At 44.0% G+C, this 72089-nt stretch overlaps 1 protein-coding gene across 1 annotated transcript; it reads right to left on the bottom strand.

Moving 5' to 3' along the window:
- Positions 1-30759: 30759 nt before the first annotated feature.
- Positions 30760-59274, bottom strand: NPTX2 (neuronal pentraxin 2). The gene is made up of 5 exons (XM_044282162.1): positions 58542-59274; positions 54768-54984; positions 46110-46354; positions 37801-37980; positions 30760-35410 (listed from the first exon to the last, which is right to left on the bottom strand). Exons 1-5 carry the CDS (start codon positions 58974-58976, stop codon positions 35183-35185), a joined length of 1305 nt encoding a protein of 434 aa, XP_044138097.1. The 5' UTR covers positions 58977-59274; the 3' UTR covers positions 30760-35182.
- Between the last annotated feature and the right edge of the window lie 12815 nt (positions 59275-72089).

Below are 72089 nucleotides of genomic sequence, written 5' to 3'. Positions count from 1 at the left end.
AATTCTTGACCTAACCCCTTCCCTCCAGCCAGAGGTGTAACTTGACCAGTATGCACTTTCTATAATGCCAGTGTCTTAAGTGGCACAAGGGTCTTTGGGCACCTCAGGCTCCTGGGCCCGGTAGCCACTGCTACCTCTGCACCCTCTATAGCTACGCCCCTGATTCCCGGCCAGGCCACGCCCCCCATCGATAGACTTTTTTCAACTGCACATCATTCCAATCCCTTACATGGCTTGGTTGGTTAATAAAAATTTTTATAAATTTAATAGGGAAGGGAATTGGGGGTTTATATGTGGCTGTCGCGGCAGTCGTGGCGGTGGAAGGTCATAGAAGCGGGTGGTATTGGATGGTATGGAAAATGGGAGGGCCTCGATGGTGGGGGTTGGACTCTCATAGTTGAGGCATTTGGTTGGTTCGGAGAGGCGTCCATCAGTTGGTGTCTCCGAGCTGGAGTTTTTGCAGCTGGAGGCAAGATGGAATTGCCGTGTTGGGGTTTTATATATGATTAAGAATTTGGGGCTTCTATGACCTCACTCGTCAGGGTGTATGTTACTGCTATATATATATATATACACACACATGTTATGTATTTAATTTATTTTTTTAATAAAACGGCTGCTGTGGCCGATTTAATCTGATCTTGGCTACGAGTGTTCTTTTGGGAAAAGGTGGGGATCAGGTTATCCTTAAGGGGGGTAGTGAGAGGCCCTGCGGAATAACCAATAACCCAATCATGGTTTTTACCCTGCTTGCCGACTCCTCTTGTATCTCCCAGGTCGTTCTGGAAGGTCTGCTATTAGTGTACCGCCACCAGTATTCTGTTATCAGCTCCACAGACGTATCTTGGCTCTCTAGCAGCCTTGCAGCTGGCTCTGGTAAATACCTAGGAGTAGCCTTTGATTCATACCACGCGTAGTTGTTTCAGAAGACAGGTACCAGTTTTGGGTTCCACTGGCAGTGGCCTCATGCCTCACAGAAGACCGTATGTACGGTATTTTGCGGAATGGACATAATGATGTAGAAATCACACTGATGATCCGTGTGCTTTCTGCATCCTTTTTTTGATAGAACACCAAAATGCAGACCATGGACCCATCAGTCAATGAGTACGCAAAAATAACAAATGCAACACTAACGTCACACGGACGTCATCCGTACTTTGCAGATATATGTTTTGCGCACCGCAAAATACATGCTGTGGTGTGCATGAGGCCTAACACATGCGACTGGTGCAGCCAATCACTGGCCTCGGTGGTGCTGTCTGCACATGATTGCAGGGGTCACATGGCTGTACGGTACATAATGTCTGCAGCAAAGTAGACAAAGAGCGGTGGATACCCCCAGAGCATCAGTGCTGCAACAGCAGGGGATTTAACATGTGAATAATGGTGATTTATTTTTCTTTTTTCACATTGCCTGCTGTTGGACACATTTTTTCAAATTCTGGTCGATCCCTTTAAGAGGACCTGTCCCCTCTCCTGATAGGTCTGTTTTAGTAACTACTTGCATCCCCTGTATAACAATTCTGGATCATCTAAGCTTATGACTCCATGCTGCGCTATTCCTCCCTTAAGCCTCATACACACGTCCACGTCTGTGCTCAAATCCATGAAAAGGTTGTCAGCGATGCCTCCGTCAACATGTCCGTGATGGATCCGTGTTTGGTCCGCATATACATTTTTTGCTATCCATGTGTCATCCGTGTTTCACTGACACGGCACAGCTGAATTTTTTTTTTCAAAGCATCTCTTCCAAATCATAGACGATTAGATGGCATCCGTGTTGCATCCGGGGTTTTCACGGACCCATAGACTATAATGGGCGTGAAGGATCTCTGAACACGGACAAATTAGAGCATGCATCCGTGCTGAAAACACGAACCCGCAGACCGTGGAAAAAAGTGATGTGTGAATGCAAACATTAAAATGAATGAGTGCGCATGTTGTCCGTGGAACACTGAAGTGTGAATGAGGCTTTATTCTTGTTAGAAGTTTATGATTAAATTGCTAGCAGTCTGCAGTGAAGGTCCAGATGGGTGTTACCAGTTGGGGGGTCCCTGCCCTGCACAGTCTGACACTGGCAGCACTGATTGGATAGTGTCAGACTGGTAACACCCATCTGGACCTTAATTGAAAACTGTACACAATTCATTCATAAACTTCCAGTAGAAATAATAGAGGACTGACATAACATAGGGTTAGATGAATGGACGAATTATTACGTTGGGAATGCAATTAGTTAATATAACAGACACGTCAGGAGAGCGGACGGCTCCTCTTTAAGTTCCAAATTTACAATGGACAATGACAGGTGTAAATGAGCGATATGGATGATGTCATCAGTCACCTCTCAAGTAATACAAAGCACTGTACATTACAAACCCGGGAGTAGCGCAATTACACATATTTACATTCTCAGAGCCAACACTGGGAATAAAATGAAATGTATCCGGCAAAATACAATTATCACCTCGCGACGCTGACAGAGAGCGTTGACGGCTTCGTTTAAAACGACACAAATATAATTTTTTGACAAAAGAAAGCACTTCCACTGTGACATTCTAATTCCCTTTGTGGATTTCACAGCCTCAATAAGCTCTCTGTACATTACCAAGGATTTACGGAGCCGCCCGCCTTCGTATTCCATGGCACTTGGATGTGTAGGGTTCATAATTGAGATTTCCATCATCTTTGGGAGCGCAGGTTTATTAAAGATATCATTCAATTTTTCAGTCCTATCGTAGTAACCCCCCCCCCCCCCCCCGCTTCTGCCCATGTACGCATTAATCTTTATACTGGGGGGGGTAATCCTATAGGTTTAATAAACTACACAACAGCATGGACGCAGTAACGCCAGACTCAATCAGGGGTCCATAAATTTGCTCAGCACGCTACTGTGTAACTCAGGACCGCACCATGGGAATGCCGTAATGAAAACGGTCACCAATGACCTCTGCTATATTACTGTAAGAGGTGGCAATTTTATGTCATACTGTATGCATTAGACCAGGGCTCCATAGTTACTTTTGGTCAGGCGTAAGCAGAGTTGCACCAAGACCACGACATGCAAGCTCAATGCCACAAAAGTCACAGGCAATGTGCTGCTCCAGAAATGTTATGACATGGGGAATGCACATAGTTACTAATATAGGGACAGGTCCTCTTCAAATACTCTGCAAAGTACAGAGGATCACTATTGCGGAATGTGGCTGTGAGGAGAGTGACTGAGCGTGTGCGACCAGCAGCATTCCCATCAGTAGATAGTTGCTATACACTTTGAACACTAGGTGGTGCCATACTGTGTAGGTAAATGATAAAAAAAAAAACTTAGGCCTAACTTTTTTCTAATATACTTTGTGCTTCAATTCTTCATCATTCTCAAAACATTTGCTGTCAGTGAATGAGAACATTCAGTCAGAGGCTACAAACTGGTACATAACTAGTCAGCTAAGATACCATTGTTCCCAGTCCAGAAGCAGCTACATAAATATCTCTGGTATAGACACCTGGGTGGGACCAGTTTGGGGCGTGTTCCTACACAGTCTGCCATGGTCCAATACCAGACACTGGCAGCACTGATTGGATAGCGTAAGACTTTGCAAGAATACACTCCCAGCTGCCAACACCCGCTTGTACCTGTATTCATAACCTTCTAGCAGGAATCATAGAGGAACAGAACAACATAGAGTCTTTAGAATTAATTTTTCTGAATTGTCATTTCATGTGGGATATAATTATTTACTAAACAGACATGTCAGGAGAGGTGACAAGTCCTCTTTAACCTGTTACAGACACAGGGCATACAGGTACACCCTGATGTCCTGGTACTTAAGGACACAGGGCGTACCTGTACGCCCTGTGTATTTCGTGTATTTCCGATCACCGCCGCGTGGCGGGCGGTGATTGGAACCCAGTGCCTGCTCAAGTCATTGAGCAGGCACCTTGGCTAAATGCGGGGGGGGGTCCCGTGACTCCCCTGTGTCGTCGGCGATCACCGCAATTCAGACCTGCGGTTTGCGGCTTTTACGTTATGCGGCGGGCGGCGGTGCAATCGGGTCCCCATGCAGCTGTAGGGGGGAACCGATGGCATGGAAGGCAGCGCGATGCCTAAGGAAGGCATCGCGCTGCGTTCCTGTGACGTGCCTGTGAGCTCAAGCCCCCTGGATCTCACAGGCAGGAAGCTGTATGAGTAATACACACAGTATTACTCATACAGCCAATGCATTCCAATACAGAAGTATTGGAATGCACACCACAAAAAGTACAACAGTAAGCGATCAAAAAGGCGTATGCCCACCAAAATAGCACCAATCTAACCATCACTTCATCCTGCAAAAAATGAGCCCCTACCTAAGACAATCGCTCAAAAAATATAAAAAACTATGGCTCAGAATATGGAGACACTAAAACATAATTTTTTTTGCTTTAAAAAAAGCTGTTATTGTGTAAAACTTAAGTAAATTTAAAAAAGTATACATATTAGGTATCGTCGCATCCATATTGACCGGCTCTATAAAAATATCACATGACCTAACCCCTCAGGTGAACACCATAAAAAAATAAAAACCGTGTAAAAAAAGCCATTTTATGTCACCTAACATCACAAAAAGTGTAATAGCACGCGATCAAAAATTCATATGCACCCCAAAATAGTGCCAATCAAACAGTCATCTCATCCCGCAAAAAATTAGACCCTACCTAAGATAATCGCCCCAAAACTGAAAAAACTATTGCTCTGATTTTTTTTGTTTCAAAAATGAAATCATTGTGTAAAACTTACATAAATAAAATAATTGTATACTTATTAGGTATCGCCCCGTCCGTGACAACCTTCTCTATAAAAATACCACATGATCTAACCTGTCAGTTGAATGTTGTAAATAACAAAAAAAAATGTGCCAAAACAGCTATTTCTTGTTACCTTGCCTCACAAAAAGTGTTATATAGAGCAACCAAAAATCATATGTACCCTAAACTAGTACCAACAAAACTTCCCCCCAGCCTGTAGTTTCTAAAATGGGGTCACTTTTTTGGAGTTTCTACTCTAGGGGTGCATCAGGGGGGCTTCAAATAGGACATGGTGTCAAAAAATCAGTCCAGCAAAATCTGCCTTCTAAAAACCATATGGCATTACTTTCCTTCTGCGCCCTGCCGTGTGCCCGTACAGCAGTTTACGACCACATATGGGGTGTCTCTGTAAACTACAGAATCAGGGCCATAATATTGAGTTTTGTTTGGCTGTTAACCCTTGCTTTGTAACTGGAAAAAAAATATTAAAATGGAAAATCTGCCAAAAAAGTGAAATTTTTAAATTGTACCTCTATTTTCCAATAATTCTTGTGGAACACCTAAAGGGTTAACGACGTTTGTAAAAATCTGTTTTGAATACCTTGAGGGGTGTAGTTTCTAGAATGGGGTCATTTTTAGGTGGTTTCTATTATGTAAGCCTCACAAAGTGACTTCAGACCTGAACTGGTCCTTAAAAAGTTGTTTTTTAAAAATGTCTGAGAAATTTCAAGATTTACTTCTAAATTTCTAAGTCTTGTAACGTCCCCCAAAAATAAAATGTCATTTCCAAAATGATCCTAACATGAAGTAGACATATGGGAAATGTAAAGTAATAACTATTTTTGTAGGTATTAATATGTATTATAGAAGTAGAGAAATTGAAACTTGGAAATTTGCAAATTTTTAAAAATTTTGGGCAAATTTGTTATTTTTTTATATATATCAAAATGATTTTTTTTTACTCCATTTTATCAGTGTCATGAAGTACAATATGTGATGAGAAAACCATATCAGAATAGCCTGGATAAGTCAAAGCATTTTAGTTATCACCACTTAAAGTGACACTGATCAGAGTTGCAAAAAAATGGCCTGGTCCTTAAGGCGAAATAAGGCTGTGTCCTTAAGGGGTTAAAGGCTATGGACACCTTTGAGAGCAATTTGTTTTATTAATGCATTGTACTCATTTTGAAAAAAATTTCAATTGGTTCTTATTAAAAATTTGTAACCCTTTTCTCTGTACAGTTTTGAGTTACTCTAGCAGCCTGCTGTCTGTTTTCATTCTGTTCCGTCAGGCATCTCAGCTCAGCTGACGGCTCCTTATCTCTGATCTTTGACCTTAAAAACACTTATTATAGCTTAGCTTATGTTACGGATAAGAATGTGGATAAATAAGTGTTTATGACCTCTTGGCAATTTAGTGAGAAGGGTTATTAGATGACTGGCACAAAGTGAAAGTAAAAAGTATGTCAAATAGTTAAAGGGGTTGTGTCACTTCAGAAAATAGCATTTATCATGTACAGAAAGTGAATACAAGGCACTTACTATGTATTGTGATTGTCCATATTGCATCTTTTGCTGGCTGGATTCATTTTTTCATTACATTATACACTTATTGTTTCCATGGTTACGACCACCCTGAAATCCATCAGCAGTGGCCATGCTTGCACACTATAGGAAAGAGTGCTGGCCTCTCTGGTGTCTGAGACCATGGAAGCTCACATAGGCTGGAGCTTTTTTCTATAGTGTGCAAACACCGGCCACCGCTGCTGGACTGCAGGGTGGTCGTAACCATGGAAACGAGCAGTGTATAATGTGATGGAAAAATGAATCCAGCCAGCAAAGGAGGCAATATGGACAATAACAATGCATTAGTGAGTGTCTTGTATTAACTTTGTCAACATGACCAATGCCATTTTTCTGAAGTGACACAAATTACTGCCCCAGCAGAACCATATACCAGAGTGCAGAACAAAATACTGCCCCAGCAGAATCAAATACCATAGTGCAGTACAAAACGGCAATACAGTTGGAGGTCACCTATGGCCACTGGCTGGGTGCATATGTGCCTAATGCTCCTACATTGATTAATGCTGAGAACATCAGATCATTATGTACCTGGCTGGCGGCCATGAGGAGGACTTGGGTGGCCCTCTGGGCGTTGGCCCCCCAGGAAATTTCCTTGTAGGGTCTATGGCCAGTCCACCCCTGGACTACATTCATGTTTCTTTCTATCAGACCACAATTATCCAGACATTTCTGAATGTTAGTGTTATTCTTAAACATTCCCTTATCCCATCAGAAGATTACAACTGAAACCCCATCCTTCGGCGTACTGTGGACTCTGCGTTTCCGATGACTTGTAACCTGATGTGTCAGCTTTTCATCAGCTCTATATAAATGTCATTCGCTTCATTTCAAGAGCAAGCAACTCAGATACTAAACCGAGAACTGATAGATGTTCGAGGCATAAACCCTGTGAAAATCCGCCATAATCAGTGCGGCCGCGGGAAGATATTCCATGCAGGGCAGATAAATAGCACGGGGGACATTTGATTGATCAATTCGCTCTCCGAGCACAGCACACACGATATGTTTACATTGATTTTTCTATTGCTATTTCAGTAAATCAACCTAACAGCTTGATTTATCAACGCCAAGGCTGTTTACTGAATCTTGTTTAGCCGCCCGAGCCAAAGCCATTAAGCTTCCCGTCCCCTACACAAGCCATTATGTGTCTACTAAGCATCCTGCTCCAACCACTTGTCATCTGGTTTTGGCACCGGATGTGCTCATCTGAAATCTTGGGAAGAAGCTCCTGTGTTACCGCAGCCTAGGTTATTATCTGTGTGATAGATGGCGCTGCCTTAAATATATAGTACGCTATAAATTTGGATCTTCGTGCTTCATGCAATTAAAGCAGATTAATGTAATGAAGATGTATTGAGTACGGGAGGTGACAATCTAATCAGTTAGCAAGTCAAGGTTCAGCACCCTGGACAGTTACCGGCTTATGTGATATACAGGATTCTAAAGTGTAACTGTCATGCTATTTTTTTCTTTTTTTAATGTGTAGAGGAAATGATACTGACCATTTTTGCAATATACTTTAATTACTGAAGTTGCACATTTCTATTAGAAAAATAGCTCTAAAGTGGCCCATTTTGAGTCTTAGCAATGCTCCCTGTCTTCTGTTTACTTAACTCTGGAGAATAGCTTAACCCGTAGGATACCAGCGCCGTAGCTGTACAGCGCTGGGAACTGTGCCTTAAATCCCAGCACCATACAGCTACGGCGCGCTAATCGTCTGTAAGTAGGAGCTGCACCTGCCCGATCAGTGGCAGGGGTCTGGCAGTCACTGATAGCCAGGCCCCTGATGTATGCATCGGCATCAGTGAAAACACAGATGCTGGCGCTTTAACGGTAGCTGTGCCACGGTCAGTGCTGACTGCGGCACATGCGGTATCCCGGTCTGGCAAAAAAAAAATGTTTTACATAATTAAAAAAATTAGTTTCAAGTAAAAAACAAGTTTTTTTTCCCCAAAATTAAGTTAAAAAAGGAAAAGTTGATAAATTAGGTATCGCCGGGTCCGTATCGACCAGCTCTATTAAATTATCCACACCGTCAGGTGAACACCGTAAAAAATTAAAACAGTGCCAAAACAGCCATTTTCTGGTCACCTTGCCTCACAAAAAGTTTAATACCAAGCAATCAAAAAGACGTATGTAGCCCAATTGCCCAAAAAATAAAATAAATATGGCTGTAAGAAAATGGCAACACAAAAACAAGATTTTATACTGTTCAAAAATGCTTTCACTGTGTAAAACCTAACAAAAATAAAAATAATAGACACATTGGATATCGCCGCGTCCGTAACAACCTGCTCTATAAAAATATCACTGTCACGGCTGAGGATGGGGAAAACCATCAGAAGATGTTGGTCGCTGCTAGGCCAGGACAGGAATCAGGGAGCAGGTCACCTCCTAATACGTCCCTAATTCTGACCCTGATATGAGCCAACCCTGATTGTAGGAGGGCTCATACTCCGGAACCTAGGGTCCCTACTAGACCTCAGGGTGGCCCTGGACTAGGAGCAGGGTAAGACGACCTGTTCCTCCTAGATACGGATGAACAGGAGTCTCACTGGCCAAGCTGCAAGGAAAGGGGAACATATACAGCATATGGCAATGGCAGGTAAGTGAAACAAGTACCACACTTACCTGCCACAGACACACAGCCTGGAACCCATGTACAAGTGCCGCTGTCCACAACAACACAAACGGACACAGCACACACCACACATCACACAGGAACCCAGGAAACCATAGCTGCAATAAACAAAGAGACCATAGACACATCTTCACAACATCATACATAAACTTATGACCACAAGGGTGGCCCTCACTGGATAGATGGTATATGACCAGGAGGATGACTCCAGCATAACACATGGCTGGAGTACCCCTCAGATACAGGCATCCAGCGGAAGCTAAATAGCCCAAGTAGTCACACCCACACACTGACACACCCAGTGTTCACACACTAGGAAGGAAGTTAACCCTTCCAACACCAGGCAAGGGAAGAAAGCTACTTAAAGGGGAAGTGTACAAACAACAATCACACTGCAGCTGTAAACGCCGGCAACGACATGCAGGGCAACCATGTCCTGGGAAACAGCCAGAAGGCCGAGACACTGCCACCACATGTACACAACACCACACGTTGCCACGAGCAACCGCAAGTGAAGAAAAGTGTCACAATGCACACAATGCAAGCCGTGACAATCACATGATATGCTCTCTCAGGTCAATGCTGTAAAAAAAAAAAATTTAACCTATGCCAAAACAGCCATTTTTGGTCACCTTTCCTGTAATACCAAGTGACCAAAATGGTACAAATCGAACTGTCATTTTATCCCACAAAAAATGAGCCCCTACCTGACAATCACCAGAAAAATAAAAAAATATGTCTGTCAGAACATGGCAACACAAACAAGATTTTATGTTATTCAAAAATGCTTTCACTGTGTAAAACGTAACAAAAATGTAAATAATAGACATATAGGTATCGCCGTGTCTCTATAAAAATATCACATGATATACTCTGTCAGGTGAGCACTGTAAAAATAAAGTAAATAGAAACTATGCCAGAACAGTGATTTTTTTTTGTCACCTTGCCTTACAAAATGCATATTATCGAGTGATCAAAAAGTAATATTCCCTTACGTCCTACCAGCACCACAGATGGGGTTAACCACCCCCCGTGGACTGGTAGGACCGGCGGAATGTTTAATGAGCCCCCATCATAATAACTCAATTTAACAATTAAGTATCCCCTTAAAAGGAGGGAGTCAACCCCCAGCCCACTGTGTTTCTTTCTGTCCTCCCGGACAGGTGGACTAGGTGGTTGTCTCCCCCTTTCTTATGGAAAGCGCAGGGATCCAATTTTTCATTGGGTAATGGGGTTGCCCTTTTCTTTTCTTTTTTTTTTACCTTGTTAGTTTGGTTGAGGTATATTGGCGGCGTCCTCGGTCCAGGTTTCTCGGTCCCTGGGCGCCTCCATCTTACTGAAGTGACACGGGGATTCTCTGTTGCGTCACTTCCGGGTATTCTGTTCAACACAATTTTTTCGCGTTTTCGCTCGGAAATTTTAGGTATTTTATTTTGTATGCTTCCTCTTGATAGAGAATTTACAGTGACCTATGCTTTTTCCTCTGGGGCGGGGGGGGGGGGGGGAGTTGGTCTATGCCCTCCCCTTCCCCTATTTAAGGAAGCAGGTTGCTCCAGTTCGGTCTCTGGCTGCACATGCTTTCAAGCTAGCTCCCAGAGTCCTAAAGTTGGTGTTGTTCCACTTGTGGTGTTGTATTTGCAGCTGCCTCCGGTCTGTTTTCTACCTTTCTTGCTGAGATAGGTAATTTACAAATGTCTTATTTGTCCCTTTTTCCCTGCAGTGATGTCTTCTCCGCAGGATTCGGAAGGCAGGAAAGTGAGTTTCAAGAGGAAGCATTTATACTGCTACGATTGTCGTGCCCTGCTGGAGGACAGCTGTCCCTACTCCAGGTGTGACAGCTGCCGTTCGAGGGTCCTGCCCTCTAGTGAACCTACGATGCAGGAGATGTATCAGTGGTTGAAGACTTATGTGGATGGCTCTATTAAGGGAGTCATAGGCCTGCTGGATGAAAGGCTTCCTTTGCCTGCCCAGGCCCTAAGGAGACCTCTGTCCCGGTGGAGAGACCTTCTGTGGTCTCATTAGGTTCTTCCTCTTCGGATGAGGAGGAGCTGACGGCGTGTTTTTTCCCCCCTGAAAAGACACAAAAATTGCTCAAGTCCATCAGGTTGGGGGACTGTGATGTTGACCCTGGGGAGCCTTCCGATCCTGCTAGTCGGGCACCTTGTGTCTTTAAAGTGGATGAGACCCTCCTCTCTGTCACGCGTACAAAGTGGAAAAAAACGGCCAAAGGTCTGGTTTTAACAAAGAAGTTTAAATCCATGTTCCCGATGGCTAAACCCTTGGTGGATTCATTGGGGTCCATTCCCAAGGTGGACATGGCTATTGCCAAGTTGTCTAAGCGCACTCTGGTTCCTGCAGACAATGGGTCTAGTCTTAACGATCCCCTTGACAGGAGAGCAGAGTGCACCCTAAGACGGGGTTATACGGCAACTGTGGCTTCCGCTTCCACAGCCATAGCGGTTTCTGAGGTCTCTACGTTCCTCCGGTCTCGCCTGAATCAAATTCAAGTTGACGTGGACCAGAGGGTTTCCCGGGACGACATACTGGCTGCCTTCAAGACCATCAACCTGGCAACGGACTTCTTCTGCAATACCACACAGCTCCAGTTGAAGTTAGCGCCAAATCCATGGCCCTGGTGTTGGTGGCTCATAGGCCCCTATAGCTTAAGCCTTGGGTCGCTGACAATTCCTCAAAATACAGCTTATGTGGCCTTTAATTTTAGCCCAACCGTTTGTTCGGTTCGGAGCAGGATAAGATCATGGAGGGCCTTTCAGACAAGAAGGGGAAGAGCCTTCCTCAGCAGTCCTTTCAAGGGTGGGGCAGACAAGACCGTGGTGGTAGGTCTGGCCAGCAAGTAAGGTCTCGAAGGGACTGGAGAGCGCAGCAAAGTGGTTCGAGGCGCTCTCGTGGAGGAGCCAAAGATGGAAAATCCACCTCCTGACTACGGGCCTCTTCGAGGCTCTTGGATAAGTCACGTTACTACTGCCGTCCTACCAGTAAGCTTCCCCATTCCTATGCTTCATGTACCTGTCGGAGGTCGTCTCTCCCACTTCAGGGAAGAGTGAATCCGAGAGATCTCGGATCCCTTTGTTCTGAACATCATTTCCGAGGGATATTTATTCAACCTCACCTCTATTCCTCCGGACAGGTTTGTCAAGACCAACCTTCTACAAGCTACCAGGCAGGCAATCCTGGGGGCCTACATTCAGGACTACATTTGCAAGGGGGCTCTGGAAAAGGTTCCACCAGTTTTTCTGGTTCCCAAAGCTTTAGGAGATCTCCGGATGATTATCGATGTGAGGTATTTTAATTGGTTTATAAGGAAGGTGAAGTTTCGTATGGAAACCATCAGGTCAGTAGTTCATGTTCTCAATCCTGGGGACGTGATGACAACCCTGGACCTCAAAGATGCATATCTGCACATCCCGATCCATCCTGCTTTCAGGAAGTATCTCAGGATCGCGGTCCAGGTTTCCAGTGTCGTCAGGCATCTTCAGTTTGTTGCCCTTCCCTTTGGCATTTCTCTGCCCCTCACACTTTTACCAAGGTGGTGGTTTCTGTGGTGGCGGCTTTAAGACCTCAAGGACTGACCATCATTCCTTATCTGGACGACTGGCTTTTGAAAGTCTCTTCTCTAGCGGTCCTGACCCAACATCTTCAGGTAGCAATCTCCTTTTTGTTCCGCATAGGTTGGATCGTCAACTGGAAGAAGTCGAACGTGAGCCCGTCAACTTCAGTAAGATATCTCGGCTTCATAATCAACTCCGCTGGGATGTCGCTCCACCTGAGCTACATCTCCTGTATAACGTTAGCCGCTGGTGACAGCAGCGATATTACCTGCGCTACATCTCCTGTATAACGTTTGCGCATCATAAATATCAGTGACATTCAGTTAAATTTTTTTGCAGCTGGTGACAGCGACATTACCTGCGCTACATCTGCTGTATAACGTTTGCGCATCATAAATATCAGTGACATTCAGTATAATTTTTTCACCGCTGGTGGCAGCGACATTACCTGCGCTACATCTCCTATGTTAGTGTTGAGAGTGAATATTCGTATTACTAATTTTTATCGCGAATATCGGCACTTCGATAACTAGCAAATATTTAGAATATAGTGCTAAATATTCGTGGTTTTTTTTAACACAGTACACATCAGGTCATCATCCCTCCCTTCTTCTAGCTTGTAGGCCAATAGAAAAGTTGCCTGCCCCTTACTATATAAGAACCTCCCCAGCAGCTATTTTTCAAAGTTTATTGCAGTTATGAAAGAGACAGCAGTGTAATTCCTGTGCTCTGTGCTTTGTTGTATTACATTAGACAGTTAATTTATATATATATAATACAGATAGTCAGTGTAGGTTAGATTGATCTATAGTGTAGCTGAACGGTTCCAGTGCAGGGTGTTAGGCTGTCCATACATACATGCTACAGACATAGTGCTGTGATGTCATAAGTTGCACGTATTGCAAACAAATATGCACTTAATTAATTGCCGAAAATTCGCAAGCGCAAATATATTGGAGCACTCTATCTGCATATAAAGCTATTTTAATGTTCTGCCGTGCCAACCATTTTCTACAGTCTCAGGAAACTTATACCAGCTTGAAAAATGTTGCATAAGTGACCCACGCCGGTATTTTGCACGTATTACGCGAGTATTACATTGCCGATTTTCGCAATCAAGAATATAATCTCTAATTCGCGAATATATGATGAATATTCGCAAAATATCACGAATTCGAATATTGCCCCTGCCACTCATCACTAGTCCTAGTGTCATAAGGAGGGAAAATTTTGGAAGATGGGGAAGGAGTACGTAGCAGACCGTGTCAGTGTCCTCAGTGATCCCTCTGTGCCTTACAACTACTGGGTGTCCAAGCTGGACATGTGGCATGAACGGGTGCTCTATGCCTTGAAGGTGCTGGCCTGCCCTGCTGTCAGCGTTTTGTCAGAGCGAGTATTTAGTGCTGCTGGGGGGATAATAACTGATAAGGGCATCCGCCTGTCAGCTGAAAATGCTGACAGGTTAACTCTTATAAAAATGAACAAGTCCTGGATTGCCCCAAACTTCTCTACTCCACCAGAGGAAAGCGGCTGAACATAAAGGCGCTTTAAATGTGGCTTTTATGGTGTATTGAATACACTGTATTCCTCACCCCTAATGTTTTAGAAGGTCAGATCAGCAGCAGGCCCTCGCCCCTAATGTTTTAGAGGGTCACCAGCAGGCCATCAATCCTAATTTCTCAAGAGTGTGTATGATGCTCTCCTTTATGTGATATACAGGTTGTATCGGAGTGCCTCTTCCTTGTATTTTTTGGCAGCACTTTCACTTTATATACAAGTTAATATACAGGAAAGAATGGTTCCTAACAATTTTTCCTCTAAAATCGATTTTATCTTCGGTTTGGTGCGTATTATTGTCAGTCTGTAAAAGTGGCGTACTACTCGGACAACATCATTCCCAGCAGCTACCTGGGAGTCCAAGATGCATCCAGACATCCACCTCATGCTGTTCCGAACCATTTCAGTGGTGTTTCCATCAATTTCTGACCTTTTCCTATGAACCAGACACCCTCCCCTCTTCAGAGCAGAGGGTACCTTGTTTAATGCTCGGGTTCTCCCATTGACTTCCATAGTGCTCTGTAGAGCACCCGAGCATCCCAAAGTGTTCTACTCAAGAACCCAAGCCCTTTGGTGCTCGATCAACAGTAGTGATATTCTAAGTTGTGGGCTGACTCAGTTATACCTGGAAAAGCGAGGAACATACCGTAATTTGCTCCATGTCAATTTGGCAGGAAAAAAAAGCAGTTTTTCACCATAAAATCCAATATTTCTTCTCTGCGTTTAATTAGGTTTTTTAATAATATATTTCAGCACCTGGATCTGAATACTTTTGTAATTGCATGTCATTAATAATTGTACTAAATTATTTTATAAAATGTATCCATATAGTGCCACCTGTTGTGTGTTCTTTTCCTTATTCCTCTGTCCCCCTCAATAACATTGCTGTGGTGGACGAACGTGCTCTGTGCCACATGCTATATCTACTGCTAGAAGTTAAGATATTTAGAGAGAGAGAGCTGTAGCAGAAAGGACACACCTCCTGACCTGTGATAGGGAGAGAGCTGTAGCAGAAAGGACTCACCTTCTGACCTGTGATAGGGAGAGAGCTGTAGCAGAATGGACACACCCCCTGAGCTGTGATAGGGAGAGAACTGCACCAGAAAAGAAACACCCCCTGAGAAAGTATATGTCCCCTGACCAAGGACACATCACTGGGCTGTGATAAGGAGAGAGCTGTAGCAGAAAGGACACACCTCCTGACCTGTGATAGGGAGAGAGCTGTAGCAGAATGGACACACCTCCTGACCTGTGATAGGGAGAGAGCTGTAGCAGAATGGACACACCTCCTGACCTGTGATAGGGAGAGAGCTGTAGCAGAAAGGACACACCTCCTGACCTGTGATAGGGAGAGAGCTGCAGCAGAATGGACACACCCCCTGAGAAAGTATATGTCCCCTGACAAAGGACACATCACTGGGCTGTGATAAGGAGAGAGCTGCAGTAGAAAGGACACACTCTCTTAGCTGCCAGCCTGAAATAAATCTAGCAGAGAAATTGGAGCATTGAATGAGGAGATCTCTGGATCCATGTGAGGTACAGGGCTGGTTCTAGTTTTGTTAGAAAGAGGTTGTCATGTACTATTTGATGTCTGATTTTCATTTTTACATCAATCATGGGATAACCCCTTTTTAGAATTCATTTAGCACAGAAAAAAATGCTAAACAATATGCAGGTAATTGATGCAATAGATTTAAATAAATGATAATACCCAATCACCTTTGTCTTGTTTTACCTACCCATGAATTCAAGACATGGAGAGAACACAAGGTAACACCATTACCCGTCGTCATTCAATGGGATCCATCCGGCATAAACGCTGGCATTCTGCTGGAAAAATATCTATTTTTTTCATCAGAAGGACGGCATTTATGCTGGATCCCCCTCAGATCCCATTATAGTGAACGGGATCCTACAGCGCCTGGCTGTGTGGTGTACGGTTATTTTGGATACAGTAACTCCAGTAGTCTGCTCCTCTGCCAGAACAGACCACCAGATTTACCTGCCACAGATGTGAACCTACCCTTACCTGTGTTGTGCTCCTAATGCAATCCTCAGACAATGCCAGTATGGGTGGGGAAGGGGGAGGTGCGACTGAGGGTAAAGGGCATCATTTATGACTTAAATGTTTAACACGTTTGAGTACAGAATAAAGTCAGGAGAGCAAAAGCCAAAGGACCCTACACGGAGCACATGATAGAGTAAAATGCAGCCCAGTGTTAAGAAGTTCTTATATTTGGAGGCGGTAAGGAAAGGCAATAATGGGGAGTATATATTGTAAGAACACTAGAGATTGGTGGGGAGCGGATGTTTTTTTTTTTTATGAATAAGCGTTCATATGATAGGTATCATGTTGAAATTTGCGGCGATGGTGGTGGTCCACGTTTGGAAACCCTTGCTTTGGTGCCCACCCCTGTCTTCAGGTGACAATGTAGAAACCTCAGTGATGCGAAGGAAGATTTCCTGGTCTATAAGACTCCCTACACCAACATGGTGGTCTACAGAAGGAGAAACTTAATTCCCTGAGACCTATGTTAAAGGTCTCTGACCCAGCCAAACCAGGACTTTGCTCTGCATTGACGAGCGCAAAAACCCAGAAATAGATGTCTGCAGATGGGTGTCTTTGGGCTAAACAGTGACTTATAAAGAAGGCACCTAATAAGTGGCACTGAAGGACCAGCTTTAGGCTCGGTTCACACCTGAGCATATTCTATAAGCGCTTTTTACAGGCGTTTTTATCAGGCGTATTTTGAGGTGTATTTTGGGGCGTTTTTGTATTTTGGAAACGCGTTTGTGTGATTAACCACAGAGGCATCCAATGAAAAAAACTGCCACAATACGCACCACAATACGCCCCAAAGAAGCTCCTGTACTTCTTGGGGCGTAGGGCGTTTTACAGCGCGTTCGTACGCGCTGTAAAACGCTCAGGTGAGAACCATTCCCATAGGGAAACACTGGTTCTTGCCTGTTGAGCGTTTTACAGCACGTAGGAACGCGCTGTAAAACGCTCAGGTGTGAACCTAGCCTTAGTCTATTTGGATAAGGGCTTATTCACAGTCAATGCCATGAAATGTAATAGTTGCTAATTAAGTTTTACTTTTTGGCTCACACAGTGCCAAATTACACTATGTCCAGCTAACACACTATAACGCACAGTGGGTGAGGACCCACTGTGCCAACTAACCAGTCTGACTTTGGGCTAACTCTAAGGGCGTTGTTTTGACGGTTCCCTGGTCATCACACTTTAACCCCAGTACAGGGATGCAAACTTCACTGCTGGGAACCAAACAGGCCGCTACCTACTGGAGTAGCCCTGGTGTAGTTGATAGCTGACCCACGGGGCTCAGAGACACCAGTGCGAAGCACCAAGGGATCAGGCAAAAAGTGTAGTCTAAAAACTGTCCTAGGTCAGGGCAGGCTGAGTAAGTGCATTATCCAGATAGCAAGTTCAAGATCAGGGCATGAAGCAAGGAGCAGAATCAATAGTCAGGCAAGGCACGGTACAAGGGTAGTCAGACAAGAGATCACGCCTTTGCTGGTTACTAGACACTAGAAAACCTCAAAGCTCAGGTAAGATGGTGGAACCACAGTCCAGCTAAAGAGGGAGACTGATCTTCACCTAGTCAGTAGCTGGACAGGGAGCAAGAGAGAAGGATTCATTCTAGCAGTGCCATTCACTGAGTACTAGTCCCAATACACCCGGTGGATGTGGAGCAGGACAGGGTCAGACACGGGCCATCAGCCAGCACACACCTGGAGTAATTCTTGTCAGCCATTGAAATTAGCACTTGAGGAACATATGGGGGTTTTATTAATTCCAGCAGATGACAAGAGCTTTGGAAACAATACAGTTTGGGTACAGGAAACACTTCAGGCAGCATAATGGTCTTATGGGAAGAAGCTGTGAGTCTACTGTAAAACGTTTCCCTCTTGTCCTTCTCTTACTTCTTCTCTTACTCTTGCATCTGGATAATTCAGCAGAGTCATTTCCATTCAGACTGCAGTAACGTTCCCCTTCCCACGCTGAGAAGGATAAAAAGGGAGGCTTTGCCTTGTAACTATTGCAGGCACTTTGAGAATCTGAACGCACATGATGTTTGTCATCTGCTGGAGTAATGGCAGAGGAGATGCACTTCGCTCAACGAAGCCGCTGCCAAGAGTCTGCGGCGCATCAGGCTGAGCCTAGTGCGCAGGCGCCGGATCTGGCAGAGGGACGGGAGGATTGCAGACGCGGCGCTGAGGTAAGGAAAGCGGCGCTGGGCACCAGACAGCGAGGGGTGCAGGCGGGCATCCTGGATTAATGTAAAACCCCCTGGACACCTTAGGTAGGTGAGTGACAGCTTATAAAAACCAGTTTTTTGGGCTAATAGAGCCACAAGCAGGTTTAATAAGGGCAGTTTAGGATTCATGTTATTAGCACGGACATGGCCATATGTTTAGCTTATAGGGCTCAAATCTCATGACAGACCACACTGTCAGGTTTCTTCATGCAGTTTTGGAAGCCAAAACCAAGAGCAAATTTAATTTGTATCTATCCTTCATACTTTGTCTCCATTTATGATCCACTCCTGATTTTGGCTTCTAAAACTGCATGCAGAAACTGATTGTGTGGCCATAGCATAAGGTAGGGAAATGTCACTAGGTCCCGGTTGAGTTTTAGTTGCACTATGGGTTCCCATATTTCATTCCCCTTGGATTTGTTCACCATTTCTGAAAAATCCAAAACGCCACACATTTAAAGTGTGCAAATTGTTATAATTTATTTTCTGTAATGTATTATTATATGGGAATAAAAAAACTTTGTAATATATCTTATTAGGGAAAAGAGGCATCTTTCTCTCTTCCAGCCGACTATAGCTCTTCTTTTCTCTGCTCACAGGCTCTCTCTTCAATTAAAAGTACAGTTTAGCGCAAAACAGTGTGAAGTGCTCTCTGCCTTGAGGCAGTTCAGATCCCCTTCATTCTGCTTTGAGTAACAGGTGTAGCATCCAATCAGGAGACTATTACATCTGTCACTCGGAGTACAGGGGAGGAGCTGTGAAGCAGCTCAATGGAGAGAGCACAGTGAAGCCCGACCTTGGGCTCTTGCAGGAGCAGAACCTGGCAGTATAAAACATCATATTCACACAACTCCTGATGAGAAAAGCTCCAGAAAAGGTATATTTGTACTGCTCTCTCTGGCCTATAGCTAGTGCTGTAAGCAGTTTATTATGCTCAAAACTGGTCAACTCAACTTAAAACTCCCCTTTAAGAGAGAAAAAAATAGAAAGTTAGGAAAGAGATGGGTTGATTCAATTTAAAACCTTATAAAAACACTGATGCAGCAGATCATATAGGCTTCCTCTGGATGAACAGCCTAAAAGCAAGTTATACAGGACCAACTCTCATCATCCTATGTAACTGAGTATTTGTCAGTACTAAAATGAATATATAAGTGTTATCATGAAATATGGTGATTATAACAGCTGCTTCTGCTGTACAAAACCCAAATTGTGATTTAAAGACACTACTAAGGTTTAGGCCACATGTATATTGTTTTGGAATTTCAGGAATCATGGTATTTCTCTTCTGTACTGACCCAAACATTTCAATGAGGTCAGAGGGGTATCTTGATGTTCCTGGTGCTCAGTACAATATATGTAACAGGGGCCCAACCTACCATGCACCATTTATAATACTAGAGTTTTCTTATCTAGTGTCTTTCAATGGTCTTATTACTTTATATAGTTATATCAGATTATGTCAGATATGCTCCACACAAAGTTGCCAACCAGAATTTTTCTTTTTTTTTTCTGTACAACTTATCTCAAAATCACAGACAGACAAAAAAAATTACGGACAGAAAACCATAATGAATGATACAGATTTCTATAGCTCAATATCCTGATAAAATCCCATCACCAGCATTTACTGAAAGCTGTGAAATGATGATAATTACTACCAAAATAATCTAGTCAACAACTGCCAGCCTAAAAAAAATCACAGACACAGGTATTTTTTTTCACGGACTCAGGAAAAAAGTCGCCTATTTTTACGGACTGTCCAGAAATTTCTGATCGGTTGGCAACCCTGGCTCCACACTGACTGCCACAGCCCTTACTGTCTCTATCTCTCTCCCTATATATATATATATATATACATGTGAATAAAAGGATCCCACTATTTTCACCTACTGGAAGTGCTGCAGTGTATTTATTTTTTTATCGATTATCACCTTGGTAAGGTGCAATACCGCTGGCCCCCCTTGCTACTGGTTGTTTCACCAGGTGCGCTGCCATTAACTTTTATACCTTATATATATATATATATATATATATATATATACAGTACAGACCAAAAGTTTGGACACACCTTCTCATTAAAAGAGTTTTCTTTATTTTCATGACTATGAAAATTGAAGATTTACACTGAAGGCATCAAAACTATGAATTAACACATGTGGAATTATATACATAACAAAAAAGTGTGAAACAACAGAAAATATGTCATATTCTAGGTTCTTCAAAGTAGCCACCTTTTGCTTTGATTACTGCTTTGCACACTCTTGGCATTCTCTTGATGAGCTTCAAGAGGTAGTCACCTGAAATGGTCTTCCAACAGTCTTGAAGGAGTTCCTAGAGATGCTTAGCACTTGTTGGCCCTTTTGCCTTCACTCTGCGGTCCAGCTCACCTCAAACCATCTCGATTGGGTTCAGGTCCGGTGACCTTACCAGTAGGAGGAGCCAGGTCATCTGGCGCAGCACCCCATCACTCTCCTTCATGGTCAAATTTTTCGGACTGACTGACCTTCATTTCTTAGAGTAATGATGGCCACTCGTTTTTCTTTACTTAGCTGCTTTTTTCTTGCCATAACACAAATTCTAACAGTCTATTCAGTAGGACTATCAGCTGTGTATCCACCTGACTTCTCCACAACGCAACTGATGGTCCCAACCCCATTTATAAGGCAAGAAATCCCACTTATTAAACCTGACAGGGCACACCTGTGAAGTGAAAACCATTTCAGGTGACTACCTCTTGAAGCTCATCAAGAGAATGCCAAGAGTGTGCAAAGCAGTAATCAAAGCAAAAGGTGGCTACTTTGAAGAACCTAGAATTTGACATATTTTCAGTTGTTTCACACTTTTTTGTTATGTATATAATTCCACATGTGTTAATTCATAGTTTTGATGCCTTCAGTGTGAATCTACAATTTTCATAGTCATGAAATGATTGGTTGAAATGGACAACTAGGACAGATTTACTATTTGGCAGTTTGATTTGGAAATATTAGATGTGGGTTACTCTTTTCGTGGGCCACCCTGTAGATATATATATACATAAATATGTGTATATATATATATATATATATATATATATATAGAGAGAGAGAGAGAGGCATTGAGGGAAGCACTATTTTACATTTTGTTATGTTGCGGCTTTGTGCTAAAATAAAAATAAAACTTCACGTTTTTCCAAAACCTCAAAGAAAAATTATTTATTAGATATGCTAAGGGTAATTAGTGAACCATGTAGAAAATTAGTAAGTATCTCAGAGTAATAAGGGTGGACGTTCTGTGACGAGAATATATTGATTTTAAAGGCTGAAATTTTATGTCCTTTTTGTAAGTAGAATAAAACTGCTTGATGCGGAATTACCTGGTGGATCTTCACTATTGTGTTATAACTTCTCTCCAGGGTGCAGGTGTACGTGAGAGCACCAGCCTCTGGAAACCGATTGGCTACAAGGTGTAACAACTGCGCATTTGGGATAAGAGTCTGGGGTTAGAATTCTGCACTCATAGGCAGCGCAATCAACATATATTGGAACTTTGACTGTGAAGCGAACTTTACCCACGTCGCTTGGTGGATCTGCAGCGCCGATAAGTAACCACAAAGATCAGAGACTGTTTGATTTTTAAATGAAGTTAGACCAATAAAGACAGTAAATGGTAACACTTTGGTTTATGATGGCTCATCCCTCCTGCCACTATGGCAATAGTGACAATAAAGACAGTAGCAAGGTGCAGAAGTTGTAACACTACTCTGGGGTGTTACACATTGACATAAGTATTCAGACCCTTCACTCGGGACTTAGTTGAAGCCCCTTTGTCAGCGATTACAGTAATAATATATTGACTGACAGCTCTAAGTAGAAGGACTGTGACTCAGGACTCTGTGAGGAAGGGCAGCCATAGGAGATTGGGCAAGGAACTCTGTTCGGACCTCTGGTGACTACATTGTGACTCTTTATTGTTCAGGTACTGTTGTGAAGTGATTGTATGGTTTATAGAGTTGCCATAGGTTCATTTGATGTGTAACATTTATATTGGTTTCATGTAGGTAATTTTCAATAATTACTGAGTTTGGTTATTGTTTATGTGTGTTGTACTTACTGTGAATTATCTTCTTTCTTTTTATTAATGATTTTATTACTACCCAATTGATTTTGTTTAATACATTCTCTCTTATAGATGCAATATTGGTGTGCTTTCTTTGCTGACCATCCCCTAGAACCCACCTGGAGATATTATTGCTCAATATTATTATCATTTAAGATTAATATTGTCGATAATCATATTTCTAACAACAGCTTCTAGTCTTCCTGGATATGCCACAAGGTTTGTACTCCTGGATTTGGGGATTTTCTGCCATTCTTCTCTGCAGATTCTCTCAAGCTCTGTCAGGTTGGATGGGGACCGTCGGTGGATAGTCATTTTTAGGTCTATCCCGAGATATTCAATTAGGTTCAACTCAGGGCTGTGGCTAGGCGACTTAAGGTCATTCACAGAGTCGTCCCTAAGCTTCTCCTATGTTGTCTTGGCTGTGTGCTTAGGGTCAATGTCTTGTTGGGAAGTGAACCGTCTGCCCAGTCTGAGGTCAAGAGCACTCTGGATCAGGCTTTAATCTCTGTATTTTACTCCATTCAGCTTTCCCTCAACCCTGACCAGTATCCCTGTCCCAGCAGCTGAAAAGTACTCCCACAGCATGGATGCTGCCACCAGTATACTTCACTGTAGGGGTGGTATTGGGCGAGTGGTGAGCAGTGCCTGGATTCCTCTAGACTTGACACTTAGAATTGAGACCAAAAAGTTCAATCTTGCTTTCATCTGACCAGAGAATCTTGTTTCTCACAGTCTGAGAGTCCTTTAGGTGCTTTTTTTTTGGAAACTCCAGGTGGGCTTTCATGTGTCTTTTACTGAGAAGAGGCTTCTGTCTGACCACTCTGCCATAAAGCCCGGATTGGTAAAGTGCTGCAATGATGGTTGACCTTCAGAATGTTTCTTCCATCTGCATAGCGGATCTTTGGTCACTTTGGTCCGCCAGAGTAACCATTGTGTTCTTGGTCATCTCTGCTACTAATGCCCTTTCCCCCAATTACTTAGTTTGGTGGGGCAGCCAAATCTAGAAAGAGTCCTGGTTATTTTACACTTGTTCCATTCAAGAATTATGGAGACCACTGGGCTCTTGGCAAATTTTAGTGAAGCAGTAATATTTTAGTACCTTTCTAAAGATCTGTGCCTCCACAAAATCCTGTTTCTGATCTATACAGGCAGTTCTATCCTTCTTATGGCTTGGTTTTTGCTCTGATATACATTGTCAGCTTTAAGACCTTATATAGACAGGACTGTGTCTTTCCAAATCATGTCCAATCAACTGAATTTACCACAGGTGACTCCAATCAAGGTGTAGAAACATCTCAAAGGTGATCAAGAGAAATGGGTGGCCCCCAGAGCTAAACTTCAAATGTCATAGCAAAGGGTCTGAATACTTATGTCCATGCCCAAAATTTTGTTTTTTCTTTGTAATAAGTTTGCTAACATTTCTAAACTTTAGTTTTCCCCTTCTCTTTGAGGAATAGAGAGTGCAAATTGATGGAGGAAAAACTTGAATTTATCTTATTTTATCACAAGGCCACAACATAACAAAATGTGAAAAAAGTGGTCTCAAGACTTTCTAACTGCACTGAATGTGGACCTTTAATCTGCAGTTATTATTAGGAGTGTAGCAAGAGACCCAGAAGTTTGGTGCCAAGGTGCACGCCATTACGGCCACTGCCTACCCTAAGGCATTTCGATGAAGAGCTAGGGCAGCAGCCTTAGGCCTCATGCACACGACCGGTTTTTTTTTTACGGTCCGCAAAAACGGGGTCCGTGATCCGTGACCGTTTTTTCGTCCGTGGGTCTTCCTTGATTTTTGGAGGATCCACGGACATGAAAAAAAAGTCGTTTTGGTGTCTGCCTGGCCATGCGGAGCCAAACGGATCCGTCCTGAATTACAATGCAAGTCAATGGGGACGGATCCGTTTGACGTTGACACAATATGGTGCAATTGCAAACGGATCCGTCCCCCATTGACTTTCAATGTAAAGTCTGGAGTCCCTTTATACCATCTGATCGGAGTTTTCTCCAATCCGATGGTATATTTTAACTTGAAGCGTTACCATCACCATGGGAACGCCTCTATGTTAGAATATACTGTCGGATATGAGTTACATTGTGAAAACTCATATCCGACAGTATATTCTAACACAGAGGCGTTCCCATGGTGATGGGGACGCTTCTAGTTAGAATATACTACAAACTGTGTACATGACTGCCCCCTGCTGCCTGGCAGCACCCGATCTCTTACAGGGGGCCGTGATCAGCACAATTAACCCCTCAGGTGCCGCTCCTGAAGGGGTTAATTGTGCGTATCATAGCCCCCTGTAAGAGATCAGGGCTGCCAGGCAGAAGGGGGCAGACCCCCCCTCCCCAGTTTGAATATCATTGGTGGCCAGTGCGGCCCCCCCCCCGGACAGGATACACGGATCACGGTCTCGGCTGCAAAGCAGTGCATTTCCGATTTTTCCACTGACCCATTGAAAGTCAATGGGTCCGCGAAAAAAAACAGAAAACGGCACAACGGCCACGGATGCACACAACGGTCGTGTGCATGAGGCCTAAATCTTTGCTCTGGGAAATTAAACCTTATTATTACAATAGTGAAACTTCTTTAATCCAGAAAGATTTGCAATATACTGTAACATGAAATTTCAGAAGACCAGAATCAGAAAACTAAGAACCAATTACAAATATATAGCATTTTTTTTAAATGCCAGAGAGAAAAAATAAAGAGTAGAAAAAAAACGCTGATAGGCAAAAAAAAAACATTTGTATGTCTTGCAAAAAAGAAAATGCACCAACATCGCAAGGGGCAAAAAAGTCAATAAAAACCTATGTGTGTTTTCCACCTAAAGACAACGCCTGTCCATATGACCTATTAAAGGGGTATTCCCATCTTAATGATCACTGTTAAATCTGTTAATGATTTTTATAAATATATTTAATTAACAAATTCCCACCCCTTAGAAGAAAAAAAAAACATATACTTACCTGACTGTTGTCTTCCTTCTCCCCTGGTTACGGCCACCTCTCTTCTCAGGAATCGTGGTGGCCGCGCGCGCGCAGACGACTTCTTCTCTTCTCACGGGCGGCCGCGCGCTGTACTGAACGCGGACACCGAGGCCGCGCATGAGCTATGGTGATTTCTTCCTGGCCAGTATAGTATACTTGCCAGGAAGAAGTCACCAGGGCGCATACACGGCCTCGGCGTGCGTGTTCAGTACAGGGCCCGGCCGGGAGAAGACATCCATCAAGATGGTGCCCGCCCCCTGCCGAGTGCCGAAACCAGGAAGTGGACAGCGCGCCGGGAGCAGGTAAGTATCAAATAGCGTGTTGATAATACCCCTTTAAGACCTCAGAAACGGGGTCTCGAGCTACGAGCCAGAATAGAGAGCAGCTGTGTATGAGTGACTTGAGTCCTCCATGATGTCAATTCATCACAATGGCCGCCATGTAAGTCTGGGGTTATGTGGTGATATAAGTCACGTGACATCACATCTAATGATTGTCAATGGTGTTGCAATGTGGCAGTTGCAAAAAATCCAGAGACGATGCAGGGTTGCAATTCGCATGTGACATTTACTCTACTGACTTTAATGTATGTTGTATGAGACATTGGTGAGATGTTGGGCTTTATCTAATGAGTGATTCTAGGAAAGACCCCCATGGTCAATTAGTGTTTCATGGATGAATGCCACCATTGAGAGGCTGCTGAATCTTCCATAGACTTGCAAATAACAAAGACTAGGCTCTGGTAGTCCAGCAGTGGATCAACTGGAATTATCCAATCTGGCATAGTTGGACACCACCCGGGCCCTTCGGATCCCCAAATACTATAATGGGATCCACCAAGTTTCTGGCATGAATGGCGCTTTCTGCCAGTAAAAGAGCACTGCGTGCAGCAGTCGGATTCCATTATAGGAAACAGGGATCCTTCTGGCCCCGCTGGTTTCTGGCTATGCCGGGTACAGAAATTCTGGTGCTCTGATCCTCTGCCGGAACAGAGTACCGAAATGCTAAAATGTAGATGTGGAAGTAGCCTAACATAGCCATGCCTAGGTGTGGGCATCCTTTAGCAGTTAATAACACCCTTAGTGTACGGCCTAAATCTTGTGGCCATTAGTTACCATGGGTGGCCATGGCTTGACCATATGCAGCCAGCTGCGCCGTTGGGCCATACCATTACAAGTCACAACAATTTAACAAAGTTTCCTGCTGTGTCTTGGTGCAGTATTTGGGTGCTAGGTTGGGGTGCCACCAAAAGTACCCTGTTTTTGGAAGAGTATAAACAGGGTAGCAAACTAAGTAAAGGAAAATCTTTGCAATATAGTCAGTGAACCACTTAATTCAACTACTTCTGGGTCAACTGATTCTGCATTTGCACCTTAAAAGCGTTACCTCCTAAACCCTTCTGTCTATATAAAGATGACTCCCTCCATTTCTAGGCTGACAGATGTAGCAAGCATCTCCAAGAACGCGGGCGACTGGAGGTTTACATATGCATGAGCATAAATATTTAATACCATGTGTATGCAGGTCAGGCATGAGAATATAGAAACAGCATTTAATCTATCAGCAAAATAAGAACATGTGGAGCGCCGAGACAAGAAGAAGAAGAAAACCCAAAAAAGAAGAATAGTAAGAATCACTTTCCAGTGAGGTTTTATAAGCTAAGGCATCATGAAAAACAATGTAGCAAACACTTCAGTATAATTAGCAGCACACAATTAAAACACGATTCTCCGATACTGAGTCTTTAATTAAAACATCTGAAGATCGGCTTCATACCATTTATAAAATCTGACCTATATCTACAAAGGCAGATTACCTCTGTGGTAGATCAATGTACATTACATACACATAAGAAAAATAAATATTATAGAACAGTATAAATCTTTCTAGTTCCCTGCCACTTCTCTAGACTCTGTAGTACTCATATAATATATACCCCCAAGCCTTATATCCATATAACAAGGGAAGACAACTTTTGGCATTCAATGCCTGGCAGGAATACAACTCCCATGAGGCATTCTAAACATCTGAAATAATCAAGTCTTTATTATGTTCCGTCTGCTTGAGGTGTATCTGCTATCTGCAATGCAGGAGAAGCTGTCATTTTTAAAGCTTTAGAGGGTTGTCTTACTACAAAAAAACATGTCCAGGTGCCCTATTAGGTCATATAGAGGTTATAAAGGGAAGTCCTCTGCCCAGGACTCCAATCTATGAAGCAGCAAATAAAGATTCTTAGCAAAGACCATCAATGTTTAATTGGTGGGAGGGTCTCCTTTTGAGGCTCCTGTTGGTCTTCAGAATATTTCCTTTAAAGGGGTTGTTCAGGCATTGGAAAACATGTCTTCCTTCTAAAAAATGCACAACCACATCCATGAGTTGTGTCTGGTATTGCAGCTTGGCTCTGTTGACGTTAAAGGCACAGAGCTGCAATACTGCACATCATTTGTGAAAATGGGTGGTGATGTTTTTGGAAGAAAGTAGCCATGTTTTTCAAATCCCGGACAACCCCTTTTAAATTTAACAGGCGAATACTGTATGTGGCTGTGCCTGGTACTGTAGCTCGGCCTCATTTATTTTGATGATCAACATGGGTTCCCAGTGGTTGGACACATGCTCGTAGAATCCATGGCCATCATCGATTTTCAGAAGCCATTGGATGTGGTGCTCAAGGAAGCCATTGAAACCCTTAGGAAGATGATCAGAAATTTAAATTACTGGAAAGCTCTGTCAAAAAAAAACCTCTAGGCAAAGCTCCAATGATTTGATAAATGTTAGATTGATAGGGATCTCAGCACTTGGATCCCCAACAGTTAGAAGAAAAAGCTCCCCAGCTACATGAAGAGTTTGAATGGAGCAGTGATACACCATGCGGCCACTCCCTTCAAACTCTATGGAAGTGATAGAAACAGTCGAATACTAATGGTGCCCACACACCTTCAGTAGCAGTTGACTAGAGATGAGTCAATCGATCGTCTCATTAGCAAGAGTTCTTCACTCCACTTGCACCACTCCTTGGAGCAGCACCACTGGCGCCAGCACAGGTGAAGAGCTCTTGCTAATGAGACAAATCAATTTGGTAGCATCGATTCGACATCCCTACTGCTGACCAACAGCTACCTCTCCCGTTTCCCCTGTACACACACAGGCTTTTTTTTTTTTTGCTTTTCAAAGGGAAGAGAAGAGAAAGTCACTGCCAGACGCCTTAGGAGATAAAAAGGACTGGGTAAAGAATTTCATTTTGCCCAATTCTTCTCACCCCCAACTTCGTCCATCAGAGGAGAGTAGGAAACTCAACAGGCCACACACATAGGATTGTCAACCGGTCCCTCTCAAAATGCTGAGATAGGCCAACAATAAACGAATGTGTAAGGGAGCCTTAACAGTTTCCCTAATACTATTCTAATCTACTATTTAAGTGCCAAATGTTGTCTTCCACTTCTTAAAGACAGAAAACAGACCCTTGAGGCAGTAGCCACTCATTGCAAAGATTACCGTGAGGAAATAAAAGCACGTTAGTAAAACACATCAATAGAAATTAAACAGCTTATCTAATAACACGGTGCAAATAACTACAATCTGCTGTCTTGGTAGCCAGCCATTAATCACTATATTACAACAGGAATCAGGACCCTGTGCTACACCGATAGCACAAGCTTGTCACATAGTGAGCATGTTCTGGTACATAGACAGGAACGTCATAATATTACTGGACCATTTTCATCTTGCATAATCCAATCAGATAGTCATGGGGCTCCAGGACCTACACAATTACCCCACTAAGTCTGTCTGGAGGATTCTCAGGGTCTCACTCTTCACTCTTGGTTTTGAGTCTCAACCATAAAATGAGGAAGATCCTATTCAGCCCTCCTACCAATGTAAGAAAATGAAGACTTTAGAGGGTCGTGGTGGATTCTAGAGGGTTAGATTTGAGAAAAAAGATGGCCAACCCTATGGTCCAATTGCAGGTTGCTCAAAGGGGCACCAAGAATGATTAGGAAACCCTCAAATCCATGAACTGAGGGTCCCACCAAGCAAAGCTAAAGTTGTGTTGTAACAGTTAAATGTGTTACTTGCACCATGTTTTCCATCAAGCCTGTAATGGTTCAGGAAGATATTATACAGAAGATGATAACAGGTCATCTAGCACATTGACAAACTCTTTCATGTAGAAAAACAATTCAATGCATTTTTTATCACTGAAATGATACCATGGATATGTTGATACGCGGCAAGCATAATGTGACTTTGGCACTGGCTCATAGTTGGCCTTTTACAGCAAAGACGTCAAAATTCAAACTACTGAAAAACAGTACAGATGGAAAAGGATGAAGAATGTGAGCAGAATTCCAATCATACCTAACCATATAAACCTAAACCTTATACGCTTCATTTTTATTCTAGAATTACTGTACGTTCTTCCCAAATACTACTAAGAAATATTGAGGTGGTCTGACATATGATGAGGACTTATTGTTTATTGCACCCTGGGGTAATCTGGCCTAAAGGGTTCTCCACTTTAGGCAATTCCTACTTTTTAGAAGGGTCCTTTGATAATAAGCTGACCACAAAGTGTAGTCCTGTTGGGAACCTCAGCATTTAGCTGTTAGCCTTGGGAAAACCTGGCAGCAGGGTAACCACATGGGAAATTAAAGGCTTTGAGGCATTTTTTGGGGATTGCATTTTACTCATTCCAGGCTAAAAATCGTTTCTTCTATTGGTCTTTATTAAAAATGTTCAACCATTTTTGAGGTACAAGGGTTAAAAAAAATCTGTCTGTTTGCAGAGTATCACTTCTCAGGCTAATGTAAAGCCTTATCTCTGATCTTCTGACCTCATAAACACTCATTTAAGCCAGTTCGATAACAGTTTAGCTATAATGAGCCGTCAGCTTACGGGACTGAGAAGTGATACTCTGTAAACAGACTGATTTTTTTAACCCTGGTATCACAAAAGCGACTGAAGATTTTTAATAAAGAGAAAAATTGAAAATATGATTTTTAGACTGATATTAGTAAAATGCATTCATAAAAAAATATTTGCCGTGATGGCATCCATCCCCCAGAACAAGAGATTAGCTCTTTGTAGTCACCCTCCACTCTGGACAAGGATCTTGAACGTAGGACCCTATTCTATTATCTTCTAATTCTCTGATGGAGTATGTCCATATTCACATACTCCATCAGAGAATTAGAAGATAATAGAATAGGGTCCTACGTTCAAGATCCTTGTCCAGAGTGGAGGGTGACTACAAAGAGCTAATCTCTTGTTCTGGGGTTTTCTAAAGCAGACAACCCCTTTAACTCCCTGCTCATTTGCATACATGTCTGATTGCTGCCATTTTGAATTTAAAGGGAGTATTTCTTATTTTGGACATTTACGGCATATCCACAGAATGTGCTATAAATATCTGATAGATGCAGGTCCCACCTCTGGAACCTGCACCTATCTCTAGAACATGGATCCAATCCGACCCTTTCTCGTGGCTGCTTTGAATGCAAAGGTGGCTGTGCATGCATGGCTCTCTATTTACTTTTATGGAAGTGTAAGCATGCCATGTATATTAATGAGAGTTACATTTCCTTATGTACAACCAATAATCACAAAAACCTTGCTCTTTGCTGGTCCTAGAAGAAGGGGGCTAAATACTGACCTTGTGTGAGCACTGCTAGTCATTGAAACGCCATCAATATGTTTCCTAAGAAATATACTTAAAGGGCTTGTCTTCTTTTTACAAAATCTTTTTGCTAAAATAGTCCCCCCAAAAATAAGCTGTTCTCGGGTTGTCCCATTAGAACCCCCCTTCCCCAGTGATCCGCTATACCCTGTAGGTAGGGGAGAGGGATTTCACTGAATCACTCAAATAAATGGCCTATTTATTGGATGTGTGAAAATAAGTTTGATAAACTAGGTCAATATTCAAAGTCATAGATCTAGTGTAAGAAAGTTATGCTTACTAGTGGACAACCCCTTTAAAGAAAACATCTTCACCAATGATCACCATAGCCTATAATCACACAAACATATAAATTGCACCTTAATAGGTAGAGCAAATTAGATCACTATGGAAAGAACTACTTCTATCTCATATGGATTGATGGTCCCACCCTAGGATAGTCGACTTCTAGCATGGTCACCTCCAAGGGTTGAAAGAATGTGAATGGATGATGCTGAGTGCTTATGAAGGGTGAGCCTCAAATGATTTTAAGGGGGGATTGAAACTTCTCGGAGTTACATACAGGTTGGGGTCTTCAAATGAATGACTACATGACTTGAGGTTAGGTGCACCAGTCATGTCTGGTCTTTGACTGATTCAACACCATTATAGTACCAGATTAATGGAGACAAGACTTCTCCTTCCTTCCAGCTATAGACGGTTACACAAACACTATGTTGAATAATGAGATGGAACGATCATTTACCACTACGTCACTTCGTGTGGAATTCAAGGAATATTTTTTTTGCTACTTGAGTAATGTATTAACAGATCCTTAAATCAAACTGGAAACATCACAAATGCTAATTGTAATTCTATTGCCCATTCGCAGCTTAATACAACTGTCAGTGTGACGAATCCCCCGACAGAATACTGCGAGCAATAAATGTGATAAAAGTCTTCTACGATATATTATTGTAGCTGTATTACTTTTTAATTTGATTTAGACTTCTTGGAATAAAGTTCTTTTGGCTGAAGTTATTTCTGCTTTTTTTAAATTTAATAGAAACTATTCAAAAGCTATTGCTACAAGTACAGAGGAGCCGGTAGACCGCCAACTGCAAATCTAATACTACGAATGACTGTAGCGCTTGATATATGGCTGTATCTTTAAAACAGACTAATTAACATAGTGCAAACATTTGTGATAAACCATAGCCACCAAACGGTAATGAACTTCTATTGGTAGAGTCCAGGTTTAAAAAAGAGTCAACATGGGCTTAAATGGCTTAAAGGGTTTTTTCCTATAGGAGACGTTAATGTTTTCAGACACGTTATATGGGTCACAGTGATGGAACCCCAAACTGTCAAAAAAGTACCAGTTTCGAGATACCAATTTAATAGAGAAATCCATAGATGGACACGTCTCCAGTGAACTCATAAACATATGAGAGGGTGAACTTGGTTGATTGATGTGACTCCCATTGAATTCAATGGAGAGGTGTCCATAAAGGTCTCACTCTCTGCCCATTATAATCCTATCCATAAGTGCCTCCTTCTCCATCCTGGTGTAAGTCAAGGGCAAACATACCCTACTGACGCACCATACAACTGCTATGGAGCCCTTGGAGAGTGAACCAGGGATGGTTGGTTCCATCCTTCTTACTGCTGGGTGCACCGCCATTATTATCAAACCCTTCTGTTTGACCCCATCATTAGTTTTACGGCATGTCTGATTGATGTGACATTACAGTTGGTCATAGGAAAACATTACAAATTAAAATAATGCAATTTATTGCTCGTTAGCAAAAACAAGCAGCAATTACAGGACGTGCATGAGATCAGAATATAGGATCCACGCCTGCTGAATTACTAGCAGTTTACAATGAAGGTCCAAATGGGTGTTACGAGTGTCCCTGCACAATCTGAGACTGGAGCCCTGATTGGATAATGTTAGACTGTGCAGGGACACAACCCCAACTGGTGACACCCATCTGGACCTTCAAAGCTAACGGCTATTAATTAAATTATAGAGTGATGCTGTTTCAGAGGGACAAAGGGAAACTCATTTTTCTAATCTCAGACAACGCCTGTAATGTTATTAACGAGCAGCCAATCAGATACTGGCTTATTGGCTCTGATCAGCCTTGGACTAATGTGAGCCAATATTTGATTGGTTTCTTTTACGTTCACCTTTATGTTATTTAATTATATTTAGATTTTATATATATATTGTATTATAATAACATAAAAATTTATTACATTTGTGCATTAATAATATTTTATACATATTATTTCCATAGCAGCTCTGGCAAAAAAATAGTCAGTATAAATTAGTATAAATTTGTCTTTCGTCCATCTCCAAATAGTTTATTTACATCATTTGGAGAAAATTAAAGTTGAATAAATATATATGTATATGTAATATATATGTTATCAAAATGTCTTGTTCTGGTTGATTCTAGGATCAATAAAGGTGATTTATACAGGGGTTAAAACAGCGCTATCGTGAATATATCCAGAGGCAGACTGTGCAGAATAGAGAAATATGATGCCGCAATATACTGGGCATTCTACAGTATTGAAACTGTTGCACATTATTATAATATTTATTTCTTATAATAACTGTATAGCAACTGCATTTTGCAAGTGCTACATTTTGCAATTTTACTGAAGCTCGAGACATAACTAGTTTGCATAAAATATCTGCTAAATAGGACCCGTCAGCTCTCCTGTCTCGCCTGTTTTATCAACTACTTGCATTCCCCATGTAATAATTCTGGAGCATCTATTCTTATGACTCTATGTTGTACCATTCCTTTATTATTTCTGCCAAATTACTAGCAATTTACAATGGAGGTCCAGATGGCTGTTACCAGTTGGGGGGTGTCCGTGTACAGTCTGAAAACTGGCAATACTGATTGGACAGTATCAGACTGCGCTGGGACACACTCCCAACTGATAACACCCATCCGGACCTTCGTAGCAAACTGCTAATTCATTCATAACTTCTAGCAGGAATAATAAAAGAATGGCACAACATAGAGTCCAAGAATACATGAGGGAAGCAAAAAGTTACTAAAACAGACAAGTCAGGGGAGGGGACAGCTCCTCTTTAACGCTATTGTCATTTCATAGATCTATCCTTTTAGAACTAGTTATGTCCACATCACTAGTAAGATTGATCTCTGCAAATATTTGGACAATTTGCAAACTACACCTTGGCCAAAGGTCCCCATCCAAAGAGGGGTATATACTATGGAGGGTTCCCCGTAGAAAAATTAAAGATGGCCTAGATTCATCCATGTGTGATCCCTCCACTTACAACTGTTCATAGTCTCAGTCATAAGGTGTAATAACAAAACCCCCTTCTGGGACTATATTTTGATGGCCTACTCTTAGGATAGACCATCAATATCTCAATGGTGGGGGTCTGACGACCGATTGCCGTTGTGTCGTATATTATGTAGTGGCTTGTGTCCTAAAATGGGAAGGCGTTGCAGTACCACACACAAGCCACTACATAATGTGTGGCACTGTGCTGGTTAACAATGAAGAGGCCACAGCCCTCACTCGGGCACCGCAGCCCCATCAAGCATCTGATAAGCAAGAATACCAGGAGTCAGACCCCCATCAGACTCATCCTAAGCGTTGGTCATCAGTGTTAAACCACTTCAACCAGAGATCTGTTTTCGGTGCACCCCTATTGAAAATATGTCTATAGTTAAGGTATTTGAAGTGAGAGGAAGCTACATCTGAGAAGATTTATGGCTACGATAAGGAAGCAGTAAAATGTGACTTCCCCACAGAAGTGCTGCCGACGTGATACTCTGGATTTATGCACGGAAAGCTGACACCATGGTGGCACCTGTGAGCTAAATTTCACATCAGATACAACAGTTTGGTCAAGGGATTAAAAAAATCATCTGAGCAAATAAGTGCATTGTAGGACAAGTAACCTCATTCGAGATTGTCTCCGTAGAGTAGAGCACTTAAGGGAATTGTGTCTTGGCTATAAATCCATCAGACGTTCTTCGCATGGCTCCAGGGGTAATTTTGTCGCACCCCCAAATACATCAACATTGTTATCGGCCCACGGTATAATGTTTCCTGGCATGTTGGTGGAACAGTTGGCTATATTGACGATGTCTTCTGATTTTAGGACACGGTCCCAGATATTGAACTGGCTCAGTTCTCCGACAAAAGCTTGAGTGGCATCAAATCTTCCTCCAACAGTGTCCTTCAGGTGGGAAACAAAGAAGATGTCAATGAATATACCTATAGGACTATATCTGAATCTTCATATAGACATCCTAGCGCGAGATCTCCATCTGTTAGTGGAAAGGGGCACTATGGTTAGCCGAGTGCGTCCACACCTTCATTTTAGTGACTGGTGGAGGTCTCTGCATCCAGAAAGTCATGAATACAACTGCAGCCTTTACTTCGGTAGGCATCTACTTAGCAGTAGTAACTCAGGGTATTGCAGCTTCATTCTATAACTTTAAAGGGGTTCTCCAGGACTTTTATATTGATGGCTTATTCTCCGAATCAGTGGAGGGTCAAACAACCTACACCCTTGCCGATGAGCTGCTCTGCAGTAGCGCCAGAAGTCAGCGTCAGAACTACACAGCTCCATCCATAGAGTAGTGGATGAGCCGGTTGCTGCAGCGCGAATTTATTAAATAGACGGAACTGAGGATAGGTCATCAATATAAGTACCAAGTACCAAAGAACACCTTTAATGGGGTTGTCCCACAAAAAATATTATACAGTTTTCAAACCAGCACCTGGATCTAAATACTTTTGTAATTGCATGTAAATTAAAAAAATTGTATAGCCCCTGAGATATTCAATAAAATGTATTTGTACAGCGCCACCTGCTGTTTTGTTTTTTTCTTAGTCCTACTTACAGAGATGGACGCACATGCTCAGTTTCATTCTTCAACTGCCTCCTAAGCTGTGATAGGAAGAGAGCTAAAGAAGAAAGACAGGCCCCCTGAGAAAATACATTTCCCTTGAGCTGCCTGCTTGATATGTACTATATCATTTCTGATTTCCCTTGTTTACATTAATCATGGGATAACCCCTTTAAGTGAATGAGATGAAGTTACAATACCCTGCATTGCCACTACAAACTAGATAGTGTGCTGGTCAGCGGACCAAGGAAAATATTGGAGAGGCTGCAGTGCTCATCCCTCCAACTGATCGGCAGGGTTGCCAAGAGTTGGGCCACCATCGATTTCATTTTAATGGCCTATTCTAAGACCTGCCTATTGTGTTCAGTCCTTCTAGTGCACTGATTCTTATTGGCTGCCTACACAATAGCAGTAATTCCTCTTCTGCCTGTATACAAGAGGATTAGGCTATGGGGCTGAGCTACTGAGCATGTGCAACCATTAGCACTGGACACAATAGGTGGACATACTGAGAGAGAAACACAATTTTGGAGCAAAGTAAGCCATACAACAGGTGATGCTTAACAAATCTATGTGAAGATATACAATATGTATCATCTCTACACTGTCTAGTCTAAAAAAAAATCCTGAAATCCTGCAGTTTTCACTCTGCCCACTAAGTCTTATAATAGACTGGCACTTCCTGATTTGTAAAAAAATAAAAAAAAAAATCACTTCTCAGCAGTCATCTTATTATCCTCAGAGGCAGGATTAGGGTATGGGGCTGAGCTACTGAGCATGGGCAACCATTAGCACTGGACACAATAGGTGGACATACTGAGAGAGAAACACAATTCTGGAGCAAAGTAAGCCATACAACAGGTGATGCTTAACAAATCTATGTGAAGATATACCATATGTATCATCTCTATCATCTCTACAGTGTCTAGTCTAAAAAAAAATCCTGAAATCCTGCAGTTTTCACTCTGCTCACTAAGCCTTATAATAGACTGGCACTTCCTGATTTGTAAAAAAAAAAATAAAATCACTTCTCAGCAGTCATCTCATTATCCTCAGAGGCAGGATTACAATGGCAGGCATCATCTATATATACAGATAACATAGATCCACAATTCACAATGACCTCTGTACAGGTCACAAGGTCACAAAGCATTTCCAAAGCACTCTACCACAAAAGTCATCTACAGACGACAGGTCCATATGGCTACTGTAAACCAATGATGCTAAAAAAAAACTTAAAAAAAACTCAGGAATGATGGCTGTTCTCATAATCATGTACAGAAAATAGAATATAAAAAAATCTCCCATCAGAAAATGAAAACAGATTGGAAATAAATATGTATAAGTATCTGGTTTTAATAAGGAAATATATATGTATTTATTAATACAATTTGTATCAAAATAGAATGTAAATTAGCAATAAAATACATTTTTTATCAGAATGTTTATCAAAATATAAAGTCCATCAAAAATAAAGACAGAACGCTGAAAAAAAAAATCCCCCACTATTGCACATACAGAAAACGTGCCACTGGAACAGTAGTTTTTATCATCTCCATCCTTCAAAACAGAACAATTTTCAGACCGGCTATTTATATGGAACAACAAAAGGACATTGGTCCCCTGGGTGCTGTGGGGAAGGCAATGGAAGTGGCTACTATTGAGCTGATGTTCCTTTCAGGATAGCTGTTGTGTAATTACACTCGGTGCTCACCTGCTCCTGGCCCAGAATAAGAATTCCATTTGGTTTAATTGGGTGCCAGGGGGCCAGGTTTTCCCCTGAGCCCAGTTTGATGCCATCCAGATACGCTTCCCACATTCCATCCCTGGTCGTCCATGTGATGCAAACATGGTGCCATTTTCCATCACCAATGGAAAAGGGGAGCTGGGCCACCTGTCGGGGGAAAAAAGAAAGTCAGGCGTCAGGACGTTTGCTGATAATAAGAATGCAATATGAAATGGGAAAGGGTTGTGCAGTGTAATATTATTGACTTTTCCGAGGATGATGAATCATTTATAAGTGTCTCTCTTGCTATTCAAACACACAATAGCTACAACTCAATAATGCTACACTGGGATAATGACTAATGCCGTGGCATAATGGGCGCAGTTCCCCAGAATACTTCATTGCTCGAGCAGCATACAAAGCTGTTTGACTTGGCAGAGAGTCTTACTAAACACTCTTTGTCGGACCATCAGTCGGACCAAGGAGGAGCGAGGGGTGATGACTCCATTACAGCACCTCCCTGTGCTATCCCAGTAGTGTGTGGTTGGTCAGGACTTCTCACACTTCGCTAACCATTGCACTGTTCCTCTGTTCTCATGTTTTTCTAAGTCTATCAAGAGCTGTCATTCTGTCAGTCGTCCAAATCCTCCACCTACTCACTGCAAAGTGATCACAGTGAGTATAACTCTATGGTGCTCACCAGTGATGAAACTTAGCAGTCTTTTTTAATTCAATGTTCCATGCTAGGTAAAACATGGGAGGTTAATATACAGGCATAATATGGCAGCACCAATGGCGGCGGCGCCGCCACTAAAATGTATGTTGCTATAATACACTTGTCCCAGTAGTGCATGCGGGTGTACTGACATTTGGGTTGTGCGGTGCACTGATGCTACGATGCTCTCTAATTCAGCGCAGGGATTCGGTGGCGTACTGGGTCTCTGCTAGGCTGTAAAGCAAGCTAGGGCTATGCTAAAGCCCACCCATTAGTGCCGGTGACATCACCGGGAACACTGCTAGGTGAAAGCCTCCGCCTAGCAGTGTGAGTTTGTAATCAAAAAGCCCTTGCCCTTCGCTGTACAAGAAATGCTCCGATGCTCATCTCAGAGGGGCTGTCCGGGTGTAGAAGGGGATGTGTCCAGGTTCAGCTCTGAACTCGAACAACCCCTTTAATTAGACTGTAAATTGAGATGATTCCGCTCTCCCATCGAGCCCTTTTAGCTTTCTGACATTACTTCTACAGAAGGACGATATTTGATTTCATTTTCAATGGCAGAGTATTGAGAACATTTTAAAAAAGAAACAAGAATTCTAAAAATGTTTTCCATTAGTTTCTATTTTTAAAAATGATGTAAGCGTCCATTTTATTTGTAAAGACGACCTGAGTGATGTGTGACGTTGGCCATCATCCCAGTGCCTATGGAAGTGATGTAGAGGGAGTTAATCCTGCTTAAAGGGGTTGTGTTACCTTATACATTTTGGGGCATATCGCTAGGATATGCCACCAATGTCAGATAGGTACAGGTCCCACTTCTGGGACCCCCAATTATCCCTAAAACAGGGCCCCCACACTGAGCATGTGCGGCATGCTCCCTATTTCCTTCTGTGGGAGTTCAGAAAATAGTCATGCTCGGCTATTTTCGGAAGACCTATAAAAATGAATGGAGATATCACTGCGCAAGCGCAGCCATTGCTCCATTCATTCTTATGGGACTGTCGGAAATAGCCGAGCACACTCACTATATTCAGAACTCTTTATTCAAAACACTATTTTTAGAACTCAAATTGGCGTGGTTTTAAAAAGCAGGAAGTGCTCAACCCTATATGCAGTGGTGCATCTATACTGGGGGGTCAGATCCTGCACTTGTGGTCCGCTGCTAATGGCAATCCCCAGCAAAAATGCATACAAAGGAGGATGCCTGCAGCGGACCATAAGTACCACAATGGACATCCTACACAGGATAGCAAATGTGTGGATGTGATAAACAGTATATATAATATAACAAGAACAAAGACAGGTGCACTCTGCGGTCTTACGAAGCCCTAAACTGGTGTTAAAATTGAGAGATAAGCCAATATGTCCTGAGTGCTCGGGCTCAGACATGTCCTCCTAGTAGGACATGTTTGCTAATCTCTCAATTTTAACACCAGTTTGAGGGCTTAGTAAGACCGCAGAGTGCACCTGTCTTTGTTTTTGTTATATTATATTTTCAGAACTCACAAAAATGAATGAAGGACGGCTGCGCCTGCATGGCGTGCTCTCATTCATCTTTTGTAGGTGTGAGTTCCAGAGTTGGGACCCACACCTATCTGACAATGGTGGCATATCCTAGCCATAATTATCTGGGGGGGAAAAACAGAACTGGATCGCACATCCACAATGCTATGTTTTGATCTAATTCACTTCTCAGCGCTATATTAAAGTGGTATCAGCACTCCTCCCATTCGGCACAGGTGGTTTTAATCACAGTAGTTCGCATAAAGTGGTCATTGACCTGCAGCTCCTGATAGTAGTGGACATGTTGTGTTAGACAACTGTTCACATGGTGCAGTACTGCGTGGTGGCCTTTGTTTTTGTGGCGCTGTTCTGGTGGGTTGGTGGGACCCAGTGCCATGGGTGGCATTGTCGGACAGCAGGGTTGCCGTTTGACTCCTTGGTCCCGCCACCTACTAGGGCAGTGCCGCTTCGTCACCGCATTGTGCTGCACCTTTTTGTCAGAGTAGGTCCCTCTCAAAGAGGCGACCTTGGCGTGGTGAGTGGGCTTATGCCTTTTGATCAAAAGGTACACTAATGCCTCTGGTACAGCATGCAGTATGGGGGGGCTGTACACTTTAAAGCGAGTTCAGATCAAAGCATAGCACTGTGGATGTGCAATCCAGTTCTGTTTTTCTCTCCATGATAATATATCCTAGCCATAGGCTGTGTATAGGAACGGTTAGGTGGTAGTGCTTCCTGAGTCTCTTTCTATAGGTACATGCAGTCTTCCCAAATGACCAAAGGCGAGCAATCACTGCCCAACTATGGGGTGCAGTCCTAGATCAGATGGCTGGTCTGTCTCAGCAGTGTGGCAGGTGCCTGAAGCCATTAACCCTAACCGTGTGCAGTAAAGTCCAAAGCCAAATGCGAGCATTAGCTTTACTGACGTTGTCTGGCAGCTTTCACTCACACAGGGATGGTGTCTCCCTGAAGAACAGTTCTTTTCTGCAGCATTAGCTTGTCTGACTTACACACCAGCAGCAGAATGCACATCTTTCCTCTTGATTTGCTTGCTAACCACTTCCTCTAGCCAGTTAACTATTTCCTACCCATACACAGCTTTTGGAATACAAAGTGCATACATCATAGCATCACAGTAAACATTTTAACAGTAGTGAAACATAACATTAACCCTTTAGTAGTGAATTTGTGGGTCACTGCTAAAGGGTTAATGTTGGAATTCCCTTACGGCCTCATGCACATGACCCTATGTCAAAAAACGAATCCCATAAAAATACGGATGACATCAGTGTGCATTCCGTATTTTGCAGAACGGAACAGCTGGCCCCTAATAGAACAGTACTATCCTTGTCCGTAATGCGAACAATAATAGGACATGTTCTATTTTTTTGCAGAATGGAAATACGGACATACAGAAACGGAATGCGCACGGACTACCTTCTGGTTTTTTTTGCGGACCCATTGAAATGAATGGTTCTGTATACGGTCCACAAAAAAAATACGGAACGGTCACTGAATGAAAATACGTTTGTGTGCATGAGGCCTTCTACTGATTTCTTACAGAAGAAGCTTTCATGGGATAAATATCTCAACCTCCTAGTCAATGAAACCCTACATACTTGCACTTCCAACTTCTTCTATCCCCAACCCTTACAAGTCATTGAGCAGATACAACAGTTAACCATTGATGGAGTGGGTATTTGCTCAATGTGAATGCACATGTGGCAGCAGATCCTCATAAGCCAGTTCATCAGCATACCTTAACATAGGAAACAGAATAAGAGACCCACATAGGAGAGCGCAATACTTATACAACTGGGCAAAAAATGTAAGTGGACTTTTCTGCCTCCAAGTCATTTTCCTGGTATTGATCCTTAGGGCTGTCACTAAACAGATTGACAGGGAATCTGTCACCCTGATTTTGGACTATTATCTACAGTAGTACATGAGTAGTACTGCAGATAAGGAGTTCAGATCCCTATTTTTTTTATTTTCCTACTGCCCCCTGTTCCCCCCAGTCAGAGTTCCATTGAAATACATTGTCAGGACTGCTTGGCATACACACAGGAATCCCTTTCCATTATGTTAGCACAGCAGTTCCGACTATGCAGTTTTGAATGCTGACAGTGGGGGAACTGGGTGAAAGGAGGGGGCAATAGGAAAATGAACAATAGTGATCTGGACCCCTTATCTGCAGTATTACACATATATTACTGTAGATAACTGTCCAAAATCGGGGTGACAGATTCCCTTTACCCCTGTTAGAGGCTGTTAGAGTAAGCTCTAGGGAATAGAGTGTGGGCATTGAATCCATGGAAACACATATATATTTTGCCCTATAAGACGCACTTTTTTTTACCCCCATTATGGAAGCGCTCATTAGTACAGGAGGACCAGGAAGCGGTGAATGTTGCGCTCCCCTGGCTCTGTACTCACCTGTTCCTGGTTTTCCTCGGCCACTTGCTGTGCTTGTGAGTGCACACAGCGTGAGGATGTCGACGCTCTATGAGCATCAGGTCACAGCACAACACGCAGGAAGATAAGGAAAAGCAGGAGATGGATCTCAGGAGTGATAGCGGCGTCCGGAGCAGGAGAGGTGAGTTGCTTTATTTATTTTTCTGATCTGAGGACTGATCACTATGAGGGTCATTAACATGGAGGTCTTATAGTGTGAGCTATATGCTCACACTAATTAAAATCAGCCTATGGGGCAGACGGGCTGGTCAGGACTGCACGACTAAGGTGTCAGCCACACCTCAAACAGCAAAGAAAAAGGGGGCCTGCTCTCCCTCACTCACTGGAAGCCATTTGGCACCAGGAGAGAGATAGTTTGTGGACTCTCATTGCAGTCTTTGGTGGCCATTTGGCACCACGAGTGGTGTGGAGTGGGCCCGGCATGCATGTTGGCACCTGCATTCCTTGGATATAATGGAGGCCATTTTGGCACCAAAGATGACAGAAATTAAAGCAGGCCCAGCATGCATGTGGAACCTACACTCCCTGAATTGTATGGTAGCGGTCATGGCACATAACCGGTAGAATTTAGTGTTAGGAACCCGTCTAACAGAGATCGCCTTGACGTGCGGCAGACGGGCTCAAATAATTTTGTACAAAATGATTTGCCAAGCATCTCTAATTTAGAAGTATAGCACTAGCAATTATTATGCATTTTTGTACTTTATTTGGTTTGCAGAGGGCTGTTGCATTGCATGTTTTGTTTTACAGTGTTGTTCTCAGCCATAGCAACGTGCCCCTGCGCACCGGGATGTGCTGACTGACCCCCTTTTTCTTTGCAGTCATTAACATGGAGGTTTGATCTGAGGTCTGATTAATATGGGGGTCATTAACATGGAGGTTTGATCTGAGGTCTGATAATTATGGGGGTCATTAACATGAAGGTCTGATCTGAGGTCTGATTATTATGGGGGTCATTAACATGGAGGTTTGATCTGAGGTCTGATTAATATGGGGGTCATTAACATGGAGGTTTGAACTGATGTCTGATAATTATGGGGGTCATTAACATGGAGGTTTGATCTGAGGTCTGATTAATATGGAGGCTTATTAACATGGAGGTTTGAATATGGGGCCTTATTAACATTGGGGGGTCTAATCTGAGGTCTGATTGGGGGTCTTATTAACATTGGCGGTCTGTTCTGAGTTCTGATTAACATTGGGGGTCTGAGCTGAGCTCTGAGGAAAAATATTTTTTTCTTATTTTCCTCCTCTAAAACTTAGGTGCGTCTTATAGGGCGAAAAAAAATCAATAAGTCAACATAGAAGCTGCATACCCAAAACAGTATAGGATATTTTATATCTGCAAAGTTACCTGATTTTTTTAAATTTTAGATACATAGAAACAATACCAATGGTTATAAAGTTGCATGCAGCTTTTAATTAATCGCCATCACCCAACTTGTGCTCGGATGTGTAACCTTCACCTGCACCTTCATATTTCCCCACAGAATTGGAGCATCACACCTTTGTTATTGGACTGTGGATTCCTCGCTTTACAAATGCTGGCAGCAACGGGAATACATTTGAGAGGCACAAAATTACAGCAGCTTGTGAGATCTGTACGCATTTCTGACAAGCTGTGAAAAACCAGACCATCTGAATGGTACAACGGGTCTCCTAGCAACATTACTACTATACGCCATGGGACTATATGTTTACCGGCTCGATAAGCTTTGCAGAAAGCCTTACACTGCATGTAAATTATAGCGCTCATTATATGGACTATGCAAACAAATCTAACACACCGCACGGCCTATAAACCTAACCTGTAAAATGCTACCCCGCAATATATATTACAATTGTCCCAGCTATGGCATTTCTGGGACTCTTTATGGATGCAAAAGCTGAAACATAAAGCAGCGCTGACATCTTTGAAGTTTGTGTCGGTGAAGATCTACCGTGGAGAGCTATGGGAGCAGAAGTGCTGCTCCCATAGAGGACAGATATGCTGGGGATTAACTTTTGATGTCCCATGCTATGATTTTGATGGCACCAGTATGTACGGGTATACACAAAATTACAGATTTTGATGCCAATTTTGTATTAAATCCATGGCAAAATACACGCGCATTGTAAGGGGTGAAATCCAAAGAAAGAACTGACTGGACCTCAGATCTAAAGTCTAGTAGGTCAGTTTTTGTGCAGAATTTTTTTCCATGGCATTTGGCTGAAATTTTTTATAGTTATTATCGACGTTCCTGCAAATGTGTTTCTATGTGGATTTTATTCCTGCAAATCCAGAGAATCAACAGCATTTCTGCTACGCGTGGATATAGCATAAGGACTCGTAGACATAGCAAAGCCACGTGCATGGATCAGCACAGAATCTCTGTCGGTCCGTATTACAGACCCGTAGGCTCTCAGGCTGTCACTAGGGATGAGCGAAGTGGGCTTCGGATCCTAGATCCGAAGTCGCTTCGCTCAAAAGTTTGGTTAAACGCTATGGAGATCAGTCTCCATACAACATTAAAATGTATGGCCTCCGACGTAGCAAAGTCAGTTATTCCTTAATAACTTCACTATTTGATTTTTAAACTGAAAAAAAAAAAATTTTAAAACTTGGATCTGAACTCGGCTTCGGATTCGAGGTACCAGTCGGAACTGAAGCGAAGTTCAGATCCAAGTTTTAAAATGGTTTTTCAGTTTAAAAATCAAATACATAAGTTATTCACAAAAAGTCTCACAAGACTTCGGTAATAACTGACTTCGCCTCGTCAGAGGCCATACATTTTAATGCAGATCTCTGTACAGCATTAAACCCAAATCCGAAGCCCGCTTTGCCCATCCCTAGCTGCCACCATATGGGGTCTCTGTAAGGTGCCATATTCTACTCTAAAACCAATACTGTGCTTAAAGGGGTTATCCCATTATTAAAAAATTCTAATCAGCCACCATGTATCACATGACGATCTCTTTCTAACAAAGCAAGAACCAGTCCTGAACCTCACATGGATCCAGAGATCTCCCCATTAATTTCTCCCATTGCTCTGCTAGATTTATTTCAAGCTGCCGGCTCAGGGGGCGTGTCCTATCTGATGCAGCTCAGGGGTGTGTTCTATCTGATGCAGCTCAGGGGGCGTGTCCTATCTGATGCAGCTCAGCGGGCGTGTCCTATCTGATGCAGATCAGGGGGCATGTCCTATCTGATGCAGCTGGTGGCAATTGAAGGATGGAACTGAGCACGTGCGTCCACCTCAGTAAGGTGGACACAGAAATTGCAAAAATAACAAACAGCGGGTGGTGCCATACAGATATAATTCATTAAATAACTCAGTGGCTATGCAATTACAAAAGTACTCAGATCCAGGCGCTGATTTGAAAACAGTTGAATATTTTTCATGGGACAGCCCCTTTCACGTAGCATTGCAGTTCCTTCATTCTTTAAACCCACCTGATGGATTATCCTACTGATAGTAGATTGCTAGGAAAAACGTCTTGCCCTATTCATCGAGAGCCCCTCTTATTTTCCTACACTGGTGAGCCCCATTGAATATGATAAAGGAAACATTACAAGCTGTAATATATTCTGCACAAGCAAGAGGGGGAATTCTTCTGCACGTACCTTGTCATTAATCAGTAGTTCAATAGGATGATTCCCCCACTCAATCAGGACTATCTCATTGGCTTGGCCTTGTACAGCATAGGAGAATGGGGTCCCGATGCCCGGTGATGCACTGGACTTCAGCCACATGCAGATCGTGAAAGCAAATAGCTCAGGCAAAGTCTTTTTTATCTTCCCGTACAGATAATTAGTACGAAGCGGGAGGGAAACCTTGAAGTCATCTGGTGATTTGAATGCGCTGCTCCCTGTCAGAATATACAACGGTAACCAGTTCACAGTCAGTAAATAAATACAATGACATTTCAATCGAAACCGACAAAATATAGAAATAAAATCATTGCTTCATCCCCTAGGCCAGTGGTGGCGAACCTATGGCAAGGGTGCCAGAGGAGTTACTCTCTGTGGGCACCCGCACCCAGGAAAAAGTCTATGGCGTACCAATATGCCTTAGACCTTTCCTAGTCATTCATCAGCGCAGGCGCACTATGAACAGCGCAGGCAGCACACTGAATGTAGGCAGGCTATTATAGTTAAACGATAAAGTACATTGGAAGCTATACTATATCGGACTGTAGTATTCAGGTCAACTTGCCGTGTTGGCACTTTGCAATAAATAAGTGGGTTTTGGGTTGCAGTTTTGGGCACTCGGTCTGTGAAAGGTTCGCCACCACTGCTCTAGGCTATATTATTCATACCAGGAGTCATCAGAGGTTGATTGGCCATAGACCCTACAGGGAAATTTCCCGGTTGGCCGATGCCTAGGAGGGCATCCCAAGCCCTCCGCCCTGCCTCCAGCCGGGTACATAGTGATCTGTTTCTCCCCATAAGCACCTCCCCTCCTGAATTCAACTGTATTGACGTCCTCGGGTCCAGCTGAATACTGTGGCACAGGTGGCAGTATTTTGTGCTGCACTACTGTGGTACTTTGTGTATTTTGTGCTGCACTACTGTGATATTTTCTGCGGTATATTGCTCTGCATTATGGTATTACTGGCCGTGCCTACTTCTGTTCTCCCTGTCTAATTATTTTGCCCCGTCTTACGTTAATTTGGACCTACCTGCAACATAAGTCCACGTTTACTTTTTTTCCCCAGGGCCACTTTTAAGTTTCCAGTCCACCCCTGGGAGTCACACTTGTACGCTAAGGAGCTTTGGGCACTTTGTGTCCCGCCATGTGGTGCTTCCATACAGTATAACAATATAGTATTCAGTGGCATTGCTTCTAAATTAGAAAATCCACATACACATGTGATGGAACGTGGCACATTTTGTGGTTCCAATAGAAAAAACGATATGCTTCTGTATGAAATTGGAGGCATATGGAAGCATAGTACGGCCCCATAAAGTTTTAGTGGTGTACAACATAAGATGGTCAGACGCATAGTCAGCCAAACCCAGTGAGTGAGGCCAATGATCTCTACGTGTATGGGTACCCATTACTCTCTCTCTCGATATTGAGGGAAAGGGATCAGCCATGTTGGATTTCAACACGCACGATCCTTTGTTCCTGAGAACGACAACCTGCTGCAGTTAGAGTATCTGCCTTGTTCACGCAGCATTAGAGACTCCCCGTGATCATGATCAGATTCCCATCTGATCATAAACACCCCGTCAGATACTGTATGGTGCTCCGTATGGCAGCATAGGACGGTGTTATTCTCTTCTAGAAGCAACAAAGGATATATGATCCAAGAGAGAAATCCTACTAAAGGTGTGCCCAGGTAGAGCAAGGCCTGTGGGTACTTACATCTCGTAAAACCCTAATGAGGGCATATGTCCAGGCTCGGACTGGCCCACAGGGGTACAGGGGAATCCCCCGGTGGGCCCCTGAGCAAGGTGGGCCCCTAGTCTCCCACCCCCTGCACAAGTGGCACATAACACATTAGATTTACTGCACTACATACATATATTCAATGTACAGCACCTCAACCAGCTTATGTTCATATAACAAAAATGTTAGATTATTTATTATATTTGAATGTATCCGTACGGTGGGCCCCCAAAATAAATTTTACTGGTGGTCCCTAGGTACCCCAGTCTGACACTGCATATGTCTATGACTACGCACTTTTCCTGGTCTTTTATTTGCATGAGTTCTTGCAGAGCTGTGCACGTTTTTATTTTGTGCACATAGGCTCACCATTGCACTTTGTTGCACCCAAAGCGCCACTCTTTCTCCCTGCTCCCCTCCCCCACCCACTTTGAGTGACAGCGCCAGGCAGTGTTGACATAATCCCACTTGGCCCTGAAGTCTCACACGTTCGCCTCTGTGATCAGTTCATGTGCAGTATAGGCTAGAATCTTGCCGGGCCGCAAATACCTGTACTGTGCATGCGCCAAAGATGTTGCTAAGCACCTGGAAGAAGCGAATGTTGGCATCACAGAGAAGAGGGCATTGTCTTGTGCCAGGGATCCCCCTTTCCTGCTGATGTAAGTATGATCTCCCACGCTGATGTGTTGTACTGTCCTTGGCACTGTATTCGCAGTACAGAGTCTTTCGGCCCAGGAAGCTGTAGGCCTGCACTGCACGTGTTCCGTGTGCATTCCACATCACGGATGCGGACCCATTCACTTCAATGGGTCCGCAAATCCGGAGATGTGGAATGGTGCGGAACGGAAGCACGGGACAGAACCCTATGGAGTGCTTCCGTGGGGTTTCGTCCCGTACTTCCGTTCCGCAAAAAGATAGAACATGTCCTAAATTTTTTGCAGAACGGCCGGATCGCGGGCCCATTAAAGTGAATGGGTCCGCGATCCTGCTGCGGCTGCCCCACAGGACTGGTGTTCGTGCATTGCAGGACACACATTTCCCCTTAACATCCTGCTGTGAGGCTGGGATCGTGCAAGTCTCGCGCATGCGCGGTGAGCTCCTTGTCCCTGCGCGATCCCGGCTCTGGCTACCGCACTCAGCCGTCCGATTTCCCATCGTGTGCGTGCGCCCTGGCGCATGTGCAGAGAGAGACGAAAGCGGCCGGCTGAGTGCGGGAACCGGAGACGGGATCGCGCAGTGACAACGGAGCGCACCGCGCATGCCCGAGACTTGCACAATCCCAGCCTCACAGCAGGATGTCAATCACAGTGAAGGGAGGGCGGGTAAGGGGCGGGCTTAGCTTGACTTGAAGCAAGGAGGCCGCTGCCCCCTTGACTTCAAGCTGACTCTGAGGATAGCGAAAACACAGATTAAAACAGCATTTTTATAAAGTATACAACAACCAGTGGAGGAATGAAAAACATGATTAGGAACACACTGGGGCTACTGTAAGGTAATGATGTTGGTTTAAAATGCATTTTGGAGGTGACAGGTTCCCTTAAAAGTTAATGGATAATTGTCATCTTTTTATTTTATTTGCTAGTTTATTAGAGCTACAGTAGGCATGTATACCTGAGTTATTCTGTCAACGATTGCCAAAAGATCTGTCATTACCTTATAATAACAGCTTTTATTAATGTCCTCTGTCCCTTTCCTCTGCTCCCTTAAAAGACCGTTGCTATGGCTCATCTGTCTCTGGCTAAGAAGACAGGAACAGAGGGGCGGTCCTTCACACTGCATGCCTGCATTAGGCTTCAGAGTGAGGAGGCGTGTCTCTCAGTAATCCAATCCGATTGGCTGGCAGGGAGCTGCTGACTACAGCAAGTGTGTATGTGACCTAAGGGAAAGCAGTTTTGGCCTCAGAGAACTGGCAGAGGAGCCATCTTGAGAAGATCCTCATAATGTAGGATTTCAAAACAGCCGTAATTAAGGGGAAAACTCAAGGAAAACAGTGGTAAGTGAAGAAACTAAAGATTGCTTTATGCATAATGCTGCTGCAGCAGTAAATATGCTTAAATTGATTTTTTATGAAAATATGACAGTTATCCTTTAAGAAAATAAATAAATAAAAACGTGACTAGCTCTGCAGAGGGTCCACCGATCGAGATGGTGTAAGGTGCACTGGATTCTCTAATAAGTCATTTGCATTGATAGGCAGGATAATAAGTGGTGACAGATTCCCTTTAAATACTCGTCTTATCCGTCCCACAATCATATAGATGGAAACATTTACCTTCTGCTTCCTGACATCTCACATTTCTAAACTCTTTTATGTGTTATACGGGGATTAAATGTTCCAAAATGATCCTGTAAATCCAAAGTAAGTTGTTTTTAAAATGGAAAATCTAATTGGTCTACCTTCCCGTAACATAATCCCTTATTAATGCACTTTACAATGTGTTTAGCCTTCAGATAGCAATCACAGCAACCTGGATGCTTTGCCATACAATCTATGTTGCCCATAGCAACGTAACAGCGCTCAACAATGAGATGGTTGCTATAGGCAACACGGTCGGTCCATTTCTGCAATATTGTAGCAAACAGCGGACACGTCTGCAGTCTACTGGATACATTACTGTGATCTGTAGATGTATTGCACTGATCAGTAGATATCATTCATTCTGCTATACGCCGCAGTAGTACGGTAATTTACAATACATTGCTTGCTCTCCCAATACCGTGGGAGTACCAAATAATACAATGTCAGCCGTTTTACTGGAGTAGTGGTAGTATATGATATAATGCTTGCCTGCAGAAGTTCCAGTACTCATAGCATATGGTAAACTGCAGGTTTGCATGCTGGAGTATTAATAGTACTCTGTATGGCACTATGTTACTCCTATTTGTTTTATATACTATACTAGTATTGTGATATGTCACGACTTAGTACTGCCAGATCTACGTATGTGCTACCCCGGTGATGGGATGTACAAGTTCACATCTTATTACAGTATGGTGATCATCAGACCAATATAGGTTCATCTAATGGAAGGAAAGAATGCGGGACCCTATTGAATGACAGCAAACAGAGATCTTGAACTTGATGCAGAAAGTAGAAAATTGAATAATTTTTCATTATATGGGGACCTTTATTGGCTGAGTCTGGAATATGCCCCTTAAAGGGGTTGCCCCACAAAAAATTATCTACAGTTTTCAAACCAGCACCTTGATATAAATATTTTTGTAATTGCATGTAATTAAACATTTATCATAGCCAGTGAGCTATTCAATAAAATCTATCTGTACAGCGCCACCTGCTGTTTGTTCCTTTTCTTATTTCTTTGTCCTGCTCACTGAGATGGCCGCACATGCTTAGTTTCGTCTTTCAACTGCTTCCTGAGTTGTGATAGAGAGAGCACGGACACGCCCCCTTAGCTGCAGCAGAAAAGACACGCCCCCTGAGCTGCAGCAGAAAAGACACGCCCCCTGAGCTGCAGCAGAAAAGACACTCCCCTGAGCTGCAGCAGAAAAGACACTCCCCTGAGCTGCCAGCTTTGTATACATCTAGCAGAGCAATGAATGTGGAGATCTCTGGATCCATGTGAGGTGCAGGGCTGGTTCTAGCTTTGTTAGAAAGAGGTTGTCATGCGCTGTATGATGTCTGATTATCATTTTTTACATTAGTCATGGGATAACCCCTTTTAAGAGGTAATATGGTTGTAGTATTTAAAGGGGTTGTCCGTGTTCAGAGCTGAACCTGGACATACCTACATTTTCACCCAGGCAGCCCCCCTGACTTGAGCATCGGAGCAGTTCATTCTCCGATGTTCTCCTTTGCCCTGCGCTAAATCGTGCAGGGCAAAGGCATTTTCAGGAGTTCCGGTGATGAACCGGACTCTCTATGGGGCTGCCAGGAAGCCCGGAGACGTCACTGGCACTGATGGGTGGGCTTTAGCTCTGCCGTACCCAGTAAAACAGCTAGGGCAGCGCTAAAGCACGCCCATCAGAGCCGGTGACGTCACCGAACACACTGCCGGGCGGAAGCCTCCGCCGGCAGTGTGTTATTGTAAACAAAAGAGCCCTTGCCCTGCGCGATCTAGTGCAGGGCAAAGGGAGCGCATAGGAGCATGAGATGTTCCGATGCTAGCCTCAGGGGGGCTGCCTGGGTGAAAATATGGGTATGTCCGTGTTCAGCTCTGAACCCAGACAACCCCTTTAAACATAATTAAATCTTGGCTATACCTAGGTTGCAATATTTAGTATAAAGGTTAGATGGATACAGAGCGGGTGTCGTGTATCTTCTAGACAAAGAAAGGAGTGGTTTGCAGTTTGGAGGGGGAAGAGGAAGACTCAAATACCCCCAAGAGTCATGTCTTCTCATTCTTTCATCCCTAGACTAAGGGGGTCATTTATTATAGTGAAATACGCCTATATTAGAGGTATTTCAGGCGCAGATGATGGCGACTTCTCCCGGGTCACACCAAGTCTACAATTGTGGGCGGGGAAGAGGGCGGGGAAGAGGGCGGACCAATCTCATTCATCATTTTCTACGCTTGTTTCAGGCATAGAAAAAGGTCTAAATGTAAGACAGCTACTTTCACACTAGTACTACTTTCTGGCGGGTTTCAGCAAAAACGTTTCCGTTACTGATAATACAACCATCCGCATCCATTATGAATGGATCCGGTTGTATTATTTTTAACATAGCCAAGACGGATCCGTCATGAACTCCACTGAAAGTCAATGGGAGACGAATCCATTTTCTATTGTGTCAGAGTTAAACGGATCCGTCCCCATTGACTTGCATTGTGAGTCATGACGGATCCATCTTGCTCCGCATCCCATGACGGAAAGAAAACTACAACATGCTGCGGTTTTCTCTCTGGTCTGGAAACGCAACCCAACGGAACGGAATGCATTTTGGAGCATTCCGTTCAGTTACGTTTTGTCCCCATTGACAATGAATGGGGACAAAACGGAAGCTGTTTTCTCCGGTATTGAGATACTATGGCGGATCTTAATACCGGAAAATAGAAACGCTAATGTGAAAGTAACCTTACATTTAGAACTGGAGCTGGAATGCGCCGAAGTTATGGAGTGGCGCCTCTTCATAACTTCCGCGGATCCACCGCCAGCTATGAGCCGTGATAGAGGGACGGTATCACTATTAGTATCACATGACATTATAATGTTACAGATGTGCTTGGATATCGTTCTCACATATGGCGGTATACTAACCACACCTCGTGCACACAGCTCCCCCACCCGTTCTCATTACCAAGCAGCGACTACTAAAAGTGCCGGTGGCAATATTTGGTTTTCTGGTTCTCGAGGAGTAAAATGCCCAGCAAACACGTATTTGAATTCAGCCATTACAACCTATCTGTAAAATGCAGTGACACGCAGGCCTCCATCCGGAACCTGCAGAAGATGTCACCGCCTGTGGGGAACAGTCTCCACGCAGGTTGTAGCGATGGCCTATAGGGAGTCACTGTATGGTCTCAACCCCTGTAATACACAGACGGGGATCCAACGGCTTGGAACTGGTTTAGAAATGAATATAATCACAGCTCATACTGGGAAATCAGTGTGAGGAGCACGGCCAGTGGTCAATACCTGGAGGCCATAGGTCCTTCCCTGTGGAAGGCACAGACACGAGGATACTCAGCCTACCCAGGAAGCATAGGCTGTATACAGGCTTGAAGAATAGGAGGTTATCATACATGATACATATGAAGTAGTCTCTAGTCCACACATACTGTACACATTATCAGGGATGGACTGGCCATAGACCCTACAGGGAAATTTCCCAGTTGGTTGAAACCCAGGGGGCCGCCTGAGCCCTCCTTACGGCCGCTGGACGGATACATGTGATCCTCTCAGCATTAATTAACTCAACTTAACTTAATCAACTGTATTGCTGTCCTCAGGACGAAGATACAGTTGAATACAGCAGCAGGGGCAGCAGTGCTATGTGCTGCAATGTGGTATTTGCTTCTGCTACGGCGGCATCTTGTGCTTCACTAATGTATTGATTGTCCCATCTACTTGTATTGTCCCTGTCTAATTGTTTTGCTCCTCTTTCTGTCAATTTAAACCCACCTACAACATAGGGACAACTTTTAGGTTGTTTTCCAGGGTCACTTTAAGTTCCCAGTCCACCCCTGCACACATCTAATATCTATCTATTATCTATTATCTATCTATATATATATCTATCCATCTATTTCTCTATCTACCATCTATCTATCTCATAGCTATCTATTATATCTCTCTCTCTCGATATATATATATATATATATATATATATATCCTATCTATATATCTATCTATCTATCTATCATCTATCTATTATCTATCCATCTATTTCTCTATCTATCTACCTACCATCTATCTGTCTATTATCTATCTATCTATTATCTATTATCTATCTATCATCTATCTATTATCTATCTATCTATCTATCTATTGTTAAACTCTTACATACATTCTGTGGTGATCATTTTATCATCTGTTATCATTAAGCCTCTGAAGCCAAAATCAGGTGCGGATGATAAAAGGAGAGAAAGCATTATAGACGGTCACTGCTTCTTCTCTTAAATCCATCTCTTGTATTGGCTTCAAAAACTGCATAAAAACCATGACCATGTGGCCGTACTGTAATTGTTCACATTTGAAAAGTCACATGTCTTATCCAGAATTAGAAGAACATGGCTGCATTCTTCCAGACACAGCGCCACACCTGTCCACAGGTTGTGCCTGGTACTGCAGATCCTCTCCAGTGACGTGGATAGAGCTGAGCTGTAATACTCCGCACAACCTGTGGACTGTTCCTGGAAGAAAGCAGCCAGGTCCATAAGACCTCCTCCGCCATCATTGCTGACACATCACGCATGTATGTGACTGACCTTTCTCCAGCTCGCTGACTCTTTCCAGGAGCGCAGAGAGCGCGGACTCGGTCCGGTGCCTGTGCGCCGCGCTCTCATTATGAAGCAACGACTTTTCATCTTCAAGTTCTGCCACTTTGTTTAAAAGCTGATGCTCTAGGTCCCCCAGCCTCCTCTGGAGCATCTCTCGGAGGTCACTAGGCAGCGCCGAATACGACACATTGGATCGCAGCTGATACTGTAACAAAAAAGGACAATCAATTAGACATCTGGTGGGTAGATTAGGCATCCAAATTCACAGCGCTCCCCTGCAATGGGGCCTAAATGAGTCTCAAATGCCTTATCCCATTTCTGCTGCCTGCTCTGGTTACCCAGCCATAGTGTTAGCATCGTTACAGATGCAGCAGAGCTGAGTTTGTCTGGGACATTTAATACCACTCATTGTAATGTTGCTGCATGAACTCAAAAGGCCATTAGAGTTTCTATGAACAAATGTATGATAAACGTTTATACAATTTTCCAATATACTTTCTGAAGCAATTCATCGCACTACTCAAGATCTCTGCTTGCAGTCATGGAATAGAACCATTCATTATTTACCCCGGTCGAGTGATGGACACACAGGTGCATGGTTTGCTACAGTGCAACTATCCCTTATCCCCGCTGGAACCCCCACCATTCCTAAAAATGGGGGGATGGACTGGCGGGTCAAGCTTGTGCTCTGCTGCTCCATTCATTTTCTATAGGACCACTGGAAATAGCTGAGAGTTGTAGTCCGCTGTCTCTAGAGGTTCCATAGAGAATGAATGGAGCTGCAGGGCACATGGCTTGACCCGCCACTCCATCAGATCTTGGAATGGGACCTCCGTTCTGTGGATCGGTAGAGGTCCCAGTGGTGGGACCCCCATGGATCAGTTGGTTATTCTCTATTCTGTGGATGGGGGATAACTTCAAAACTTGGCACAACTCATTTAATGAGCTGAGACCAGGACAGATTTGTATCACATAGAAGTAAAGAATGAAGAATTCCATTGCATGGCTGCAAGCAGAGATCTTGAAGATTGTGAAATAGATAGACAGATAGATAGATAGATAGATAGATAGATAGATATATTTATAGATATGAGATAGATATGAGATATACAGACAGACAGACAGATAGATAGATAGATATATTTATAGATATGAGATAGATATGAGATAGATAGATAGACAGACAGATAGATAGATAGATAGATAGATAGATAGATAGACAGACAGATAGATAGATAGATAGATAGATAGATATATTTATAGATATGAGATAGATAGATAGACAGACAGATAGATAGATAGATAGATAGATAGATATATTTATAGATATGAGATAGATAGATAGATAGATAGATAGATAGATAGACAGATAGATAGATAGATAGATAGATAGATATATTTATAGATATGAGATAGATAGATAGACAGACAGATAGATAGATAGATAGATAGATAGATAGATAATAGATATAACATAGATAGATAGATAATAGATAGATAGATAGATAGATAGATAGATAGATAGATAGATATATTTATAGATATGAGATAGATAGATAGACAGACAGATAGATAGATAGATAGATAGATAGATAGATAATAGATATAACATAGATAGATAGATAATAGATAGATAGATAGATAGATAGATAGATAGATAGATAGATAGATAGATAGATAGATAGATAGATAGATAGATAGATAGAACATAGATAGATAAATAGATAGATAATAGATGTAGAGATAGATAAGAGATAGATAGAGAGATAGAGAGATAGAGAGATAGATAGATAGATAGATAATAGATAATAGATAGATATAAGATAGATGGCCTGAAGGTATATGGAAATTTGCTCAAACTTCAATACCTCTTTAAGTGACAAAGTCATGGCTGCTACATATATGTACAACACATGATATAATGACAGGCGTGTGCACATTCCTCTGAGGATTATACCGCTCTTCCTATTCTAGAAGGATTCTGGAGCCGCTATCTCCCTCACTGGGAATTGCAGTATTCCCACTAGAATAACAAGCCTCATGGAGATAATGAGCATTGTCCTCAGCATTGTGCCTTTCATTCATACAGAACCCATCCGGAGTCAATGTGGACTAGGATCAGGTCTGCATGAGAAAGTCCATGGAAAGAACTTCTTCAGGGTCCCTGCCCCTTTAAGCCGCTGTTCTAATCAATACTGAACGGCTACAAGACGGGGTTTGGGGGGTGGTCACCGGACTGCAGATACAGGGGACGTCAGGAAATCCATGTGCATTGTGTAAATGTCCTACAGAGACCCCACCAACACCATGGACTCCCTGGGGTTATGGATATTTGGTGCTCGATCTTCAGGCTCTCATGGCACATCGTCATACATGTCAGGTGCCAGCGAGTGAGCGCCAGTCTGTCCCCGTGCTGACGGACAGACACACAGACACTTCATATACACTGGGCTGTGGTCAGACCCTAGAACTGAGTGGAGTACACAGCACAATGTATATAGAGAAGTGATATATCTATTCATAGTGTTAGATAGATAGATAGATAGATAGATAGATAGATAGATAGATAGATAGATAGATAGATAGATAGATAATAGATAGATAGATAATAGATAGATAGATAATAGATAGATAGATAATAGATAGATAGATAGATAGAAGATAGATAATGGATATGAGATAGATAATAGATATATAGATAGATGATTGATAGATAGATAAGATATGGGATAGATAGATAGATAGATAATAGATATATAGATAGAAGATAGATAGATAATAGATATGAGATAGATAATAGATATATAGATAGATGATCGATAGATAGATAGATAGATAGATAGATAGATAGATAATAGATATATAGATAGAAGATAGATGATCGATAGATAGATAGATAGATAATAGATATATAGATAGAAGATAGATGGATAGATAGATTTCTCCCCTCTCTTGGCTGAACTAGATAGACACGCTGTAACCATATTATGTACAATAGATATTTAGACCAATAAATCGATTGATAGGTTGAAGGACAAAGTGATGTATTTTTCTCCTCCCCTAGTTGAATTGCATGGGAATATGTCCTATTTTAACCATGATATGCAAGGATAGATTAAACAGATTTGCGATAGAGAAATAGATAGATAGATAGATAGATAGATAGATAGATAGATAGATAGATAGAGGGATAGCTATAGATAGATAGATGATATTAAGCTGCAGTGTATATATAGATAGAGCAAAGCCTGGTCTGTTAATGAAGCAGAGCTGACTGGGTCCAGTGTCCACTACCTCATGGTTTGTTAGTAGTTGTGTTCTGTAAGACGATGACTGATCTTTCTAAATCAACTTAACATTCACAGAACATCTCTAGCTCTGCTACATAGATAAATAGATGATAGATAGAGATGGATGGATAGATAGATAGATAGTATTAAGCTGCAGTGTATATACAGGTAGAGCAGAGCCTGTGTATGTAGCAGAGCTGACTTGGTCCAGTGTTGATGTGTTAGTGGTTGTGTTCTGTAGGACTGTGACTGATCTTCCTAAATTAACTTACACATTCACACAACATAGTTCAGTGGCAGCTCTAGCTCTGCTACATTCAGTAGTGCAGACATGATGGAGTGGTTGGACCCCTGTCAGCACCCTACACCTTGGACAGCTCCCGGGCTGTCCCTGCGCGCTGCCCCTGGTGCTGAGGTCCCGGCTCCGCACAGTGTGAACACAGCTTTGCACTGCGGTTCTCAGCAGCCTTACCTCCAGGTTCTCCAGCCTGTCCTTCAGCGTCTGCATGGTGCGGCTCAGCTGGTCGATGACCTGACCGGGGTCCCGGGGCAGATCCCCCATGGTGTCTTTTCCTCCCGGTTTGCCGGACAGTTTTTTCCAGGAGCCATGCTTGCCATCCTCTGCCAGGCTCTCGCAGCGGGTTAACTTGGCAGTCAGCTCCCTGATGGTTTCCTTCTGGTTGCCTATGGTCTCCTTTTGTTGCAGGACGGTTTCCCGGAGCTGAATAACCGTAGTTCTCAGCTCCTCTTCTGGGGAGCCGGTGAAGCCTGGCATGGGGCACCCTGGGGTGGCATCAGGGGGGAGGGCAGTGCACACAAAGCGCTCCCCAGTCTTCTCCTGGCTCTTTATAGTATTACTAGTAGCAAAAACCAGTAAACAAATAATCCCAGTCAGCAGGAGGATCATGCCTGCCGCCGCCGCGCCGCACCACAGGCTGGGCTGCTTGGTTTGTATTGTCGAATCGTCTCGCGCCGACTACAGAGAGGAAGTCAGGAGCCGAGACCGTCTGCGATCAGATCTCAGCGAGGAAAGTTGGTGCGATCTGGTCGGCGGATGTGAAGTCGACCAAGGGGCAGTCAGAGGGACGAGCAGATACTTTCTGGGAGCCTCTCTGTGAGATCCTCTCAGGCACTGAGCTCTGCTGCTCCAGCTCCTCTCACTGCCTCATCTTAAAGGGACAGCAGCAGCAGGCGTGTCCTGGACGGCAGCATCTTCCCCACATCAGTGTCATCTCATCCAACGAGAGTCTGCAGGGCTGAGGGTGGTGGGTGGGATAGAGACCAGAGCCACAAGGGGTTAACTGCTGGAATACTTCCTTGTACTGGAGCTGGATGAGGTGTAAAAGTACAAGGGGAAAGTGCTGGTTAGGGCTCCAAGCAGAATTGTACCTTTTGCTGGACAATTTATCCCCAAATCACTGACAGACATTTTTTACGGAGAAATTGGAAAACCATAATAAATATTACACGTAATCTGTGTCTACAGCTCAATATACTGATGAGACGCCATCACCAGCATTTACTGGGAGCTGTCAAATGATGAGAATTACCACCAAAATAATCTAGTCAAATACAACCAACCTTAAAAAAATCACAGACACATTTATTTTTTTCACGGACACAGGAAAAAAGTTGCTTATTTTTACGGACTGTCCAGAAATTTCTGGATGGTTGGCAACCCTGGTGCTAGTGCGGAGTGCAAGTGGATAATGTGTGTGTGTGTGTGTGTGTGTGTGAATAATGTGTGTGTGTGTGTGTGTGTGTGTGTGTGTGCGAATAATGTGTGTGTGTGAATAATGTGTGTGTGTGTGAATAATGTGTGTGTGTGTGTGTGTGAATAATGTGTGTGTGTGAATAATGTGTGTGTGTGAATAATGTGTGTGTGTGTGTGTGTGTGTGTGCGAATAATGTGTGTGTGTGAATAATGTGTGTGTGTGTGTGTGTGTGTGTGAATAATGTGTGTGTGTGTGTGTGTGAATAATGTGTGTGTGTGAATAATGTGTGTGTGAATAATGTGTGTGTGTGAATAAGTGTGTGTTGGAATAAATGTTTGTTGTGAATAATTGTGTGTGAAATAATGTGTGGTGTGAGTGTGTGTGTGTGTGTGAGTGGTGGGTGTGTGAATACTGTGTGTGTGTGAATAATGTGTGTGTGTGTGTGTTTGTGTTGGAATAATGTGTGTGTGAATAATGTGTGTGTGTGTGAATAATTGTGGTGTGTGAATAATGTGTGTGTGTGAATAAAGTGTGTGTGTGAATAGTGTGTGTGTGTGTGTGTGTGAATAATGGTGTGTGTGTGTGTGTTGAATAATGTGTGTGTGTGTAATGTGTGATGTGTGAATAATGTGTGTGGTGAATAATGGTTGTGTGTGAATAATGTGTGTGTGTGAATAAGCTTTGTGTGGTGAATAAATGTTTTGTGTGAATAATTTGTGTGTGTGTGAATAATGTGTTGTGTGTGAATAATGTGTGTGTGTGAATAATGTGTGTGTGTGAATAATGTGTGTGTGTGTGTGTGTGTGAATAATTTGTGTGTGTGAATAATGTGTGTGTGTGAATAAAGTGTGTGTGTGAATAATGTGTGTGTGTGTGTGAATAATGTGTGTGTGAATAATGTGTGTGTGAATAATGTGTGTGTGTGAATAGTGTGTGTGAATAATGTGTGTGTGTGAATAATGTGTGTGTGTGTGAATAATGTGTGTGTGTGAATAATGTGTGTGTGTGTGTGAATAATGTGTGTGTGTGAATAATGTGTGTGTGTGAATAAAGTGTGTGTGTGTGAATAATGTGTGTGTGTGTGTGTGAATAATGTGTGTGTGAATAATGTGTGTGTGTGAATAATGTGTGTGTGTGAATAATGTGTGTGTGAATAATGTGTGTGTGTGAATAATGTGTGTGTGAATAATGTGTGTGTGTGTGTGAATAATGTGTGTGTGTGAATAATGTGTGTGTGTGAATAAAGTGTGTGTGTGTGAATAATGTGTGTGTGTGTGTGAATAATGTGTGTGTGAATAATGTGTGTGTGTGTGAATAATGTGTGTGTGTGAATAATGTGTGTGTGTGTGTGTGTGAATAATGTGTGTGAAAAATGTGTGTGTGAATAATGTGTGTGTGTGTGTGAATAATGTGTGTGTGAATAATGTGTGTGTGTGTGAATAATGTGCGTGTGAATAATGTGCATGTGAATAATGTGTGTGTGTGTGCGTGTGAATAATGTGTGTGTGTGAATAATGTGTGTGTGTGAATAATGTGTGTGTGTGAATAATGTGCGTGTGTGAATAATGTGCGTGTGTGTGTGCGTGTGAATAATGTGTGTGTGTGCGTGTGAATAATGTGTGTGTGTGTGTGTGAATAATGTGTGTGTGTGAATAATGTGTGTGTGTGTGTGCGTGTGAATAATGTGTGTGTGTGTGTGTGTGAATAATGTGTGTGTGTGAATAATGTGTGTGTGTGAATAATGTGCGTGTGAATTGTGTGTGTGTGTGTGTGAATAATGTGTGTGTGTGTGTGTGTGAATAATGTGTGTGTGTGTGTGTGTGTGCGTGTGAATAATGTGTGTGTGAATAATGTGTGTGTGTGAATAATGTGTGTGTGTGAATAATGTGTGTGTGTGAATAGAGTGTATGAATGGTGTGTGTACAGTATTAATGTGTAATGTGTGTGCATGGTGTGTGTATGAATGTACAGTGTGTATCAATGGTGTGTGTGTACAGCATGTATAATGTGTTTGTATGATGTATGAATGTAGAGTGTATATGTATGAATAGCGTGTGTATGAATGTGTAGTGTGTGTACAGTGTGAATGTATAATGTGTGTGTATATGATATATGAATGTAGAGTGTATATGTATGAATAGTGTGTGTATGAATGTATAGGGTGTATGTGTGTAAATGTACAGTATACTGTAGTGTGTGCATGAATATATAGTGTGTGTATGCTGCTGAACCCTGATCTTATGTGTGTAACTACAATTAAACTCTACTTGTGAATATACAAAATGAGGTTAATGAATATAATATAGTTATGTGTGTGTGTCAATACAAGTATTGAGCCTAAAGTATATACAGTCCTGATCAAAGGTTTAAGACCACTTGAAAAATGGCAGAAAATCATATTTAGCATGGCTGGATCTTAATCAAGGTTCCAAGTAGAGCTTCAACATGCAACAAGAAGAAATGGGAGTGAGACAAAACATTTTCCAAGCATTCAATTTAATGAAAACAACGAATAAACTGAAACAGGCTGTTTTTCAGCTGATCAAAAGTTTAGGACCACACCTCCAAAAATTAACTAAACCCCCCCCAAAACAGAAATCCAACCTCCAAACATGAACTCAGTAATGAGTAGCTCCGCCGTTATTGTTTATCACTTCAAAAATTTGTTTCGGCATGCTTGATGCAAGCGTTTCCATGAGGTGAGTGGGAACATTTCTCCAAGTGGTGAAGACGGCCGCACGAAGGCCATCTACTGTCTGGAACTGTTGTCCATTTTAGTAAACTTCCCTTGCCATCCATCCCCAAAGGTTCTCAATTGGATTTAGATCAGGGGAACACGCAGGATGGGCCAAAAGAGTGATGTTATTCTCCTGGAAGAAGTCCCTTGTCCTGCGGGCATTGTGTACTGTAGCGTTGTCCTGTTGAAAACCCCAGTCGTTACCACACAGACGAGGGCCCTCAGTCATGAGGAATGCTCTCTGCAACATCTGGACATAGCCAGCGGCCGTTTGACGCCCCTGCACTTCCTGAAGCTCCATTGTTCCACTGAAGGAAAAAGCATCCCAGACCATTATGGCGCCCCCTTCCACTGTGGCGCGTAGAAAACATCTCAGGTGGGATCTGCTTGTCATGCCAGTAACGTTGGAAACCATCAGGACCATCAAGGTTAAATTTTTTCTCATCAGAGAATGAAACTTTCTTCCACCTTTGAATGTCCCATGTTTGGTGCTCTCTTGCAAAGTGCAAACGAGCAGTTCTGTGGCGTTCAAGGAGACGAGGTCTTTGAAGAAGTTTTTTGTTTTTGAAGCCCTTCAGTCTCAGATGTTGTCTGATAGTTATGGGGCTGCAGTCAGCACTAATAAGGGCCTTCATTTGGGTCGCGGATCGTCCAGTGTCTTGACGGACAGCCAATTGGATCCTCCGGCTCAGTGCTGATGACATTTTTTTGGTCTTACACTTGACTTTTTTGTTCCATAACCCTCAGGATCATTTAAGAAATTCCAAATGACTGTCTTACTGCGTCCCACCTCAGCAGCGATGGCGCGCTGCGAGAGACCCTGCTTATGCAGTTCAACAACCCGACCACGTCCAAAAAGGGAGAGTTTTTTTGTCTTCGCCATCACAACGTGTGACTACCTGACAGAGAATGACAATGAATCCACATCTTTGCACAGATTTGGCCTTTTAAAGGCATGTGGTCCTAAACTTTTGATCAGCTGAAAAACAGCCTGTTTCAGTTTATTCGTTGTTTTCATTAAATTGAATGCTCAAAAAATGTTTTGTCTCACTCTCATTTCTTCTTGTTGCATGTTGAAGCTCTACTTGGAACCTTGTTAAGATCCAGCCATGCTAAATAGGATTTTTTGCCATTTTTCAAGTGGTCTTAAACTTTTGATCAGGACTGTATATGCTTTATGGCTACTGGCATTACTTTGATTGGCTGGCCGGAACGCGTCATCGGGTGCTATATAGCACCCGATGACACATGTTCGGCTTATTCGTAGTCAGGGAGAGCTGAGCATAGGAAGGGAGAGAGAGTGTATAGAGTGTAATTGAATATTTTTTTTGTACAAAAATGTTTCAGAGACCCAAAATGCCTTGTAAGGACTATTATGTGTGACAGGCAGCAATATATGTTTGTAGCACAACCTGCGCTAAATTGCTGAGTGTAGGGAGAGCTGTGCATAGGAAGGGACAGACAGTGTAGGGAAGTGTAATAGGAAGATTTTTATACAACAAACCTTTTCAGAGACCCAAAAGTCCTTTTAAGGACTATTGTGTGTGACAGCAGCAATATATATTTTAAGTGCATCCTGCGCTAAATACTGTGTAATAGGTCGCTGCAGGACAGTTTAATTATTTGCGTCATATCTCCTGTGTAAAGTGTGCGTATCCCTAAAATATCAGTGACATCGAGTGCACTTTTTCCATAGATGGTGTCCGCTGCGGACATTTAAATTATCCGCTCCACATCTCCTGTGTAAAGTGTGTGCATCCCTAAAATATCAGTGACATCCAGTGTACTTTTTCCGTAGACACAGCGAACAGTGACATTACCTGTGGTACCTGTCCTGTATAACGTTTCCTTATCACAAATACCGTTGTAAACTTTTTTGTGCATACACTTCCCAATCCTAAGCTACTGTACGTGTGACATACTTTCAAGCATATATCACTTTTAAAATGAAGAAGGAGAGCAGTAAGGGACAGGGAAGTGGCCGTGATGCTGATGGTGCACGCAGAGGCCGTGGCCCTGGGCGCAGAGAAACTGTGCCTGCTGCCAGAGCAGAAGAAAAACAATCATCCACGATACCTAGCTTCATGTCTGAGTTTGCAGGGTGGCGCAGGACAACGCTCGCAAAGTCAGACCAGTGCGACCAAGTGGTCCGTTGGATTGCAGCAGATAATGCTTCCAGTCAGTTAAGCACCACCCTGTCTTCCACAAAGTCCAGTCTCAGTAGCCAGGAGTCTGGTCAACACAATCCTCACCCTGATCCTCCTTCCTCCCACCATGTACAGTCTGGCCAAACAAGCGATCCCACACTCGGATATTCCAAGAACCTCTTTTCATTGCCATTACTTGATTTGGCCCTCTCGCCAAGCACGCTTGAAGAAGGACATGAGATATTGTGCCCTGATTCCTAACCTCTTAAACATCCACAGTCATAAGAACATGACGGTGGGGAACGGCAATTAGTGTTTAATGAGGTGGATGATGATGAGACACAGTTGCCAATGAGTCTACCGCAATTACTGTCTCAAGAGGTTGATGAAGAGGATGAGATACAGTTGTCAATCACTGAGATTGTGGTTAGGTCAACAAATCAGGAGGATGATCAGAGTGAGGAAGTGGAAAAGGAGGTGTTGGACGATGAGGTCACTGACCCAACCTGGGAAGGTGGGAAGCCGAACGAGGACAGCAGTACAGAGGGGGAGGGATCTGCAGCACCGCAACAGGCTGTAAAAGGCAGTGGGGTCCCAAAAGGGCCCGCAACTGTTCCACGGAGCACCCTCTTGTGGAAATCTCCCTTGCCAAGAGGTAAATGTTCCGTAGTATGGTGCTTTTTTGATGAAGGTGTGGACGACAAAAGAATAGTTGTTTGCAACCTGTGCCATACGAAAATGAGCCGGGGAATGAACACCAGCAACCTCACCACCACCAGCATGATCCGCCACATGGCATCCAAGCACCGTAATAAGTGGGACGAACGCCTGGGTGCACAGTCTGTGTCTGCGGGTCACACCACTGCCTCCTCTTCCCCTATGTTACTTGCTGGCCAATCCCCTATCGAAGGCGCAGGCCCGGATGCCTCCCGGCTCCCGCCCTGCACCTGGACTTTCGCAAGCACCATCAGTGACCACATCCACTTCCATGTTCCAGTGCAGCATCCAAATGTCCTTACCCCAGGCCTTTGTACGCAAGCAAAAATACCCAGCCACCCACCCACAGGCCATAGCACTAAATGCGCAGCTTACCAAATTACTGGCCCTAGAAATGTTGCCATTTAGGCTTATGGATAATGAGGCCTTCCGCAGCCTGATGTCGGCGGCCGTCCCGCGGTACTCTGTCCCCAGCCGCCACTATTTTTCAAGGTGTCCCATGTCTGCCTTACACCAACATGTGTCCCGTAACATAACACATGCCCTGACCAATGCAGTTAAAAGGAAGGTCCACTTAACCACGGACACATAGACAAGTGCATTCGGCCAGGGATGCTACATTTCCCTGACGGCACACTGGGTGAATGTTGTGGAGGCCAGGAGCGAGTCGTACCCTGGGATGCCACAGGTGCTACCGACACCAAGGATTGCGGGCCCTACGTCGATCAGGGTTTACACCAGAACCTACATTAGTGGCTCTAAACCCCACTTCTCCTCCTCCGCCTCCTCATTCACCTCTGAATTATCCGCGTGCAGCACCAGTCAGCCATCAGTAGCTGGAAGCAGTGTAGCACTGCAGTGGGGAAGCGGCAACAGGCCGTGCTGAAGCTGATATGCATAGGGGAGAAACAGCACACTGCCGCATAGCTGTGGCAGGGGATAAGAGACCAAACTGAGCTGTGGCTCTCGTCACTGAACCTACAACCAGGCATGGTTGTGTCTGATAATGGCCGTAACTTGGTGGCGGTTTTGGAGCTTGGCAAGCTCAGACACATACCATGCCTAGCCCATGTGTTCAACCTTGTGGTTCAGCGGTTTATCAAAACCTACCCCCATTTGCCTGAGCTACTGGTGAAGGTGCGCCGCGTCTGTGCACATTTCCGCAAGTCATCGACAGCTTCAGCCGGTCTGTCAACGCTGCAGCAGCGCTTGCAATTGCCAGATCACCGGCTGTTGTGCACATGTTGGCCAGGCTTTGTGAGCAGCAGAGGGCAGTAGTGAAATAAAAGCTGCAACATGGTCGTCGCCTTTCCAGTCAGCTTCCGCTCTTTACAAGCGACGAGTGGGCATGGATGTCTGTGAGGTTTTACGCAACTTTGAGGAATCAACACAGATGGTGAGCGGAGATAACGCTATTATCAGTGTAACCATCCCACTTCTGTGCCTACTCAAACGCTCGCTGCTCACAATGAAGGCGGACGCTTTGCATGTGGAAGAGGGAAGACATTACACAGGGTGATAGCCAGACCACCCTCTGTTCGTCTTCTCAGCGTGAACTGGATGATGATGATGAGGAGGAGGAGCTGGAGAAGGGTTGCCTCCACTACAGAGGGTAGTACCCATAGCAGGTTTATTCCATCTGTTCAGCGTGGATGGGCCAAAGAGGAGGAAGAGGATGAGGAGATTGAGAGTCATCCTCCTGACAGTCTTGTCTGTTAGGACTCTGACACACATGGCTGACTTTATGTTATGCTGCCTTTCCTGTGACCCTCATGTTATACGCATTTTTGTCAACACCGATTACTGGTTGTTCAAAAATTTCCAGTTGACAATGCTGGCGGCAGAGTCCATAGTTCATTGGGCAACCGAGGAGGGAAGATGAGGGGAACACACAGCAGTTTCAACAGAGGCAGGGAAACACTCTCCAAGAGACAGTTTCATGACACCCCGCCAGCACCCTCACCCTGATGCGTGTCCTAGTGTCACAAGGAGGGAAGAGTTTTGGAAGATGGTGAAGGAGGACACAGCAGGCTGTGTCAGCATCCTCAGTGATCCTTCTGTGCCTTACAACTATTGGATGTTCAAGCTGGACATGTGGCACGAACTGGCGCTCTACGCCTTGGAGGTGCTGGCCTGCCCTGCTGCAGCATTTTTTCAGAGAGAGTATTTAGTGCTGCTGGAGGGATAATAACTGATAAGGGCATCTGCCTGTCAACTGAAAATGCTGACCAGTTGACTCTTATCAAAATGAACAAGGGCTGGATTGCCCCTGACTTCTCTACTCCACCAGAGGAAAGCGGATGAACATAAAGGCAATCAAAATGTGTCTTTTATGGTGTATTGAATACACTGTATTCCAATGCACCCCTTACACCACCACTAATGGTTCAATCTTCCTTTTCTCGTCGTCCTCCTCCTCCATCTTATCAACATGCTTATTAGGCTGTTCCTTGGGTGGCCTCCTCATACTGCTGCCACTTCCAGACTCTGTCATTGTGCCACTCGGTGGCCTTCTCCTGAAGCAATGGCCGGACTGGGGGGGCGTAGCCCTTTAGGGAAGGCCCCCCATGACGGGGGGTTTGGTTAGGGAGCCCGGGGGAGTGTTGGATTGTAGGGGGGTTAGAAGGGGGAACTAGTGGGGTTAGAATATGCCAGTTTGAGTTAGGGGGGAGGAGTAAGGGGGGTTTAAGTATTGGGGGGATGAAGAAGAAGGGAGACATTTTAGGTTAAAAATTAAGCTGGCAGTACCTGAAGTGAGATGGAGCAGCTAGAGGCAGCGATCCGTGACTTGCGGGCGGCAGCGGAGGTAAGAGGCTCGGCATGGGCCCAGGAGCAGATGTAGCTGCTGCTGAGAGGGGCAGGTGAGGCTCCCGTTTTGCCTCATCCACCACTGACACGGTCACGGTGGGTGAGGACGCCGGCGCGCTTCTCCCATACTCTTCCCCCTCTCGGGCTCAGCGCCGGATCCGGAGCCCCTCTCGGGACCCTTCACGTCGGGTACCGCCGGTGCCAGCTCCATCCAGGCCCCGACGTGGAAGGAATCCTAACTGTAGGCATAGCCCCAGGGGTGGCCGAGCCCGGCCACCTCCTTCTGTGGCAGGAAACGTCAGGAAAGCGGGACCAGGTGCAGCGGGCGCCTCCGTAACTCCTGGCATGGTGGCGGACCCTCAGCGTGGGAGAAATCGCCAGCAGCGCGGGGCTGCTGCTAGTGAGGCGGTCGGTGGCAGCAGGCCCCAGGATCTGAGGAGAGAAGCAAGCTCCGCCTCCTGGCCCGCATGTGAGGAAGCAGTTAACCCCAGCGTCTCTGGTCTGATCGGGCCAGGGGACAGGATGCAGAAAGAAGCAGCAACTGTCCGGATGCAGTGCCAGCGGTGGGGACATGCTGTGGATACGGTTCCTGGAGGCAGGGTGAAGACAGAAATCCCATCTCCCTCGAGCAGCCAGACGACAACGTCCCTGGCCCCAGCGTGGACAGCATGAAGATGGCAGGTGTCACGGGACCTGACAGTGCGGTGCTGAGGAGAAGGCATCCGGATTCAGGGTTCGGTGCTGATGGGCACACAGCACCCAGGTGAGATTGCTTGGGGACCACGTGCGCAGGTAGTGCAGGGTATAGGGGCGGGGGACCCCAGTTGGATTTAAGCAAGGGCTTGGGGAAGCTTTTGAGGGGATTGGCAGGGTTGGTGGCTAGTTGGGGGATGAGCGGAGGGGCACCTTTGCAGGCATGGGGCGTGCAGGGCCTGGTGGGCAGTGCGGGGTCAGTGGGGGAGCATAGGCGGGGGTTACCAGGCGTAGGGGTGTCGGTGCAGACGCAGGCGGGGGCTGAGGTGGAGGAGGATAATGTGTGTGTGGATGATAAGGCAAAAGGGGAGGTTTGCGTCTGTTTTGAGGGTCCGTTGTGGGCTCACTTGAAGCCCGAGGTGAGGGACCGGATTTGGAAAGGAGAGTATGTGGAGATATTTTCTCTGCTTCCCTTGGAACATTTTAATTTGGACAGAGTACGCAGGGACGAGGGTAAAAAAGAGGAGGAGGAGAAACGCTGTTTTAGATTGATACCGCGGACGTTTACAAATTGGTTGCAGGCGATATTGGCTAGCGATATTGGGAAGAAGGCGCCGGAGGCTTGTTCGGGTCTGTTTTGTTATTTGGACGCGATAGGGGAGGCTTATCGGGTATACGGGGATGTGGCTTGGTTAAGATATGATGAGCAGTTCAGTCAGCGGAAAGCGGTGCGTCCGGAAATGAGGTGGGACCACAAGAATATTGCCTTGTGGTTGAAAGTTACGGCTCCAGGTCCGATCTGGACAGCCCTTTCGGGGGAGGGGAGTGGTGGGGGGGCGCTCAACACAGCAGCAGCGTCAGCTAAGGGCTTGTGTTTCGCCTTTAACGAGGGAAATTGTCGGTTCGGGGTTAAATGTAAATTTAAACACGAATGCTCAGGTTGTGGGGGAAACCATGGGGCGGTGAGATGTTTTAGAAGCGGGAAGCAGAGAGGGGGGGATTTTAATGGAAAAGGGGGTGACGCCGATGCAGCTGGTAAGGATGCAGCCTTATCTTGATAGGTACCCCGATAGAGAGGCAGCGGGGTTGTTGGGGTTTTCGGAGGGCTTTAGGTTTCCGTTTGTGCCGAAGGGGGCTGTGTTGTTAAGGAGGTATTTGCGGTCTGCTAGGGAGCATCCGGAGGTGGAGGGTGAGAAGCTAGGTAAGGAGGTGTCGCTGGGGCGGATGGCGGGCCCGTTTCCGGAGCCCCCTATTTCTAATTTGCATGTATTACTGTTGGGAGTTGTACCCAAGAAAGAGGCAAATAAATTTTGCCTTATCCATCACTTGTCGTTTCCGAAGGGCTCTTCAGTCAACAACGGTATTGAGCCTGCTGTTTGTTCAGTGGTTTATACGTCGTTTGACGCGGACGTAGGTTGGGTAAAGCGTTTCGGAATCAGTGCTCTGATGGCAAAAACTGACATCGAGGCGGCGTTTAGGTTGTTGCCGGTGCATCCGGAGTGTCAACATTTGTTGGGGTGTTTTTGGGATGTTTTTTTTTTGGTGGATCGTTGCTTACCCATGGGGTGTTCTATGTTGTGTGCCTATTTCTAAGCCTTCAGCTCGTTTTTGGAATGGGCAGTTGTGGACTCGTCAGGTTTTGAATCACTGATTCATTATCGGTCCTCCGGGTTCACGCGTTTGTGCATTGTTGTTGGAAACGTTAAGCCCGCTTTTTTATTTGTTTGGCGTTCCATTGGCCAAGGAAAAGACGGTGGGTCCGGTAACAGAGTTGAGCTTCCTGGGAATAGTTATTGATTCTGTGAAAATGGAGTGTAGATTGCCGTTGGATAAGTTGGAGGATTTGAGGGAGATGGTGGCAAAGGCTAGACGGGTTAAGAAGTTACAGTTGAGGGAGCTTCAGTCGCTGCTGGGGAAGCTCAATTTTGCTTGCTGAATTATGCCCTTGGTCTGGGCTTTTTGCAGACGGTTGGCACAGGCGACCGCAGGGGTGGTTGCCCCGCATCATTACATTCGGTTGGGAAAGGAGTTGCGAGCGGACTTGCAGGTGTGGAGTTCCTTTTTAGATCAGTATAACAGTCGCTCGCTATTCATGGGAGAGGTTGATTAGTTTGATTTTGAACAGTTTACTGACGCGGCAGGGGGTTCAGGTTTTGGGGCGTTCTGTGGGGGTCAATGGTGTGCGGGGGCTGGCCGGGTGTGTGGGTGGAGTGGGGCTGGGTGAGGAAAATGGCTTTATTGGAGTTATTTCCCATACTGTTGGCAGTTTTGTTATGGGGGGATCGTTTTCGGGATAGGCAGATACATTTTCACTGTGATAATATGGTGGTGGTTCATGTAATCAATGGCTTGTTGGCCTCGTCGCCGTTAGTGGTGCGGCTGCTGCAGCGCTTGGTGTTGGAGTGCTTGTTGCTCAATGCTTGGGTTGTAGCTGTGCATGTGCCGGGGGTGGACAATTGTATTGCTGACGCCCTTTCTCGTTTGCAGTGGGATAGTTTCCGGCGGTTGGCTCCGGAGGCAGACGCGGTTGGACTGGACTGTCCGGCTTCCCTGTGGGACCTGTTGGAGGAGCCGGGACTCATTCAAGCTTCATTGGCGCCGGGTACGTGGGCTATGTATTTGAGGGCTTGGCGTGCTTGGGAGGACTGGTGTACCGGCTTGGGAGGGGGGAATGAGGAATTAGAATTTGCGTTGCTAATGTTTTTGGGCCACTGTAAAGAGGAGGGTTGTTCGGTTAGTAAGGTTAACAGTTATATGGGAGGGCTGGTGTTTGGTTTTAAATTGCGGCGGATGGCTGATATTACAAAGTCGTTTTTGGTGGCTCAGGCATTGAAGGGGTGGCGGAGGATGCGGACAGGAGAGGATGGTCGGAGGCCAGTGTCGTTCGTGTTATTTCTCCAGTTGAGGAGTCAATTGCGGGGGGTTTGTAGTTCAGCTTGGGAGGTTCGATTGTTTCGTTTTGCATTCTCGTTAGTGTTTTTTGGAGCAATGCGGTTGGGTGAACTGGTTTGTCCGTCGGTGAGCAGGGTGGGGGGGCTATTGAGGGACGATGTGGATTTGTTTGCGGACAGGGTGGAGTTTGTGATCCGGCGGTCGAAGACGGATGTGGTGGGTCGGGGTCGGAGAGTGGTGTTGTTCAGGATTATGGGCTGTGATATGTGTCTGGTTCAATGTCTGCAAGACTATGGGGCAGGGGCTATTGG

This window comes from Bufo gargarizans, chromosome 2 (assembly GCF_014858855.1).
Source record: "Bufo gargarizans isolate SCDJY-AF-19 chromosome 2, ASM1485885v1, whole genome shotgun sequence".
Lineage (NCBI taxonomy): Eukaryota > Metazoa > Chordata > Amphibia > Anura > Bufonidae > Bufo > Bufo gargarizans.
The sequence above is the reverse complement of the archived record's forward strand: the minus strand, read 5'-3'. Positions and strand labels throughout refer to the sequence as shown.

Excerpts from the sequence above, each read along its gene's own strand:
- NPTX2 (XM_044282162.1), bottom strand. The coding sequence starts at position 58,976 with ATGATCCTCCTGCTGACTGGGATTATTTGTTTACTGGTTTTTGCTACT. Across the intron at positions 37,981-46,109 it reads AACTACTGATTAATGACAAG|GTGGCCCAGCTCCCCTTTTC; the intron begins GTACGTGCAGAA and ends TTCCCCCGACAG. Across the intron at positions 35,411-37,800 it reads TTATTCTGGGCCAGGAGCAG|GACACTGTTGGAGGAAGATT; the intron begins GTGAGCACCGAG and ends TCCCACCTGAAG.